This window comes from Erigeron canadensis, chromosome 7, assembly GCF_010389155.1.
Source record: "Erigeron canadensis isolate Cc75 chromosome 7, C_canadensis_v1, whole genome shotgun sequence".
In the NCBI taxonomy this organism is placed as follows: Eukaryota; Viridiplantae; Streptophyta; class Magnoliopsida; order Asterales; family Asteraceae; genus Erigeron; species Erigeron canadensis.
This window is the reverse complement of record NC_057767.1, coordinates 4951774-5022731: the sequence shown is the minus strand read 5'-3', so window position 1 is coordinate 5022731 and position 70958 is coordinate 4951774. Positions and strand designations below refer to the sequence as shown.

General features: G+C 34.2%; 10 protein-coding genes across 13 annotated transcripts; 5 read left to right on the top strand and 5 right to left on the bottom strand.

Annotated features, from left to right (window-relative positions):
* Positions 1-6927: 6927 nt before the first annotated feature.
* On the bottom strand, positions 6928-8525 carry LOC122608807 (3-beta-hydroxylase-like). Its single transcript, XM_043781889.1, has 2 exons — positions 7617-8525; positions 6928-7539 (listed from the first exon to the last, which is right to left on the bottom strand). Exons 1-2 carry the CDS (start codon positions 8523-8525, stop codon positions 6928-6930), a joined length of 1521 nt encoding a protein of 506 aa, XP_043637824.1.
* Positions 8526-10448: 1923 nt separating this feature from the next.
* Positions 10449-14231, bottom strand: LOC122608252 (DNA repair protein XRCC2 homolog). 3 transcript variants are annotated; one of them, XR_006325193.1, is made up of 3 exons: positions 14166-14231; positions 11165-12300; positions 10449-10771 (listed from the first exon to the last, which is right to left on the bottom strand). XR_006325193.1 is itself a non-coding variant. In XM_043781339.1 (2 exons), exon 2 carries the CDS (start codon positions 12259-12261, stop codon positions 11317-11319), a length of 945 nt encoding a protein of 314 aa, XP_043637274.1. In that variant the 5' UTR covers positions 12262-12300; positions 14166-14231; the 3' UTR covers positions 10806-11316. The 3 variants fall into 3 exon arrangements, 1 of the variants encoding a protein (XP_043637274.1); XR_006325192.1 differs by lacking the exon at positions 10449-10771 and adding an exon at positions 10804-11070; XM_043781339.1 differs by lacking the exon at positions 10449-10771 and having other exon boundaries at positions 10806-12300.
* A 9384-nt stretch (positions 14232-23615) lies between these two features.
* LOC122607903 (MLO-like protein 10) lies at positions 23616-28970 on the top strand. The gene is made up of 15 exons (XM_043780975.1): positions 23616-23872; positions 24108-24165; positions 24278-24483; positions 24558-24674; positions 24856-24916; positions 25182-25270; positions 25431-25505; positions 25591-25679; positions 25765-25814; positions 26379-26419; positions 26489-26662; positions 27239-27274; positions 27377-27444; positions 27530-27590; positions 28323-28970. The coding sequence occupies exons 1-15, from the start codon at positions 23738-23740 to the stop codon at positions 28752-28754; spliced, it is 1692 nt and encodes a 563-aa protein (XP_043636910.1). The 5' UTR covers positions 23616-23737; the 3' UTR covers positions 28755-28970.
* Positions 28971-29244: 274 nt separating this feature from the next.
* On the top strand, positions 29245-31031 carry LOC122607116 (cytochrome P450 736A117-like). The gene has a single exon (XM_043780032.1). The coding sequence runs from the start codon at positions 29407-29409 to the stop codon at positions 30904-30906; it is 1500 nt and encodes a 499-aa protein (XP_043635967.1). The 5' UTR covers positions 29245-29406; the 3' UTR covers positions 30907-31031.
* A 139-nt stretch (positions 31032-31170) lies between these two features.
* On the bottom strand, positions 31171-37011 carry LOC122608806 (heavy metal-associated isoprenylated plant protein 32-like). Its single transcript, XM_043781888.1, has 4 exons — positions 36838-37011; positions 35742-35939; positions 32633-32708; positions 31171-32546 (listed from the first exon to the last, which is right to left on the bottom strand). The coding sequence occupies exons 1-4, from the start codon at positions 37009-37011 to the stop codon at positions 31423-31425; spliced, it is 1572 nt and encodes a 523-aa protein (XP_043637823.1). The 3' UTR covers positions 31171-31422.
* A 12-nt stretch (positions 37012-37023) lies between these two features.
* LOC122608805 (heavy metal-associated isoprenylated plant protein 32-like) lies at positions 37024-40564 on the bottom strand. Its single transcript, XM_043781887.1, has 4 exons — positions 40535-40564; positions 38226-38301; positions 37478-38122; positions 37024-37436 (listed from the first exon to the last, which is right to left on the bottom strand). The coding sequence occupies exons 1-4, from the start codon at positions 40562-40564 to the stop codon at positions 37024-37026; spliced, it is 1164 nt and encodes a 387-aa protein (XP_043637822.1).
* A 288-nt stretch (positions 40565-40852) lies between these two features.
* LOC122607648 (rhodanese-like domain-containing protein 11, chloroplastic) lies at positions 40853-45854 on the bottom strand. Its single transcript, XM_043780665.1, has 10 exons — positions 45633-45854; positions 45429-45524; positions 44299-44406; positions 44027-44123; positions 43214-43253; positions 43057-43131; positions 42881-42968; positions 41782-41849; positions 41558-41630; positions 40853-41137 (listed from the first exon to the last, which is right to left on the bottom strand). The coding sequence occupies exons 1-10, from the start codon at positions 45789-45791 to the stop codon at positions 41054-41056; spliced, it is 888 nt and encodes a 295-aa protein (XP_043636600.1). The 5' UTR covers positions 45792-45854; the 3' UTR covers positions 40853-41053.
* A 336-nt stretch (positions 45855-46190) lies between these two features.
* LOC122606506 (E3 ubiquitin-protein ligase RGLG2-like) lies at positions 46191-53620 on the top strand. Of its 2 annotated transcripts, none has more exons than XM_043779366.1 (12): positions 46191-46294; positions 47708-47983; positions 48386-48470; positions 48565-48705; positions 48783-48896; positions 49698-49795; positions 49927-50006; positions 50404-50509; positions 51268-51395; positions 52175-52358; positions 52829-52885; positions 53281-53620. In XM_043779366.1, the coding sequence occupies exons 2-12, from the start codon at positions 47729-47731 to the stop codon at positions 53359-53361; spliced, it is 1329 nt and encodes a 442-aa protein (XP_043635301.1). In that variant the 5' UTR covers positions 46191-46294; positions 47708-47728; the 3' UTR covers positions 53362-53620. The 2 variants fall into 2 exon arrangements, with proteins under 2 accessions (XP_043635301.1, XP_043635302.1); XM_043779367.1 differs by lacking the exon at positions 46191-46294 and adding an exon at positions 46879-47134.
* A 27-nt stretch (positions 53621-53647) lies between these two features.
* Positions 53648-55291, top strand: LOC122606505 (aldehyde oxidase GLOX-like). Its single transcript, XM_043779365.1, has one exon. It carries the CDS (start codon positions 53648-53650, stop codon positions 55289-55291), a length of 1644 nt encoding a protein of 547 aa, XP_043635300.1.
* Positions 55292-58226: 2935 nt separating this feature from the next.
* LOC122606504 (leucine-rich repeat receptor-like serine/threonine/tyrosine-protein kinase SOBIR1) lies at positions 58227-60197 on the top strand. Its single transcript, XM_043779364.1, has one exon. It carries the CDS (start codon positions 58346-58348, stop codon positions 60155-60157), a length of 1812 nt encoding a protein of 603 aa, XP_043635299.1. The 5' UTR covers positions 58227-58345; the 3' UTR covers positions 60158-60197.
* Positions 60198-70958: the final 10761 nt, after the last annotated feature.

Below are 70958 nucleotides of genomic sequence, written 5' to 3'. Positions count from 1 at the left end.
GTCACTATCATTTTTATTTTTATTTTGCCATTAGAACAAAAGTGAGTAAACAAAGTAGTTTAAATGAAAAAAAAATTGGTTTCGCTAACAACTTGGTAAGTGAGAAGTAGAAACACTCCTTCCGTCTCACTAAATGTGTTCATTTTTTAATTTTCAAAGTCAGTTTTTTAACAACCTTGACCTTGAATATCTTTGTTTGTGTTATATAATACTTGATAAAAGTTATACCGATGTAAAGATATGTAAAACTAAATTAATTCATATAACTTTCATCAAGTATTATAAAACACAAACAAAGATATTGAAGGTCAAAGTTGTAAAAAATTGACTTTGAAAGTTTAAAAGTGGACACAATTGGTAGGACGAAGAGAGTATTTAGGAAGAAACGAAAACATTGAATTATTTGAATCCAACAAAAGAAAAAGGAAGTCTGGAGTTTGACCTTTGTTTCTTTATTGCATAACTCATGTATTTATAATTCTTATTAAATTTTATGCTTTAAAGCAGTAGCATCCAAGATACGAGTGTCCTGAATATTTGCTAGTGATATAAATCATCTACTTGAATCTATTGGAACATTTACTTTATGATATATATTATTCACCTAAATTTTTAGGGCTATATTTACTATATATAATTTATGAGAATCAACGAGAAATAATATATAAACGTGTAACGCACGGGACTAATCTAGGATATAACTAGATTTTAGACCCGTATTCAACACTGGACACGGGATTTACGATATTATTAATATTAAATCTTCATACATTTAAGTCATAAATTATAATTTTGTAGAAATGCAGTTTTAAGTGTTATATTTTGCAAGTTGTAGTACAATAATCATATGTTCGTCACTGTCATTATTAGCCTAGACATATTGATTGATATGTTTGCCATAGCCATTCCACAAGGCACATGTTATATATAATAATTTCTCTATTGTAGAATATTTTGAAACCATGTGTACTCATAATGTGATATTATTATGAAAAATATTTAAAAATTAAAATATAAACATACTTGTGATTTTGTACTTGACATTCAAGTATATGTATTTGATCATGATGCGGAATCATAACACGCATATGTTTATTTTCAATCACATGTCCTATAATAATTTGATAACAACTAGAATTGTTTTTATATTTTTTGATAACAATTAGGACTCTTGATTTGAGTGACAATTGTAATTTTAAACATTAATACGCAAAACTAATATATAAAAAAAAGAGAAAATTATGTACCTTCTTGATTGAGAGATAAAAATAAATCTTGAATGGAGTTCATATTGATTTGGATTTAGTATTTAAGTAACGCTCTGTTCTAAATGGTGTTTTGTTCTGTGATCGTCAAATGTTTTGTAATTTCTATTGTGTTTAAAATGATGATGTTATATATCTTCATCTGTTATTATGTTTGGCATATGTATCTAGAATTTGATTTATGTTTATATTAAATATTAAACTAAATATTAATATTTATAATTTATAAAAATCTAATCTAATATTTGTTAATTAGTCATTAGGTTTTGAAATAAATTTTTGTAGACAATATTTCATATATTGAACTTTTTTTAATTAATTAAATGATTACAATTAAAGAATTTTCTCAAGTTGATGGTTAAAAATATATATACATTAAGTATTCAAGGCTAAAAACTGTAAATTATCGATGGAAAACAAAAAAGTGTAAATTAATGAGATTTTTTCTACAAATTAATATATATATCAATATAATAATATATTTGGATAATGATTATCGGGATTTTTAATTTGTAGTTTATCTAAATGATGACATTATCAAAAGTCAATTTGATGAAATTGAGTGATGTGATTGTTTAATAAATCATTAGTTCAACTGTTTTATATTAAGATTAAGATTAAGATAAGGAGTTCTAGCATTGTTAGTTTAGCCACCAATCATGCATAATCACTTTTTTTAAACTTTATATAAAAAATTGAATGGATTACTATTGCACCTATATTAATATTTAATTAATAATAAAAAATTCCACAATGCCATCACAATTCGATAAAATCAATTTTATATAGTGACTTATTAAAAGGATTACTTTAAATAAATCTGAATAAATAAAAAGAAAGAATGATAATTCCAATTGTTTACTTTATTCGATTTATAAACATTAACTGTTTATACGATCATTAATTTTGGTAAAAACAATCGAAAGTGACTATTTACATTTAATCGATCGAGTATAATGTACGCTCACTAGTTAGAACTGATCCTTGATACTCAATTTTGTTGTTGTACCTGACATCATATTAGTTAGTAGTTTAAAAAAATCTTAAATAACCATTGGGGTTCCAATAAACCCATTGGTCAGAGAGTTTTTAATTTATGCTTTCTTTCTGATTGGTGAAGGTTTAAATCCTTTGAAAATGTAAATTCGGTAACTATTCCCACTAAGACGGTGAGATCAAACCCTTTAGGCCGGGTGTTAGCCGGTTGTCCTTTGTGCCTTTAGGAAAACGAGCCTATACTTAAATAACCTCATCTTAGCTATTATTGTTGGGTATGGTTATATTTACAATTATCTTAAATGTTTTGTTGAAAGTTTTACTATATGTGTGTCTTTTAAAGAAACTGAAGTAAACATATGTTAGGAGATGACCAAATTGTGATGGACATAATTGTTATTATTTTGAGTAACATAATTAGTTATTTATCACTGTCGTAGTTTTTGTTTTTTAAGGTTTCATAAAAGGAAGCCTTAAATTATTTAGGGGTTTGTTAAATACAGCCTTTAGGGTTGTGTTTAAGATGCATAAATTGTTTGTACATTTACCATAAAAATTAGAGGGCGAACTTTTAATATGGAAGATACAAGTTTTTTTAGCATTTTCTAATTATTTATCTATACTTCTTTATAATATAAACTAGGTATTCTATTTATTTTTGAAATCTCTTAATCTCTTATCTACTAAATTACTTTCATTAACTTTTTAAATCACATGAATTATTATAATCAATTATCTATCTTATTCGCCGCCGTTGCCACTACAAATCGCCACCGCCACTGCCCACATGTCGCCGCCTACACCGCCGCATTGCGCGGGTATTCGGCTAGTAGAATGAATTCAAACTTGGCATGTTGCTGACACTATAATTTCCAACTTGATGGGATTATTTTATTTACTCACAAGTTAAAAATTAAGTCAAGTTTTTTCTCTATCAAATTTCATAGCACGCCTTTAATCACTTGTATTGTTATTTTGACTGAAAAACTGGGCACAAACAAATTCACGCATATGGATTCGATTGTCTGATGCGCGGTCAAGTGGGGGTTGGTAACTTTCCCTTGCGGTGATTACTTTAATTTAAGGGAGGTGACCCATCCAATCGTATAAAACATTTAAGCGTTTAAGTAACTTTACATAATTACATCAATATTTTAAATACCCGTATTTTCATCATATTAATGTGGTACCCATTACCAATATTATTGGTATTATTAGACGGTATTACCGGTATGATTAATTTTAATTTTTTTTTATTATAAAGTTGCAACAAAATTTGTTATAAATTCAATAAAAAATGTCAAAATACAATTACAATCTATTAGGAAATAATATCAAATAAATATTTCATAACAACATATAGAAGCTCTAAAGTTTACAAACCGCAATAATCGAACCCTGACCATCGACATACATTTTAAAACTATAAAAAGAGATAGACTATTGGGCCAAATTTCATAGAATCATGGCTACTGGATCAGCCTATGTTCACCATAAGAAACGAATTGGGCTCATGCTTTGATAAGTTTGACAGCATCACAATACACAAATCCAGCTTAATATTTGTCTCTTTAGAGCGGTCACTATAAAGTGTCAAAGTGACACTTTGTGAGCAGAAAAGCACCCTATACATGTTTCTTTTTAAGGACGTTCGAATAAATCTATGTTCCCATGGATTTCATTAGAAACATAAGTCATAATTTAACTCCAAGTAAAAGAAAAACAAAATATTATTTAGTGACCAAAAGATTATTCTCCTTAACACCATAGAGTTTGTCACTAAGCTAGTTTAGTAATCAAAATTCAGATAATCACTATTTGTCACTATAAATTTGTTACTAGTTAAAGTATATGAGAGATATACGATAATACTTGCTGACCTGATAATGAGACAATAATAATCACTTAAATGTAGTTAAAAACGAATCAAATATGTTAGATATTTTTAAAAATTTATATGTAAAATGTTACAAAGTAAAAAGCCTAAATTTTAAATAACTAATTTAAGTATTGAATAATTGTATATAGCTATAAGCTATTTGATTTGATGCCATGGCCATTCAAGTGCATGAGTCTGGTATATGAATTAATCACAACTTTTCAATAAGGTTCAAAAAATCCTCACATCACCATCAACCGTTGAATGAAATAAAGTTGAAACTCAAAATAACGGTTATTATCGATATCGATTATGCTTTCATCTATATAAACTCCTTTTTCCTGTTTTAATTTAAAGTTTTCGGATTCAAAGTAGGATTACTTAAATGTTTTCCGATTCAAATTTTTATGGGTGTTTGATGGAGATCGAAATACATGATTAGGCATTTCAAGTTTCAACATTTGTGTGTTTAGCAGCACAAGTTGGAAGATAATTAATCAATTGCATTTTGTACAAGCAAATTACTTATGAGCATCTTTAATTAATTTCATCTAAAGATAAGTTCTGAATATATGAAAAATGACGACTTCTATTGATAGCTATTGGTAATTTTAATAATAGAATTTTGTGGTTGTAAACACCTTTTTTTGAGTTTTGATGACAAAATTAACATGTCCTAAAAGGCTAAAATTAAACTATTAGACAAGTCTTGTCTGTTACGATGTTTCTATTATTATTCTAAACTTCTGACTTCTCTTTTTCTTTGTCCATCTCAAAAAGACGAGTCTTTAATGTCAGATTAGAGTTTTTGTTAATCTTTTTCAAACTCTTCCCATAATCACCAAAAATTTTTTACTTAAAAAGTCTAAATTTAAAGGGATAAAAACATGGAAATGTACCCAACTATGACAAAAAGACTATGTAATGTACCCTACTACTCGACTTGTTATTCAGTGTAACCAACTACGTTTTTTGGGTTATTCAACGCACGCAACCTGCTACAATAGGTTTCCATCCGGTTATATGAATGTATCTGTATCTATGTTATCATCAACATTACTAAAATCGTCGGAAAAATTAAAATCGCGATAACTTTGTTGTTTCTTCGAATTAAAACTTGAAACTACCACCAATCGACTCAAAATTTGATCCCGCACAAACCCTGACCAAAGGTTTTCAAATCCAACACTCGCCGGAAAGATGCGGTTGGTGTCTTGCTTGCAGAGCTACTGTCAGTAGCAAAAGAGGGTGCTTGTTGACTGTAGTTGCAGCAAATGCCATTAAAGGTACTTCTAAGATAATTTCCTCGTTGAGCCAGTCAAAAAATGTGGAAGGCAGTCTTGTTTCTATAGCAACTTATCTCATGTACATGGAGGAGAGTTTGTATGGTTTAACAGTCAGGCCATTCCTAAATGCAAGATATAGAATTCAATGGCGTAAACAAGTGGAGGAAGCTACAACTTTGGGTTTAGAATTCAATGTTGAAGACTTTGAATCGATAATTGGTAACCTGTTTTTTAATATAAAATAAATAAAAACTGCAAGTGGTAACCTGCTACTTGGTGTGTATTCGGTTGCTTGCGTTGAGTAACCCAAAAACAGTAGTTGGCTACACTGAATAGCAAGTCGAGTAGTAGGGTATATTATATTGTTTTTTTGTCATAGTTGGATATATTTTCATGCTTTTATCCCAAATTTAAAACCTGATATAATGACATGATGGCATGGCACCAATGGTTGTCAAGTTGTCTCTATTGTTGTTGTGTTACAAACAAAAATACCCACCTTAATTAATTTTACCTATTTAATTAGCTTTATAATTTAATAATAAATTGGTTAGCTTAAATAATGTCACCTATTGTGTGTTACAAACAAGAATATATACCCACCTTAAATACCCTAGGACAAAAATAACGACCTTCAATATTTAATTAACTTTATACTATATTTAATGACAAATAGGACATCCTTTAAGGTCTCAAAGAGGCACATCGATGTACTTGGTGAATTGAAAATTATGACATATGAGAACTACATGAGTGTATCACGACAACAACATATCCAAATCATCCCATTATTATTTTGAACGTTAAAACAAAAAAAGGAATCCCTGTTTTTAATATTAGTAGTGCATACATTCTTTCTGCTTTTTTTGAACGGAGAAATTTTTTTTATATAAAATGCAAGAAATTGTAATGTGTAAAATCCCTATTTTCTAAGTTGCCCCATAAACGCAATTGTAAGAACGCAATAAAATATTAAAAAATATATATCTGAAGAAATGTTAGGATTTTTTTTTAATAGGTGCGAACTGAATATCATAATGTGATAATATATACACGATAATTAGTAGCAACTTGTTGGGGTTTTGCCAAAATTTCGTAATTACATTCGTTTCAAATTACTTGGGATCTACCAACCTCTCTGAAGATCGGAAATTAGAAAAAATAAAAAAATACATCAATAGTAAAAACAATACTCCCATTTCAAAGGAAAGGGCATTTTTTTAACATAAACCAGTTCTTTTGGAAGATGTAAACTCCAAGTTTTATTTCATATTTACTTATATATATCTTTTAAAAGATAATAATAGATAATATATGATTTCAAATAGTTGTAGACACATACAATACATGATAATAACCATAATACATGTAAACACAGTTCTCTTATTAGCACTAGCTATTGATCTTCCTGGTTTTTTTTTTTTTCATTGAACACAAAATATCGTTTTATTTTTGCTAGCTAGGAGTAATATTTAGCTTGAAACCTTAACGCAATAATCGATCAAACGTATGGAGCTGTTGCTACGACAAGTAAAGGCAATTTCTTATGAACAGTGATCCCAGTAGTCTCACTCATATCCAAATCCTCCCCTTTTTGGCCATCAGGCAACACGAAATCAAACTTGTGCACCAATTTAGCCAACGCAAGCTCATTAACGCTCATCGCAAACTGAATCCCAGGGCATTTCCTCCTGCCAGCACCAAATGGGGTCAACTCAAAATGAACCCCTTTATAATCAACACAACTGTTCAAAAACCTTTCGGGCTGGAACTCATCCGGGTTGACCCATATACACGGGTCTCTCCCAACAGCCCACGCGTTGATCAAGACTTGTGTCCCGGCTGCAATATCATAACCCATTACCTTAACATCTTGGGTCGATTCACGAGGGACAAGTAATGGTAGTGGTGTATGCATTCGGAACGTTTCCTTGACAACGGCCTTTAAATAGTGCATTTGTTCTAGGTCTTCATCAGTGATCCTCGGCTTTCCTTTGGCTACTTGGCGCACCTCGTTTTGTAGTCTTTTCAGTGTTTGTGGGTTACGTAGTAACTCACTGAGTTCCCACTCTAGCGTCGCGTAAGTTGAATCAGTTCCCCCAGTGAACACATCCTATATATACATAACATTCAATAATCAAACAAATACAAATATGACATTAGTTAATAAAAGTTTACCCAGTTTATTACCAAGATAAGAGCCTTAACAGTATCTCTGTCAAGAGCGAAATTAGCATCCTTTTCGTTCTGTATTTCAAGTAGAATGTCCACAAAATCTTTGTCTTCATCATTGTCGCTGCTAGACGTTTGTTTATTCTTGTCGACGTGCTCTTTAATCACGCCTTCAAGAAATGTATCAAATTCGGCAGCAATTTTCACTGCCCTAGCATCATATCCGTTTAAACGATCCACCCACGAGAGCCAGGGGATATAATCCCCAACACTAAAAACACCAAGCAACTCCACAAAGTGAGCAAATAGCTCTTTAAATTTCTTGTCTTCGTGTTTCCGGCCCAATGCAGCTCTACAAATGACACCATTTGTTAGTAAAATAATCAACTCACTTAAATTAATGACAGAAGAAGATGAGCGGCTGAGATTTTTGATCCTTTCGATAAGGAGATCTGTTTCTTCTTCTCTCATTCGACGAAAGGATTGAACTCTTTTTTGGCTTAGTAGTTGGAGGACAGCAATGCTTTTGATCTGTCTCCAATACTCTCCATAATCGGCAAATGCAATGTCCCTTGCATTATAAGATAGTATGCTTGGGACGCTTGATTTGGCGCGATTGGCAAATAATAAGTCATTGGTTTTCATGATTTCTCGAGATGCGTCAGCAGAAGAGACTACGACAACAGGCACACGGCCGAAATGAAGGAGCATGAGAGGGCCATGTTTCTTGGCTAAAGCTTGGAGAGAACGGTGTGGACTTGAGCCTAGTTGGTGCAAGTTTCCGATTATTGGAAGCTTTGTTGGAGAAGGTGGTAGGTTTTTTATGATTTTTGAAGGAAAGAAATACCATTTTGATAGGATGGCAATCACCAAAGTGAGTAAAGGAAGCAGAAGAGATGATAAGAGATCTTGAAAGATGAACAACATTGTTATTTGTTAGTTAGTTAACTTTGGATGGAGTTATGGATTAGAAGGTTGAAGCACAAGATGAATATATATAGCATCTCCAACAATAAGTCAACCTATTTTTTCTTCATGTCACATACCCTTTGCCATGAGCATCTCTTCACTACCCTTGACTATATATATCTATTTTTTTTTATTTTAGAATTAATTAAACACAATAATTAATTAAAAAAACATACATTTATAGAATAAATACATTGTAGAAATGAAATAAACATTACATTTACTAAAAATACATTACATTAGATAAACATATTATATTAATAACAAGAAAGAATTATTACACTATAAAAAAAAAAAAAAAATTCCCATTAACGTTAACTGTAGTTCAATTCGTTAGGTGGTTCCAAATCTGTTCGTTTAGAGTTTTTAGCATCGCGTAATTTCTAGTCCATAAATATTTGTATTTCAACCTGTTCATTCCACAAACATTGCAGGTGATTAGCATGGATCAGCCAATGAGCCAAATGCTAGAGAAGATCTTATGAAATAAAACTTGAGTTTACGTCTTCCAAAAGAACTGGTTTATGTTAAAAAAATGCCCTTTCCTTTGAAATGGGAGTATTATTTTTACTAGGGCTAAGTGCGTCGGAATTCAGTTAACTAATCCTGAAAAGTTATTGTGTGCACGAACTCTAAGTCGGCTTTATTGTATTCAGGAAACTTGTTCATGAGTCTCATAGTAAACAAAAGTTACCGGGTAAGAAGTTAGCCGGTCACTACTTTCACGTTGACCCGTTGACTGTTTACATTCCACAAACATTGCAGGTGATTAGCATGGTGATTAGCATGGATCAGCCAATGCCTATTGGATGCATATATATTTCCTTTTCCAAGTTATATACTTAATTAAGGGGGTATTTGGTTGAGTGGAATGAAAAGGGGAGAAAAGGAATGAAAATTCTTTTCTAGTTTGGTTGCACTAGAGAATGGAAAGGAAAAGAGGGAAGTGTGAATGGTTTTTTTTTTTTTTTATATATTTTTTTATGAAGTTTTTGTATTATTTATATATATTTCTTAAAGTATAAAACTATTAAGTTATGTATATTTTTTTGATTTTTTTTGATTAATTTTGTTTATTTTTTTTTATTTCTCTTATGTTCATTCTCTATAATTATTACCAAACAACTTAATATATTCTTTTTCCATATGCTCATTCTCTTTCTTATTATTTTCATTCTCTCCATTCGTTATTATTCTATCCTACCAAACACCTACTTATATATATGCTAAAAATATGAGTGACTATTCTTTCTATTTCTATATCTTTTAAGCATAAATGGTAAGTAAATCACTCGACATGCGAGGTCATACTAAACTTCGGATAACATACTTTAATCACTCGCCTCGACAAGATGTACTTTTAAAATTGAGTCAACGAGATTAAAAGTACTAATTAAGTAGTTTGTTTACCTAATATACGAGGTCGAATGATTAAACACGCGACCATTATTATACAATGAGAAATCATTAGGGGTTTCATATATTAAAATGTACAAATCACTATAAAGAAAAGACCCACGAATCTTGGTATTGGACTCTTGGTAATAAGTGTATTAGTGTAATGAACTGATGATCCAATACATACAAGGTTAGTAGGTTACAAACTTGCAACTTACAAGTTCAAATATTATCATAATACCTTTTAGAAAAATTATTAGAAAATAAAAAAATTTATAAATATTGTGAGAATTAAGTACGGTCATATTTTAGGGGGATCAAAATTTTCTTTTTTAATCATAACTTATAGTCATTTATTGAAAAATAATTCTAATATTTTCTATTATGGGTTTAATCATTAGATGACTATTTCTCATGTACATAGTTGTCCATTAAACTGGATTATTGATATGTATCAATCAACAATTGATAAACCATGTACAAAGTTAAAAAGTATATGGGTAATACATATCAATAATCTAGTTTAATAGGCAACCATGTACATGAAAGAAAGTACATTGATCATCCGGTGATTAAACCTTCTACTATTGAAGAGTTGCAAGAATTTTCCATCTACATCTAGGCTTGGACGTGGATCTGGATTCAAGTCCTAGACGCACATCTAGTGATACAGATACAACTTTTGCATCATTTAGATGGTTCCGATTCTGAATGTGTTGTGGATATGAAGCATCTACCTTTTAGGTTACAGGAGATAAGTCGAACTTACTCTTTCACACACATGTAAGAAGTCTGGCACTCTGGTACTGAAAGCAAATTTATGCAGTCAGGTAACAAAAAACAGAATGCAAACTCAAAAAAGTAAGGGCATAAAGTGAATAACAACCATCAGTTGCTTTAAAACTTAAACTGCTCAAATTGCCTCAAAATCTAAAACCAACGTTGAAATATTCAAAGGTATTGCAAGAGCCCAAAGCAGTTCCAAAAGGCTATGCATTTGTTAAATTTGATATCAGCAGTCAAATCATGTGTCTACAACTCTACGTGACATTTTCTGGTTCACATGGTGACAAAAATCTATAACTATACCGCGTGCATATGTTTCCTGCAATTTGCCACTATGTTATGTTATGTGCTAATTTGAACCTTCTATTCCAGTATGTATGTTTCGATATATACAAACATATATGGAAGATTACCATAGTGTCCTGATGATTCTGCAACTGAAGATATATCAATCCCGACTTTGGTGAAGCAGAATCGGCCATGTGATGAAATTTACATTACTTTTCATGTTTGATCGAGCACAAAGAATGCATCCAAAAACCAAAATCATGAAACTGCATAGTGTTTAGTTTACTAATCCTCGCATCAAAGTGGTAATTCCATTGTCATCAACAACAAACTGATCTGTGAGCTTTAGAGCTGGCAACAACCACTCTGCCAAATATGAATCCCGATCATTAAGCTTTCTTTTGTCGTCGGCAGCTCTAACAAGAATCCTGTGAGTAACAAAAGACTGCCAGATTGATGGCATATACTCACGATATAAAGGGATTGAAACCCGGCTAGAATATGAGCTTTTGACTTGACTTGTAACTGTTTTTGTAGCTACAACAAGCAGGGGATGTAGCATCAAAAGTTTCTTTATCTCTTGAACAACGGCTTCAGTAACACTTTGAAGACAGATATTTTTCCTACTGGTGTTCCCTTGAGGGAGAGATGAGAAGACACGATCAATCCAATAAAATGCGCCTATGTTGTCAATCATAAGAACACGAACACCACTGGCACTACCATCCATGCTTCTATCTTTCTCGAGTTTGTAATGCAATACCTTTAAACAAGCAAGAAACTCAAAGCTATCATAGCAACGTGTGTAAGAAAACCTTTTCATGCACTCTGTAAATAAGTTCAATTCCTCAATTTCGTATTCACCATCCTTCTGATTATTTGTAACTTTATGCAATCTAATGGCTTTCGTTATCTGTAGTTTCAGAGACTGCGAAAGGCGAAAGATGTCAAGTCGACAATCTAAGTCCAAGAACAACACAGAAAGTCCCATGCCTCCATATTCCACTCCATTTCGGTTCTTGGGTAGAATACAAGTAACAGCCATTTGCAGCAAGATCTCGCTTTTGGCAGAAGGAGATGGCCCTAAAATCTCAACGATGTTATTGACACCAAGAGGTACCCTATTAAGGGGGGAAGGCAACATCAGCAATGGTCGATCTTTAAGAGCCCTGCCCAGCATTTCTTTTGCGCTCTCATCTCCACTTATCCATCCTTTAGCCATATTTACAGTGACCGGGTCAAACTAAGGGACAGATTAACCCTGACAATAAAATAAGTAATACAGTTACTAATGAATCACCACACTTTCACCATCAGCATATATCTATCATTTTCCAACAAAAAGATAATACTACGACCATTAAAGTGAACATTTTGGAAGAAAGAATGTAACACTGTCACGAATATATAAAAATGTCACGATATATTTTAGTTTGTCCAATAAACTGATTACAAATGAACCACTTGTCCACTTAAGTGATCAAATCTATATCTTCTAATAAAAGCTTCTAGTTTTTTGAGGCGGGCAGTCTTCTGTACTTTATATCTGGTAGTTAACATAAGAATCAACCATTTCTCGAAAGTGAGCAATCTTAATGGTAAAAAAACTGAAACAACCAATCTCTTAAATTGAAATCTTTAAATAGCTTTAAACTGTTTTCTGATTTTTCATTCATAAATTTTTCAGCAAGTCTCGGATCATGCATATTGACGTTCAAGATATATGACTATTGTCATCAAGTTGCTTTCATATCACACTCCGCAGCAATATATCAGTCAAGTTTACATTCTATAAACTGGGTCAACTATCTACTGCATAAACACCTATGTACCAAACTAATAATCAGTTCAGGTCGAAAATTGATCCAATCACTTGACAAAAAAATCACACTTTACAAAAAAAAAATCCCATATTCTCACCAGTTAAACAACAAGAATCATAAATCAATTTCAAACTTGAGATAAATCGCTTTCAAAATTTTGTATACCGAGATCTGATAGTCTGATACAATAATAAAACTAAACTTCAAATCAATATTTACATATCCTAAACTACAGTTCAGCTTCTAAGTCTTAAAGGCAATTTAAAGTTTGTATTTAGTTAACCTTAAGGTTCGATATATGCAAGAAAGGCGGTAAATGTATAATCTGATTTGCGGCTTCAGCTAGGTTTAAGAGAGACCTATAAGTTCTTGGCTTAAGTCCAAAATGCGATAAGTATGCAACATGCTTTTAACCTTCGGAAAGCTACTAAAAACTCCAAAAAAAAAACAAGGTTGGATAAGTGGTTAACACCCTTGCCTCTAAAGACAGTCAGAGGTCAAGGGTTCTATCCTCATGCCTTGCAAGGCTGGAGATCCTTTTCTATCTTAGATAGAACCTAGAAGCAGTCTCTCTACACCGTCGTGGTATGGGTAATGCACCGTCGTGATAAGGGTAATGATGCAGTTTCACACGCAATCAAATGGCTCAAGAACATTAGATGATCAAATAACTGAAAACCATCATGGTTTCTTGACAAAAGTCAATTTTCTTATAAACTCAAATAATCAACTGAATTTTACAATAACCAGAATCCCTATTTATACTAATCTTAAATCCATTAAACTAGTTAACAAATCAATTAGTAATTATCCTAATAATTAAAAAGATAACTTATAAAAATAAGAGATTATTTATTTAAATAGAAGATACTGCGGGTTGGGTCGGGTCACGGGTCCCTGCATCAAGTAAGCTGTACCCTCCCCAATACACCGTCGAGGTATTGAGACCTAAAACCCGTAAAAGACGGCATTGGGTGCTTACTTACTTACTCACTTACTACAAAGGGAAAATAGTTACAAAATTACAAATTTCAGTTTCCAAAAAAATTAGTTAATGGATGCAGCCCTAATATGTAATATCTAATTGAAGGTTCAAACCCAGGTCTCTTTATAGAATTAAAATTCTTAGCACCTTTTTTTTTTTTAGTTTTCCTCATAATCATTCCTGAAAAAAGTGTCACATTTCAATAACATGTCTAAAATTACATAGTCAAATATATACTTTACAAACCCTGTACTTATAAATTGTACAAAAAAGAATAAAATAAAGAATATATAAAAGGGAAGAAAGAAATGAACGAACCTGTTGCAGAAATTACTGTTTGATTAGTGATTCCTATTTGGTTTTCATTTTTATGCAACACGGTCAATAAACTTTTTTTAACCCAATTTCTTTCTGGAACCCTAATTAAATTTGCAGGAAAATTTGAAAAAAAGAAAATGGGCCGTGTCTAGGAAATGTACTTTTTTCTTTTTTGAACGTCGTGTTAGTGGATAATAATAGGCCCATGCCCCATAGTCCATTATGGGACCAACTTCTATTTTAAATCCTTTAGAAATTAAGTATGGTTAATAGCCCAATCCTTTAGAAAATAATTACGTATATACCATTTAAATTTTAAAAAATTACCTTGTACCAAAATTGGAGTGGGGGCAGCTAACCCCGCTGCCCCCATTGTAGATCCGTCCTTGCAAATGAGGGCTTTGATTTGGAGAAATCTAAGTTCAAGTCTTAGAGTGGAAGATTTTTTGTTAATATGTCGTTGTGCCTTTAGGCGGACTACTAGAGGATTTTTCTCCTACTATGTATTGAATGAACTGATCTTTAGCATGGAACCGGTTAAGACAACATGATCTACACTCTCCATTATGATATTCGGTTGACACTAAAAAAAACACTAAGTGATCTATAAATCGTATTAATATTCCTTTCTTTTTTATTATATACATTTTCACCATGATTATTTCTTTTCATTTACAAGAGATGAAATATATATCACTTCCTATGCTCGTTCCAGATATCATATGAATGTATGATCGATATTCCAAAAAGGAACTTCAATACTGACCAATTAATGTTTGGGCTATTGGGATGGACCCAAAACAATGGGATGAACCTGAAAAGTTTCGGCCTGAGAGGTTTTTGGGTTCAAGTATTGATTTCAAGAAGCGTGGAACTGGGGGAATGATTTTGGGTTGATACCCTTTGAAGTTTTTAAGAGTGTCGGGAGTCGTGGCAAGCAATTGTAATAAATGAGTTTCAGGTTACAAGTACTATATATATATGCAATACGATTTACCTTTTGCATCACATAACAATATTAGGTATGCACTTACTGCAAAGTTGTCTTAAGATTAGCTAAAGGTGGCAAACTGGGATGGTTTGGTAACGAGTCAAAACATGGTATTTCTTTAGTACGCAACATGGGTCAACGTGGTCTTGATTAGAAGCAAATATCATTTAGTTCTTGCTTACATTCAAGAATAATAATTGTTTGTTAAGTATAAGTGAATATAAAGTTGGTCTGGCACATAAGTTTTATTTGTGTAACCCTTTACATATTAATTTTTTTTTTATATTTCTTGTTTAATGAATAAATTGTTGGGCCCTCCTAAATTCTGTGATTTAAAAATTAATATGTAAGTGTTTCACATCTATGCTTAAGTACCTAACATGGGTACAGCTATATAGGGGCGGGGAGGGGCGCCCGACCCCCCGAATTTTTTTTTGCAATGTAGGGAGTATATTGTTTTCGTGTAAAAAAATTTTGATATACTTGGTTGCAACCCCCATTTTAAAAAAAAAATAGTGTTAGGGAAAAAAAAATTTAGATCCCGACCTTCACTAAAAATTTTCAAGATTCGCTACTGGTACCTAACAAACTTATATAACCATCATCAAACTATAATACGAGTAATAATTAATGTAACTTTTATAATAAAGTTATATAAGATATAGAGGTTTTCACATTATCTGCATACATTGTGAACAACTTTCGACGTGATCGGCTAGTTGTAGTGCAGTTGTAAAATTGTAACACCCCAAAGATTTTAAAGGTAAAAGAAATTAACCCCTTTTTATAGTTTTGACATTAAAGTAATTTCCTAGTATTTTATTTTTGAATATGGGGTTAATTTAGTTGGAACTTTAGCGGATAGCGGGGAAATTACCCTCAAAATTTGGAATGGGTCGTGGCATTTTCTGGATGTGCTAGACATCCCTTTTGTTGTTAGAATCCTCCTTCCACTCACTCTTTTCCATTCTCTTCTATTTTCTTCATGCAAGACTAATCTTGTTTCTTCAAAAATCAAAGTAATCCTCTTTAATTCAAGAATAGAAATCACAATAACAATCATCACCAACTTTAGTCTTCATTCAAGAATTTAAAAGATAGGCTTTGGTGATTTTGGTGGAGGTGGCTGAAAATTGGGAAGAAAAAAAAAAAGGAAGGATTAGTGAATTTAAAATCTCAAGTAATTCCATTGTGAGGTAATGAATTTCCCCAATCTAGCTTTGTCAATTTTCTTGAAAATTACGGTTCATGAGTGAACCAATTTGGGGGTTTTACTAGAAAAATGATTTATGGTTAATTTTTCCCTAATTCCTTAGTTAACTAGTTGTCATTGAGTTATATGATATGTTTGATTATGAAAATAATGAGTGCATGTGATAAATTTGAGTTCTTGAGAAAAGATGAGTTTTGACTAGTTATGGAATTGTTGATGAAAATGGTAGATTGAGCTACCTAGTGTGTTTGTTAAAGAAAATGAAACTCAATGACAAATGGGTTGGGTTTTGGGTCTAGGAAGGCTAGTGATTGAGTATGACTAGGTTGAGCTAGTCATAGTTGTGAATGTAAGCTTATACATTTTTTTACGATATGATCATAGGTTGAAGATTGCTTGTGCTTGTTCATTTAGCGTTATTATCTTTGTTGCGGAGGAGGTGAGTATTCTTGCATACCTTTATGTATACGTTGGGCCAATTACCATGAGATGTGAATGTTCCAAGCATGGTAATTGGTTCGGCGTTAAGCCCATGTGGGGCATTGGTTATGAGGTCTAAGAACCTCCGGGGCCTAAGAATCCCAATAGCTGATGTGATATGAGGCCTAAGAACCTCCGGGGCCTAAGAATCCCGATAAATATGATTTGTTATGATTGTTTAGCTTATATGGATCCATATATGTATTATTTGTGTGCAAGGTGAATATGTAAATGTGACATGACGATGTCATAGGTTACATATGAAAATCCTTGTACTATGCCCTCCTTCGTATTCGTAAATGTATGCAAGTATATTCACTAAGCCTTTGCTTATATTTTAGATGTTTACCCTCTATATAGGTAGTTCCGGAGGAAGGAACTAGTGAGTGTTGTTTGAAGATAGTTGATTTAGAGTTTGAAGCGATTTTTGGACGTCTTGAAGGTAATTAGGTCATTCCCGGGCGAATGACGATCTTTTGGTATATAAGCTTAGTTGTCCCTCATTTCTTGGCTCATGGTACATTTTAGTTTGGGGTCATGCTTTTAGGTAAATTTCTGTAAATGTTCCAGTTGTAAAGTTTTTGGATAGTTGTGAATTCATAATTTCGGTCAAAAAGGTGTCAAAGTGGGTAATCGACCCGTTTGATGGAAATCTTGATTTGTGTACTCGTTGATGTTGTAAATGTGTTTGAAACGTGTCTTTATAGTTGTTGGAATATTTGAAATTTAGTTTGTGGAAGTTGGGCAAATGAATATTATAGTTTGGAGTCGTTTTGTATGTCAAATGGCTGGTTTTTGCATCAGGTGCAGGTCAGAGATTTCCCACTGAGTCGCAGTGGGAGGTTTTTCACTTGCCGACCAGAGATTTCCCACTGAGTCGCAGTGGGAGGTGTCCTAACCCCACTGAGTCGCAGTGGGAGGTTTTTCACTTGCCGACCAGAGATTTCCCACTGAGTCGCAGTGGGAGGTGTCCTAACCCCACTGAGTCGCAGTGGGGGTAAAAACAAAAAAAAAAAAAAAAAAAAAAAAAAAAAAAAAAAAATCTTGTATTTTCGGTTTATCGAGTCGGGTTCTTTCAAAAATGGTTAGTAAAGATTGGTTTAAGGTCATAGAGGTATTTGTTGTGCAGGCAAAACTATAATGGATTGAGGAATGTAATCTATACATGCTGGAGTCCAAGTAGCTATGGCTATATATATGACGTAATGTAACACCCATTCTTTAAAAATACGGTTTTTTAAAAACTTTCGTCTAACGGCGTTAAAAGAAAGCGGAAGTAAACTTTAAAAGTCCAAACCAACAAAATCTGTTTGGTTTATTCATTAAATAGTGTTACTAGCCATATCATCAAAATAAGTTCAAAAGGAAACCCATCGGTTGCCCAACATTAAACAACCGACCACATTATCAATACAAGTTATTATTATCTAAACATAAAGTAAATGTCTAAAGCGAGCGGCCACTATGGGTAAACTATAGCCAGCTTCAAGATCATCTACTCATGCCTCACATCTTCCCACATCAACCTGCTCACTAATGTTGGACCTGAGAGCACAACATATTTTAAAAGAGCAAGTGTTAGCTAACGAATTAGCTAAGTAAGATCATACAAAGTTTATAGTACATTTGTCCATTTAAACATTATAGAAAAGTCATATTAAGTCGTTAAGGCACATATCTTCAAACATATCATCTCACTTATATATCATAGCATCAACATCTTTCATATTAGGATGGGTCATCCTAAATGTGCCTAGTCATCTTTGCATCTCACATATAACATCTGAACATCTTTGTAGTGGTGACATAAGTCACACTTCACATATACATATACATCTTTTTATGTGTAACATAAGTCACATCCGACTAGATGGATAAACCTTACGGCTGTCCATCAATGTCGTTAAGGAATGACAAGCTAATCCAGAAGTAATCCGTATGTACATGACAAGTGTGGCGGGTCAGACCTCCCGTATTACTCTTCACATCTTTGACCATGTTGCAAGGAGCCACCCAAGCAACCACATCTACGCACCCGCTAGGCAATGGCAATTACGGGTTAAGCTTAACACTTTCATCTAAAATTACGAGCTCGATTTCACATCTCATATAGTTTAGGTGTCCACATTACCTAAACATCATCACATAATCATCTTTTACGTTTGGGCCCTTAAACGTGCACGTGTCATGGCAACTTAATAAGTCTAGTGAACTAGATGAACAAGCCATGTAGTCATGCACATTATACATATCATCAACATATAACACATTTCAATTCATCTCAAGACATTACATAGCATATCATTACATCGCATAGCATATCATTACATCGCATACATTGTTACATCCCGTACATCATCATATATCATTGCATATCGTATATCATTACGACATTTCATATCATTTATCATCTTAGATCGTACATCATTTCATATCATCTATCATATCATATCATATATCGTTGCAAAACATCTATTATCTCATATCATATATCATTTCATATAGTATCATCTATTAAGCATACATAGCATCTCATATCAGTACATATCATTCGGGTAGCATTTCAGACTTCAATATGCATCTACATAGCCCATATCACCTCCCATATAATCCCGAATACCCATAAGCAAACAAGATACCATTTGGGGAAGTTATTAGATGAAAACTATGTTTTTGTTGAACCCTCGGTGTGTCAAAGTAGTGTATCTTACCTTGGTACAACTTAATAATGAGTTACGTATGTCTTACAGTGCTTGCTAAGTATCCCAGACAACCTATTATACATTAAACATAAAACGAAGCGAAAATGGTGAAGAGCAGTTAGTAGGGCGCACTAACAATTGAGTGGGGCGCACTGAACATTTTTTGACCTAAAACTGACCCTCAGTGGGTCGCACCACATTCCAGTAGGCCTCACTGGCTTCAGATTTTCCAAAAACGGGATTTTCGTGTTTCTTTCGTTTCGAACCCATCTCAAAACTTCACGACCTGAAACTTTCCAGATTACTTCAAGGCATCTTTTAAGACTTAATTAACACCATGAATCCATCAATTGATCCTTGGATTACTTACATACATTAGCCACTCAATTAATCGGGAAAGACTCGAAATTGATAATCGAATTGCAACTAAAGCATACCCAACCCTTAAAACAGAGATGGGTGGACAAAATCTATCAAAGACCATTACCCGATGACCTTAGAATGAGGAATTACCTGTAGGGATGATTGAGGGATCGAAAACTAGAAGAAATCACCACTGGATCGTCTCAAAATCGCAAGAATTGAGAGAATGGTGCTTAGGGTATTGAGAGGGAGTTCTTTGAGTGTGTAATCTGATCATGGGAGGATTATAGGTCACGTATATGACCTATATCTGCTGTACCATCTTTCAAATTAGGCCCCTCAACTTTACATCTTCACATCTATGGCTTAAACGGCTTAACGGGTATACTTACCGACACATTTAACACATCTTAATCATCTTTGACATCTTAAACATATTAACTTATACATCATTAAGGCTTTAAAGTCTTCCACATATAGTACATTAATCACATATAAGCATTAAATTTCCTAAAGACTTAACGGGCACGTTGTGTTGATTTAACGCCTTAAGTCAACCATTAATTAAAAAGTTCGGAATGTTACACGTAATATGCAGATTGGAGAAGTTGGCATAAATGGTGACTGGTCATGTTTTTTTTTATATTCTAAATTAACAATTCCTATATTTAGAAAGAATGTGTTGTATCGCATGTATTTTGTTTTTATTAGAGATTTGATACTATAATGTAAGATAGATACAGTTACTTTAGGCTATAGCATTTGTCAATCAGTTAATGATGGGTATGTCAATCATGGATGAGAGCTCAATGTAGTTTGTATACTACTATACTGTCGGTTCAACTAATAAAATAAATTTATAATATACAAAAAAATTAGAGAAGGTAACCAAGGGTCAAGGTAATTAGTTTCCATTCGTTGTTAAAGCGACTTGTGAGTAACTTTATTAGGTCACTCCTTATACATAGTACTTCTTCCCCATTTCTTACCTACTTTTTTCACTATTCATCAGTTTTCCTTCTCTTAGAACACCTCAAAAACACCACCCTCCTTATACTATCATCCACTTGTTCCCCACTTCTTACACTATTCATACATTATTTTATTATATCATTTTTATTTTCACAAAATAAAAAAAAACACATTTTATTATAATTAAAACACAATTTATTATTAAAAAAAAAACACAAATAAAATAATAAAATGTAAAACACAAAAAAATTTATGAAGTTTAATTAACCTCAAGGGCTAAAGTAAAAAGTTTACAAAACTTATACAATAAATCATAAAATTGATAATACTTCAGGGGCTAAATTTAAAATATATATCATCCCCACAACCTCACCTACCAAACACACCATCATCTTCAACAATTAAAAAACATGCAAATTTGAGTGAGAAACAAAAAACTAATAAAAACATATATATGTAATTTTAGCTTTTCTTTATAAATATAACCCACCTACAGATCCAATCGGCTAAATATTTAAAGATTACTACAAATTTAGTTTTTTTTTTAGTTTAGAAACGGAAACAACGCAAGCAGGCCCCACTTTTATACCATTGACGTGCGTCTGAAAAGGGAAGAAACCGCTTGGACGCCAACGAAAACGAGCCTGTGCTTATGGGGTCTTCTTTAGGTTGGGCGTCGGACGCCAACCAATGTCCGTATATGGACCGGCCTTAAAATAACAGCTAATATGTGATCTTCCATAAATTCAGAGTTGATATGAATAAGCCATCACTCCTCTTATGGTAGTGTTTAACCAAAGCACAACCAACCCTCTCAATATTTGCTTTAAACATATTGTTTGTTATATATATATATATATCTTATCTTATGAGATGAGATTAGATAACGGAGCTAAGAATTCTTATACGACGGGACAATTTTAAAAATTGTTTGTCATATTTAGAAAAGTCGTATCTAAGAATTTAAAAAAAATGGACCTTAGCTTGAAAATAAAAAATGAACCCTCAAATAAATTTATTCCTCACACCGGGTGTAACACTAATATTTAAAAATACCAGTTTTTTTTTTAATAAATAAAGACCACACGTGTCAGATAAAATATCTTTTCTAACATGACTATTATGATTATCATTATTAGTTGTTTATGATAAATATATATATAATAATTTGAAAGAAAATATTTTTTCATAAATAGCTACACTATTAATATATTACACATTTACATACTCAAATATAAAACTTTTTTTTAAACCTTTCTTCATTCTTTCTAATAAATTTCAAAATAACTCAAGTTTTTTATTCTCCCAATGAAAAGATCTATCTCAAAATTAATGTTTTAGTAATCAATGACTTTCAAAGAATAAGCTTATGACAACGAAGGTAACATTTATATTTATTTTCTACTTATTTTTTATTACTTTTAAAAAATAATTACAAATATACTATTTAAATTGTGAAAAATTACATTGTACTAAAATTGGAATGGGGGCAGGTGACCCCACTGCCCCATGTTGCCTCCGTCCTTGGTTTTAAGCAAAGTGCAACAAAATAGGGGTGATGATCGGTTTGGTTTGTTCGTTTTTGATAAATAGCAACTTAATTTATAACCTAAACCGATTCGAATTATTTGGGTTTTGGTTACATGAGTTCGGGTTGTCTGGGTTGAATTTGGGTGATCCAAATAAAATGTGATGTTGGGTTTGAAACACATTATAATTTCAATTTAGCAATGGGTTACCTTGGTTGGATTTGGGTCGTTAATCATACAATATTATAATTTCAATATCTAAAACATAGAAATGATAGCTTGTATAATTGTAGATCACCGAATTGCTTATATTTAAAGGTGTTTCATCAATTTTGATTATCCTGTTCTTGATTTAATGGATTAATGCATGGTTTTGGTTTTTTTACATCGAAGAAAAATTATAGATAACATGAATAAGCTACAAACTATTTAAAATAATTTAAAATATTTTATTAACTAAGTAGACTATATAATATATATATATATATATTCTATTAATACAAAGTATTTTGTTAAGAAAAATAATAAATTATCCTAAAAATTAGTCTAAAAATCCCTTAAAACTATAAGAGGGTGACATGTGGTATCTACTAATTCTCTTTTCTAATATTTCCCTTTAATTTTTTTACATGTCATCATCTCATGATTAGGAGGATTTTTAGGCTATGTAATTAGGAGGATTAATCATTCCCCTTTTGTTGATTGAGCAATTTGACAAACACTGGAAAGAATAGGATTTCAAGCAACATGGTTGAATAAGTGGTAAATATCTTAGCTTTTAGAGACAATCTCTATAATAAATAAAAGACAATTGTCTTTTAAAAGTATTTATTTTAATTTATAAAGTTCGTGTTATTCAATTCACTATCTCCATATCGATTTATAATATATTAATAACAAAAACTACAGACATATTTTTTCGTTTTATAATTTAAATTAAAATACCCGAGTTCGCTAGTCATGATAAAAAGAAAAAAAAAAAAGAAAAAGAAACAGTCTCTTGTCTACCTACATTTCTTTCTTTTTTTAGTGGAAAGGGTAGGATTTCTGCCGCTTTTTTTTAACAAACACTGTGTCTGATTTCTGACCTGACCAGATTAGAGTCAACTAAAAACTTTTTAATAACAAGAAATGCTCAATTATTAGTCAAACCAAACCAAGAATTTTATTAATGTATATATTAAAAGCATATCATCCATACTCTTCTTTCCTCTTCTTTTACTTATATAAAAACATTATAATATATATATATATATACTTTAAGAAAAAAGTACTGGAATTAATCAAGAAGTTTGAGGTTGAGGTTGAGGTTGAGGTGAGGAATGGCAGGTGGGGGCTCTACAAGTGAGGGTACAAGGGAACTTGATCAAACACCAACATGGGCTGTTGCTGGTATTTGTGCTGTCATCATTATCATCTCCATAGCTTTAGAAAAAATCCTTCATAAACTTGGAAAGGTTGGTATTATGCATATCTATCTATCTATCTATATATAATATATATATATATATATCATCCAAATCTCCTTTTGCTTCCACAATATGTTTTGTTTTTTGTTTTGTTTTTGTAGTGGACATAAACATGAATGTCTTTCTTTCTTTGTTAGTGTTAGTGTTAGTTTTAGACTTTTAGTGATTGGTTGCTTCACCCCCAAAAATAGGATTTTTGACTTTTATTTATTTGATGTATCAGTTTTTCACAGACAAGCACAAGAGGGCATTATTTGAAGCTTTAGAAAAAGTCAAAGCTGGTACTGACTTTAATCGGCAAATTTAGGCTCAGCGACATTCCTATTATTCTTTTCTGTTTTTTTTTTTTTTTTTTTTTTTTTTTTTAACTCCATATGGAATTTTAATGTGTAGAGTTGATGGTTCTGGGATTTATCTCACTAATATTGACTTTTAGTCAATACTACATAGCAAAAATATGCATACCCATTAGTGTTGCTGATACCATGTTGCCATGTGCCAAGAGACAAAATCATGACAAGAAAGAAGAACGTCGGTTGCTTCTATGGTACGACGAACGTAGATCTTTAGCCGGTAAATCTGAATCTAGCTGCAGCAAGGTATTTTTTGTTAATGATAATGGAAATGGAAATTCTAAACAATATCTTGAATGCTTTTATTGACATTTTGATAGGGGAAAGTACCGATGATAACGGTTGATGGGTTGCATCAATTGCACATACTCATATTCTTTCTTGCCGTTTTACACGTTATGTACAGTGCTGCTACTATGGCTCTTGGGAGATTAAAAGTAAGCTGCTTTTACTAGTAATATGACCTGTTTTAGTATATATATATATATATATATGCTACCATTGGGAATTCAAACAGGATTAGTTGTGTAATGAGTTAGTTTGAAAAGAAAGCGACAGACTTTGTGAAATGTTGAAACTGGATAGATGACACTCTGTTGCTGCGACTTTATATCTCAGACCCGTGGCTGGAAGCGTTGGGAAGAGGAGACGTCAACCCATGACTATGAATTCTCCAATGGTATATTGCTTATGGTAACTTCATAATTACAATATTAATCTAAGAATTATACACAATTTAGAATGAATCTTCTAGACAGAAATTGAGTCTTTTCCAAAGAATGCTACTTCTTTTGCCATGTTTGTCAAGGAATCAAAATGTAGAATGTGCTAAAATATTGGAATTCTGTAAGAGGAAAAATTCCCAATTCCTTAAACATTTGAAAAATCTTAGATTTGGGGGTCAGTAATGTAATTCACGTGTTCATTCATGATGGTAAATACAGATCCTTCACGATTCAGGCTTACCCATGAGACGTCTTTTGTGAGAGCACACACCAGCTTTTGGACTCGAATCCCATTCTTCTTTTACATTGTAAGTTCTAAAGGAGAAGTTATTGCATGTTCATATATATTAAGAAACTAGATAGATATACATATCAGAAACTATTAGAATTCTAAATCGTATCTAATCGAATTTTCTACATGATAGTTTTATGCTATTTGTTTCATTTATGCAAGCTTCTTTCATGTAGGGATGCTTCTTCCGTCAGTTCTTCAGGTCTGTTAGTAAGTCTGATTACATGACCTTGCGGAACGGATTCATTAACGTGAGCCTTTATTTCTTCTCTATTTCCAATATTATATCTGTGTATTATTAGTTGCTCTAATTCAGTAATTATTTGATCCTCTCAGCTTCATTTGTCTCCAGGAAGTAAATTCAACTTCCAAAAGTACATCAAAAGGTCATTAGAGGACGATTTTCAAGTTGTTGTGGGAGTTAGGTAAAAATACGTTTGCTAGTAACATTTTCTTCAAGCTATTCTGACGATCTTCACATTAACGTTTCAAGTTTTGGAATTTTTTCAGCCCTGTACTGTGGACATCGTTTGTGATCTTTCTGCTTCTAAACGTTAATGGTATGTCATTAGTGGTTTCCATCTCTAACCCGTTACTTTTTCAGCACAAACTGATATGGTTTTTGTTGTCACATATTAGATAACCTTTTTTGTAATTTGTATTATTTGTTTGCTCGTGTAATGGTATTACCTAAACGTTTCACATGATGTTTACTACTCTTTTCACTACCATGCAATGTAAACATTTCATTCAAAATGCCAACGCTGGCATTTTCTTTCATGTGTCTTGCTTCAAATTCTGCTAATTCGGTGCCTTCACAACTTCTCAAGCTTACCAAATACTATATTATCTAGAGTTGGAAGTAGTCAGATAGGTTGACTAACTTGCTGATTGGGTCGAAACAGGTCTTGTCAGGTCGGAGTGATCGTCAAACACTATTCCTGTTTTAAGTTCAGTCTTTATTTTAAAATACTTCACCCGGTTAGTTATTACAAGCCTGACTGAGGAGACTGTATGCATTTAGATTTTGAGTTATTTGTTGGACAACTTTCAACATGTTCAACCCATTTGACCCGTTGATAAGTGATTGGAAGGAATTTTAGTCCCCTTGTATTTTGTTGCAGGATGGCATGCAATGCTTTGGGCATCCATAATTCCATTAGTTGTAAGTGTTTTTGGGTTTTGAAAATATATGATTACAAAGAATAGATTGGTGATCAGTTTTGTTTTGTAGATTATCCTAGCTGTTGGAACACATCTTCAAGCCATTTTGACAAAAATGGCTCTTGAAATCACAGAAAGACATGCAGTTGTCCAAGGGATCCCTCTCGTGCAGGCATCTGATAAATTTTTTTGGTTCTCAAAACCGCGCCTAATGCTTCATCTTATACATTTCGTACTTTTTCAGGTACTTGATGGAATCCAGTAGAGCGCAAAATGGGTGGGTTGGGTAAGAAGTAAAAAATGGGTAATTTTTCAGTTGGGTTAGAGTTACCCGAACCACTAAATCTCCATCAATTTTTAAAAAAATATATCACCTTAATTTAAATGATAAACATATTCCACATAAACAACCCAATAAACTAGAACACACATGCACCTGATGGTCCAGATATGAGTAAGACTTAATTGACCATGATTCACTATCCTTTCCACTTATAGTTTTAAGCTACAACTTTTGCTTTGATTTCTATGCTCTTTTGAGACTCTTTCTCTCTCCATCCCCCTCCCTCCCTCTCTCACTCTCACTCTCCATCTCCTTCATTCTTTATATTAGCATGTTAAATAGCTTAATACACCTCGTTGGTAATTAAACTTACATTTTTTGACCATTATGCATGCATATTTTTCTTTTACACTCTACCCCGTTCCGATAAAACATAACTCAAATGGAACCATATATATGTAAAATTTAGGGGAATTGACAAATTTGTTCTTTTCGATGTCACTAACTGCTGTTGTACTGGTTCTTATGTGCTCACAGAATGCTTTCCAGATAACTTACTTCTTGTGGATTTGGGTAAATAAACTGTTTTTAATATTGATTTCTTATTCAGTGTTCTTGGTTTCTATATGTTTTGAAACATTGTTAACATGAGACTGGTTTCTTGTGTTTTCACAGTATGAATATAAGATAAATTCTTGCTTCCATGATGATATGAAAACTGTGATCCTAAAACTTGTAATCGGGTGAGTCTTAATTAATTTGCCACATTATTGAGCATGGAGTTCGACTATTTTCCGATGGAATGATTTCTGCTTGTGTTTCATGTAGAGTTGGAGTTTTAATCTTATGCAGCTATATAACACTTCCGCTATATGCGCTTCTATCCCAGGTTTGACATCTATTTCATGATTTTTCTTTGTCCATATTGGCTTTAGACTAATAAGTTGAGCTTGTTTTAGTGTAATTTTAGACTAGTATTCTCTACTTTGAATAAGTTCTATTTAAGACTTGAAGCATCTGCCATAATTATATTGTAGTTTGTAGATCAGCTTATGTGAATCTGGGAAATAAAAAAAATATATACCGAGTATATGACAAAAAAAAAGGGTCAGATATGTGAATCTGGCGACTATATAGACATTGTACTCTTTTTAGTACATATTTTGTTAACTTAGAAAAGATATGCACAAAATGTTTTGTTAATGGGTCAACCCAACCCAATCCAACCCTGCTGATCTTCACATGTCAGAAAATTTACGCCTTTGGACCTGCTAGCAAACCTTACACAACCCACACATTATCTAACTATGATAGCAACTTCACTTGGGATAGATAATGGTGATTTGGTATCTTTTACACAAGAAAAAAAGGAAATGAAATTTGGGTATTTACAGAGTTCTGTAATAAAAAGCAAACCAGACTTTTATGGCGCTATGATGCAAGTTTATTTTCTTTTCATAGTGAAGATAATACAAATGCACATGTAGACATATATAATCTACTGTATCTTTATCTCTCGCGTCACTTTTGGATCATTAGGTTATTAGTTAAATTTAATGTCTGGAATTATACATAACACAATCATTCTAGAATCATAATTGACATTATGGTATATGTATAGATGGGATCAAACTTGAAAAAATCCATCTTTGATGAACAAACTGCCAAAGCACTCAAGCAATGGCGGATGGCCGTAAAGAAAAAACACGGAGGCAAGGGTGGCAAGTCCCCAGCTCGATCATATGCTAGCAGTCTTACTGCTAGCCCTGTTCATTCAATGGCATCCACCATAAATCCAGCAGCTGGAGGAGTTGCGCTTCACAGATTCAAGACAACAGGCCACTCCACACGGTCTGCTTACCATGATGACACTGATGCGTCAGATCTTGAAGCCGAACCACTCTCTCCCGAGTCATCTACTAGACACTTGATCGACGTGAGAGATGGTTATCACACTGATAATGAAATCGAGTTGGATCACACGACGCAAGAAACTGAAACAAGAAATGAAGATGAATTTTCATTTGCTAAGCCTGCACCACCATTGCAGTAAGAGCAATAACAAGATCTATTTCGTTTAGAACTTTAAATCCCGAAAACTACCTGGTTGAGCGATGTCTTATATGTAGTCACAATTGTCAGAGATATGGTTATGGTAACTTTGTTTGGTAGATACGGTTATCATTATTTCTTGTACATGTATTTAAATATTGTATACTTTTATTTTGGTGACTTATGAAATCCCCTTGACATTGTTTGCTCATATAAACTTTGAAAGCCCCACTCTGCCAAATTATCCTTACACTTCAAATAATCAATAGTCAATCAAAAGTATATAATATGTAAACAATTTATCTTTTTAAAGCCAAGTTTAAGAGCCACATATTTCAAACTGATATTATCTTTACACCTCAAATAGTCAACATTCAGTACCTATAGAGAAGAAACAATCGTGACAATATAGACAAAGTCTGATATTTTGACTTAATATAACAACCATAAAAAGATTGAGGTGATCCCCTCTGATTAATTTTCTAGCATTTTGGCTTTGTTCTACTTCTTCATTCTTCTAGTGTTTGAGTATATAGTTCTATCATTACAATTAGAAAAAAGAAAAATTAAGCATCATATGCGTTAGCTTCTAACCAGTAGACTACATAGATAGCAACACAAGTAGTAGTTGTATTTGCCACAAAATCCCTACCATGCTAAGCTATGTGTGGAGTCCGTTTGTTTGGACTTTGTTCATACTTGTTTTATTTATCCAATGGAAGTTCTATCCTTTAAAAAAGTCGAAAAACCCACCACCATCGCCACCTCGGCTACCGGTCATCGGGAACCTCCACCAACTCGGCACCCTCCCTCACCAATTCTTCCGCTCGTTAGCCACACGTTATGGCCCGCTCATGCTCATCCACTTAGGCAGTGTCCCGACAGTGATTGCCTCATCTTCTGAAGCGGCCCGTGAGATTCTGAAAACTCATGACATCATATTTGCATGCCGGCCCGAAATCAAATTATGTAAGAAACTTCTATACGATTGTAAAACTGTCTCCGCATCCCCTTATGGGGACCATTGGAGACAGCTGAAAAGCATCATGGTGCTCCAACTTCTAAGCACCAAAATGGTGCGGATTTTTCACTCAATTCGAGAAGAAGAAACAACAATTTTGTTGAAAACTATTATTGATTCAAAAGGCAAAGTGTTAAACCTTAGTGATTTGTTTGTGACATACACCAATAATGTGACATGTCGGGTCGTGTTAGGGAGGAAATACGGTGAAGGGCCAAATGGAAAGAAGTTCAAGCAACTTCTGAAGGATTTTCTCGTGGTTTTGGGGTCCATGACGATAGGCAACTTCATACCATGGCTTGCATGGGTGGATCGTGTTAATGGGTTCGATTCTAAAGTGGAAAGAATAGTTAGAGATATTAACGAATTTGTAGAGGGAGTAATCGAAGAGCATATGAAGAAACGGCAAGTTAGATCACCAAATGATGTTAACCATGACAATTTTGTTGATATCGTGCTCGAGATACAAAAAGATGATGCGTATGGTATTTTACGGGACACGACTAATATCAAAGCTCTCCTTTTGGATGCGTATACTGCTGGGACCGACACTACTGCAACTGTACTAGAATGGGTGATGGCGGAGCTCCTTAGAAACCCAAGTATCATGAAGGAAACTCAGAATGATGTGAGAGCTGTTTTACAAGATAGAACCATCCTGACTGAAGATGATCTACAAAAGATGACATATCTAAAAGCCGTGATTAAAGAGACTCTTCGACTCCATCCTCCGCTTCCTATGCTAGTTCCAAATATGGCATCCAAAGATGTTAAAGTTATGGGGTATGATATTGCAAAGGGAACAACAATCATGACCAATGTTTGGGCTATTGGAAGGGACCCAAAACTGTGGGATGAACCTGAAGAGTTTCGGCCTGAGAGGTTTTTGGGCTCGAGTATTGACTTCAAGGGGCATGATTTTGAGTTGATACCCTTTGGAGCTGGGAGGCGGATTTGCCCAGGGATTGCATTTGCAATGGCTACAAATGAGAATTTGATAGCAAATCTATTATGCAAGTTCGACTGGGCATTGGCTAATGGAGAGAAAGCAGAGGATTTGGATATGTCTGAATGCCCAGGGGTTGCGGTTTGCAAGAGCGTTCCTCTTCTCGCTGTTGCAACTCCAATCTAACGCCCTGGTTTGTTCCCTCATACTGTGATGCTAATGATGTTCCTCCCTTTTAGTTGATCCTAAAATAATAATAATAATGTAAAAAATGTTGATAAATAATATTCATTCTACATAGTCTTGCTTCATTCTATTACACAATTAAATCATATCAACCCAAATCAAGCAGACTGTTCAAAGTTGCCCCACATGAGTTTCTACATAATGTTGCAATCTACATAAAACAGATGACACGTATAACTTTTGAGGTTAAACCTTTTACTTGAATTTCAAATTTGCCAAACTCAATATTGTACAATCACTTGTTCCAAAAAAAAAAAAAGGAAAATGATTAATCGTCCTAAATAGTTCGCCTAAAAATCATCCTAATTATAATATGATGACAATTAGTAAAATCGAGGGATAGAATTAAAAGGGATAACAAGTTTGTTTACACAAATGGCCTTGTTTTCTTTTGTATACTGTATATTGGTTGGGTATGAGAACGCTAATAGAACCACTGTGGGCAACCACTTATCCTCACATAATATTGCAGCTTGATGATGTGTTTTCATCACTAAAATAGTTAGTAAGTGGGTCATTATGTGGTGGTTGAGGATAAGGGTAAGACGGATACGATGGCTGGATTGGCTGCGGCATATAATTGACTTCGGGTGGTTGTCTAGCATACATCATGGGCTGAAACCGTTGGTTGCCGTTTGCTGTTTGTTGCTGGTTCATCATTGCAGCCACTGATTGCTGCTGGTAGTACGGATTTCCTGCCATAGTACCATGGAAATAAACATTATTGCCGCCCATTGGTCCACGAGTCGGAAGTCCTTCAACCGAACCCATATGACCCATCGACCCCATACCACCTCCACCACCACCACCACGCATACTCATCATGTTTTGCATCCCATGTACACCACCACTCATGATACCGCGTCCACCACCACAGTTATTATGACTCTGACAACCACCACCACCACAATGATTTTGATTACCTCCATTCATATAACCGCGTCCACCACTTTGCTGCTGGTAGTACGGATTTCCTGTCATAGCTTCAGGTCCAACAGCATGGAAATAACCATTATTGCCGCCCATTGGTCCACGGGCCGGAAGTTCTTCAACCGCACCCATATGACCCATCGGCCCCATACCATGTCCACCACCACCACACATACTCATCATGTTTTGCATCCCTTGTACACCACCATTTATGTCACCGCTCCCACCACCGCAGCTATTATGACTCTGACAACCACCACCACCATGATTTGGATGACCTCCATTCATGTTACCGCGTCCACCACCTCCTTTCATAAACTGCGGATTTCTCATCATATTACCCACCTGCGGACCACCACCACCAGGCTTCTTAAACGAATCATCCTCCTCATCATCATCACTCGCAGAGGCATCAAACTTCACCGACTTCTTCCCATCTTTCTCTCCCCCATCACCTCCACCACCAGATTTACCGCCATCAATCTGCATATTCTTCGATAAATCCTTCATTTGTACTTGTTTTTGAGAAACCCCCCAAATCTCTGCGTGTTTCCCACTTTTTGATAGTTTCTTTAATAATATTTGTTTATCAACATTCCCAGACACCAACACTTTCCCTTGTTCTGATTCTATTTTCACACCATGCACACCTATATATATTTGTTTATGTAAAGATAAATTTAATCAACTACAAATAACAAAAAACTATATATATAAATAAACACAGGCACAATACCTTTAATATTTGTAAGGACTTTTCTCACTTTTTGTTTACAACCATCACAATGAATGTTTACTTTCAAGACACAAGTCTGCAGTCACCCAACAAAATAACAAATACATGATGTAATAAATTAGGGCTAATCATTTTTAAAGGTATCATACTGGTCCATTTTCACTTTCTTAAGTATAAACCTTATACTCCTCTTATCCTAGATTAAGGGTGGGTAAAATCGGTCTAATATGGTACTAAAACAACTATCCGGTATTAGATATCGTACGTGGTGATGGTTTTGTGTGTGTTTTAACCATGTCGGCTTCCAAGTGGACTCCAAGTCATGTCTTTGACTTTTCGTGTGTATCAAAATACTAGATTATTCATAACTGTTCATCTCTGTATCAAAATACTCCACAATATAACCAAGGAAGAAAATAAATCTCATTATTTCTCTTCTCTTTCATCTAAGTGAAATATATCTCTTATCCTCTTTCAGCTTTTATTCATGTATAACCCTTAGACCATTCATTTACATGTCACATCAAGTGACCCACTTTTTTCACATACCTCTTAAAGCCTTAAAGGTGGTCTTATACTCTTATATATAAGACCATTGGTAACAGTATGTGAACACAAAAGGTGAAAAGTCGATGAACTGTTACGGGCATGGAGGTGATAGGTCGGTGATGTGTCCATCGGTTAAACTGATAACCGATTGCTTTTTATTCCATTTGTTTTGTTTCTAGCGAAGATAACATATATGTGGGGACCAAATAATGTTACTTTGTTTTGTTTCCAATGAAGATACACATATAGTTAGTTTAGTTTCTGTGTTGTTGATTAAATAATAGTGGGGACCAAATGATAGGTGAATGGTTAAGAGAAAAAGTAGAAGATGAAAAAAATAAGAACGTAAGCAGGAAAAGGTATATCACCATCCCATCATGTACAGCTAAAACTATCAATTATAAAAAACTATATATTACACGAATGGAAATGGTATTGAAATCACATGAATGTAAACCCAGGTATTCATCATGTGTATATATTCAATTTAATTAATGGAGCAGTAAGACATCAAATAACTCAATTATAAATTAGTTACAAACATTTTTTTGCTAACTAATTTTACAAACTTATGTGAACTAGTTGACCAATAACAAAAAAAAGAAGAGAAGAAGGTAAAAAAAACAAATAATTTTATTAGTGTTTAGTTTTTAGCTCATGTGTTTGTTTAATATAACATTAGGGTGGAACTTAATAGAGACCAATGGGGTTTTAACCCTTCCAAAATTTGTCTTATATTGTCTAAATTTATACAATAATTTACAAACTATACTATTTATACTCCTTATTAAAAATTATCCACCTCCCTTAAAATAAAAAGGGTTACAAGAAAGTTACATGCGAAGTTATTAAACTGCTTTAATAAACACCCTATTATGGAAGAGTTTTTATAAATTACCAAATTTACTCTTAATAAATTAATTTATATCCTAAATCTTTATCTTGCTAATTTACATTTTAAGTCCTTATCTTATAAAATATTTCTATTATCTTAACATCAACTTACACCACTCGACGCCAATTGTCGATGTCATCACCACGCGTCACCAATACCACTATACCGTTGTCGCCGTTACCGCCGCTGCATTGCGCGGGTACCATGCTCGTAAAATATAATAAAAACATAGCTTTAACCTTCTAAATAATAATCTTTCATATTTTAGCTCCTCTAATACAACAGTTAAAGTTCCGTCATTGTGTAGCATTGCTGTTATTCATAAGCCCATGTGGCATCCAACTAGGGCGATATTTTTAAGCACTAGGTTACTGTACTAGTTACTTCAATTATACATTGTCGGATACTACGATAGGGAGTTTTTTTGGTTTATACAGACATAGAAAGGTAAGAACGGACCAGCATGATACCTTTAAAAATGATTAACCCAATTAATTACATTATTTATTAGGAACAGAACCACTTTAATTTATGTTTAATGCTAAGAAAAAAAAAAGAGATAAGAACGTACCTGAATCTTCAGTAAGTCTTCTTCACTCATGATTTTTATTAGTATTTGTTAAATAAAAAAACCCAGAAATTGGATGATTTTGGTTTTTATATAATTGGATGATATGATGATGATGATTAACTTCAAATAAGGCTTCGGTATGTAGGTATTCCAACTTCTTATATGATTTTACTTGAAGTAAATATATGCGTATGTATACTTCAAACATGGAAAAGTAATTTTATTTAGGGAAAAGATATATTACATAATCTTTTCCTTAACAGTTTTCGTATTATGAAGATATAATAATAATACGTCCATATATCTTGATTCGTTTAGACATGTCCCTAACGATCTACTGACTTCAGCCCATTAGGCCCTTTTTATCTCTTTTTTCTTCTTCCCAACATTAGGCTATCTCTAATTATGGATAATCATCTTAGTATGCATATTGGTGCTTTCAGTAGGTCTCCATCATTCAAGCATCAATATGCTCTCTAATTTGTTGCTTCAGTTTGCATACCAAGAGCTGAAGAGCATATTTCTTTTTGTGGACCCAAAATTCCATTTCACTTATTCAATTGCTTTTTGATGTGTATAATATTATGTGTTTTAGTTTAATATGAATGATAATGTGACATGGACAAATTGAATTTCAGTGTGTTGGATTATTTAGTATGCTAGAACAGTTTGCTGACGTGTTGAGCCGATATGTTTGGGCAAACTGTATTTACCATTGAAGATGGCCTAATTAGGTCGGGATACAACATCAGACAAACCTTGCCATATAATGGTGAAGGCTTTCACGTACAATGGAGAGAAAGTAGAGATGTGAGACTTGTTTCATTTTAGCTAATATTACACCACAATATTACCGTAGAAGATAACAAAATGACCCATATCAACCCAAATTAGGTAGACTAGTCAAAGTTGCCGTACATAAGGAGCTGCCAAAAAATTTCATGCGTTGTGGCTATAAATTAAGGTCTAACACTTGATTCATGTTATACATAAATACCAAAAAGATAAATGAGAAACAGTTAGAATCAACACATCTCATGCTAGATTATACTCATATCGTGGCAAAATTTATGAGGCGATTGTCGTATAATCACCTCATGAAAATCATCCACAAACAAAGAAGTAGCAGAATGGTAAAAGAAGCCCATGACGTCCATAATCTCCAGGAGTCCAAGGAACTCTTCAAGCAAAAACGGATCTCTAATTACCCCAATACCCCTTATATCCTGAAGGTAACGAGCAACTTGTTGAACCCCAATGAACAGTGCATCGGCAGCAAGAACGACCCCCAGCTAGTAATTAAAATTGTTTAAATCGTCAATGTCAGCATCGATCCTTTTTATCAACTAGTCAGTTTCTGGTAGAAGTTTATCTCTAGCACTCCTACCAATCGAAAATGTGCAATAAACTTTGAGTAAACGAAAACAGGTTAAATGGGTCGAAAGTCATTGGAAGAATTTTGATTTTTTTTTAATGCATAAAACCTCCTAAATTATATAATAAAAAAAGTCTAATTATATCTTTTTAAAAAACGAAACATCTTCAGTGTTATTATGCACTAGTTACTCACAAACTTGGACAAAAGGTTTTTTGGTTCAACCCCAACCTCCCTTTGCAGCTTGAGCTCTTTGCTTGTTGTCCTCTTACGCAATTGTGAAAGTTATATTATATGCATATAAATTAAATTAAAAAACACATCGTTTGGTGACTTTAAATCGTTTGATCCCATGTTTTCCAAACAAATAATTGTATTTTTACGAGTTTGGTTCATTAAATATTACAGATAAGGCGACCCGGCCTGTTCATTAGAAAAAGGTTCACAACGGTTTAATGTTCTAATACAAAACTTCTACATAATATTGCAATCTAACATAAAACCGATAGATGACATATCCTAAAAATCCTCCTGATCATAGGATGATGACGGCTAGTAAAATCAAGGGATAAGATTGAGAAAGGAAACGATTTTGCTTACACAAATGGCCTTGTTTTTTTGTGTACTGTGTATTGGTTTGGTATACACTAACAGAACCACTGTGGGCAATTAACCATGTATCCTCACATAATATTGCAACTTGTTGATGTGTTTTCATCACTAAAATAGTGCGTGAGTGAGTCACCATATGGTGGTTGAGGATAAGGGTAAGTTGGCGGATACGATGGCTGGATTGGCTGCTGCATATAATTGACCTCTGGTGGTTGTCTAGCATACATCATGGGCCGAAACCGTTCGTTGCCATTTGCTGCTCGTTGCTGGCTCATCATTGCCGGCGCTGATTGTTGCTGATGGTATGGATATCCTGCCATATCTTCGGGTCTAGCACCATGGAAATAACCATTATTGCCACCGCCACCACCACCCATTGGTCCACCGGCCTAAAGTCCTTCAACGGCACCCATATGACCCATCGGCCCCATACCACCTCCACCACCATGCATACTCATCATGTTTTGCATCTCATGTACACCACCATTCATGTTACCGCGTCCACCACCGCACTTATTATGATTTTGACCACTAGGAGCACCAGGGAAATAACCATTATTGCCGTCACAACCACCGCCCATTGTTCTACCGGCCGAAAGTCCTTCAACGGCACCCATATGACCCATCCGCCCCATACCACCTCCACCACCACGCATCATGTTTTGCATCCCATATACACCACCATTCATGTTATCGCGTACACCTCCACACTTATTATGATTTTGACCACTAGGAGCACCATGGAAATAACCATTATTGTCGTCACCACCACCAGCACCCATTGGTCCACCGGTCGGAAGTCCTTCAACCGTAGGCCCATACCACCTCCACCACCACGCATACCCATCATGTTTTGCATCCCATGTACACCAGCATTCATGTTACCGCCTCCACCACCGCACTTATTATGACTCTGACCACCACGATTACCTCCATTCATGTTACCGCGTTCACCACCTCCTTTCATAACCTGCGAATTTATCATATTACCCATCGACGAACCTCCACCACCACCCGGCTTCTTAATCAGAATATCATCATCATCAAACTCATCATCCTCCTCCTCATCAAACTCATTATCATCACTCTCAGATACATCAAACTTCACCGACTTCTGCCCGTCCTTCCCACCCCCACCACCTCCACCACCAAAATTCGGTAACTTCAACTGATCAGGAGGCAACTTCTTAGCTTTAAACCCTTTCAACCGCTGAAGTTGTTGAAGGTGTTTCAGCCCAGCTCCACCGGCATCACCCTTTTGCTGTTGCACTTGTTTCCGGTTATTTCCACCTCCTTTCCGGGGAGATTTACCGCCATTAATCTGCATATTCTTTATTAAATCATTCATCTGTAGTTGTTTTTGAGAAACCCCCGAAATCTCTGCATGTTTCCTACTTTTTGATAGTTTCTTTATTAATGTTTGTTTATCAACATTCCCAGACACCATCTCTTTGCCTTGTTCTGGTTCTATTTTCACATCATTCACACCTATATATGTTTATATATATATGTGTAAACTTAATCAACTACAAATTACAAAAAACTATATATAAATGAAAAACTGAAGTTAAAATAAACACACGCACAATACCTACAATATTTGTAAGGACTTCTCTCACTTTTTGTTTACAACCATCACAATGAATGTTCACTTTCAAGACACAACTCTGCAGTCACCGAACAATATAACAAGATTATTTCAAGATAAATTAAGAAACAAAATATATAAATATATAATAACAACAAATCTAGCCATCTAGGAAAGAAATAATCTTTTTCAGACGGGACTATTTTCAACCTATTTGGTGTAACTAGGAATTTCACTCCAATTATTTCTAAAAGTAGGAAGTTCGGTGTCTTAAACACCGAACTTTACCACGTACGTTGAAGTCCGGTGTTGTAGACACCAAACTTGGTCTAGATGGCACTCAGAAAGCTTGTGCGGTCATGGAGTAACCGGACTACTCTACAATTTTTGAAGTTCGTTCATGTATACAGCTTTGTATATATAAATAAAAAGGGCATGCATATAGCAATACAAATATCCAATCACAAGCTGCCATGTAGACGAGCTATGTCAGAAGTGCGGCTTCTTCACTACCGGACTTCATTGATTTGATGTGAGGCTGGAAAATAACTATTGAATACTGTTTGGGAATCTGCAGCTTTTATTACATAAGTCCGGTTTCTACAATACCGGACCTATTGTACTTTTGGCAGTAGTCCGGTTACTCCATGACCGCACATGCTTTCTGAGTGCCACCCAGACCAAGTTCGGTGTCTACAACACCGGATTTCAATGTACGTGGCAAAGTTCGGTGTTTAAGACACCGGACTTCCTACTTTTACAAATATTTGGAGTGGAATTCCTAGTTATACCAAATAGGTTGAAAATAGTCCCATCCGTACAAAAAATTCAAAAAAAAGTCTAAAATATAAGAAAATAAAAAAGGCCAGCTAGCTAGAATTTTTTTTGTCAGTATAAGATTACTCGTATAATTCTTTGAGTTCGTTACAGACATGGCATTTGAAAACAACAATAAGTTGTGCCTAATGTCGTCTTTGACAATATCAGAGATATAAATTGCATTACCCAAATCCAAAGGTAGAAAATTGCTCTAAATAAAAACCTAAAAAGTTTTCCAAACCACATGTCATTTTTTTTATTTGAAAACATACTATCCAACTCCTGTTCATAATTACACAAATCTTTAAAATGAAACTCAAAACTCTCGAAAACCTGCTATTAATTCATTCCCTCAAATGTTGAAGACAAGCAACGCATGTAGATAAACATGAAGTGAACTTACCCGTCTTTTCTTTTTATTTAATTGAACAATATAAAACTTCAGCTTCTTCTTCTTCTTTTGTTTTTCCTGAATTTTTGTTTAGCTTATTCAATTAAGTTTTTTTAGTGGGTTATGGTCTAGTATTAAGGGGTATTTATCCTAGCTTTTTTGTCATGATCGACTTTTAGCTTATTTGGCTTATATTAGACAATATAAGCTCACTTAATTAGTGTTTGGTTAAACTTTTGGGATTATGGCTTTTTGGCTTTTATATGCCATTTTATAGAAGCCACTTGATCAGTAATGGATTTATGATAGAAGCTATCAACTCTTTTCGACAAGGATATACTAAAGACTCATATGCCCCTCTTTTACTCACAAATCTTCTCCACCGATCTACCATCTTCTGTGTTTTTTACACTATCATCTCCATGACTGGCCCAACTTTTTTGATGGCTTTAAACGAGATCAATTTTGAATGTTTTTCTTTAAAGTAAATAACATAAACCTTTCTACCTTATTTGACAAAAATAAAATAAAAAACTTATAATTGAAAAAGTTAAATTATTATAATATTATCTTTTAGTCTACTTTTTGTACGTGTAAATCAAGAACGTATCATCATGTTTTAAGACTTTTTCAATATTATTACAACACACTTTTGATTATCATCAAAAGATTTTAACTTTTTAGCAGTAAATATAAAACCAAACATATTTGCATACAGAAGGGAATAGATGTTTTTTTAGGTGCATTAGTAGTTTTAATTGTTATTATTTTAGGTCCAGATACTAAGCAACAAAAAAAAACCTAAAAATATTCTCAACCCAATAATACTAAAATATGGGGCAGCGTTATTTGGACCTAGCCAATATAACTACACTATCAATATCATCAAAACCATTTTTCTACACCATTAAATCATAAATCACAAGTTTTTCTTTTTAAAAACATTGATGATATCATTCTTCGTCTCCACCGATTAATCACGTAATCGTAAAAGATTGAACCAAATAAATGATGTAATAAATTACATTATTTATTATAAACAGAACCATTATTAAACTTAAATTTATGTTTAATGCTAAGAAAGAAAAAGATAAGAATGTACCTGAATATTCAATGATTCTTCTTCACTCATTAAAGTTATTATTTTATTATTATTATTTGTTAAAAAAAACCCAGAAATTGGATTTTTAATTATTTATTTAGTGGCTAATACTGATAAAGAAGAAGAGAAAGAGAGAATTTGAGTGAGTGAGGTGGGGTAATGATTTTGGTTTTAATATAATTGGTAATTGGATGATGAGCTTATATTGTCTAACAGAAAAGATATATTACAAAATCTTTTTTTTTTTTTAACAGTTTTGGTATAGGCCCATTCAGCCCTTGATTCTTGATTCGTACAGAGAATTTGATAACAAAAAGCTAAGTGAAAAAACAGTTAATACCAAGACATCTGTTATGCTAGATTATACATTTATACACATATATTTGTGGCAAAATTTATGAGGCAATAACAGCATAATCACCTCATGAAAATCATGCACAAACAGAGAAGCAGCAGAATGGTGAAAGAAGCCTGTGACATCTATAATCTCTAGGGAACTCTTCAAGCAAAACTAGATCTCTAATTACCCCTTATATCCTGAAGATACCGAGCAACTTGCTGAATCCCAATAAACAGTGCATCGGCAGCAAGAACGACCCCCAACTAGTAATCAGAATTGGTTAAATTGTCAATGTCAGCATCGGTCCTTTTTACCAATTAGTCAATTTCTGGTAGAAGTTATATCTCTACCAATCGAAAATGTGCAATAAACTTTGAGTAAAAGAAAACAGGTCAATTGGAGATTTGGATCCAAAGTCTTCGGAAGAGTTTTTTTAAACATAAAACCTCCTAAATCATTTTATACAAATATTCTAATTATCTTTAAAAAAAACGAAACATCTTGAGTGTTTTTACGCACTAGTTAAACACAAACTTGGACAAAAGGTTTTTTGGGTCAACACAGCCAGACCTACATAGAAGTTTACCCATATTGACCTGTGATCCAACCTGCCTATCCAGTTCATTTTGCCACCTCTGGACTATATACAAGTACAGTTGATGTAAAAGCTTCAGAACTCTTACCAATCGAGCAGAAAAAACTAGTCGGTAACCCCAACCCTCCTTTGCAGCTTGAGCTCTTTGCTGGTCAGTCCAACTGCAAAATCAGAAAATAGAGAAAGTAAGCAGTCAATTAAAAGGTCTAATATGCGATCAAAATTTTCATTTTGTAATATATTTTCTAGCAAGGAAAGAAAAATATGTACTCAAAAATTATTTGGAAAGACGAAAGGGTATTTGATACTTACCCCAGGAACTCAGAAAGCCCACCAATTCCAGCAAACTTAAAGGGCTGAGGACCTTCTCTTTCGAGATCCTGCACCAAACAAGATTTGATTACTCTTGTCAGTTCATGTTCTCCTCTTCAGAGCATAGACTACAAGTTAGAGGTGGCAAGATGTACTGTTGGTTCATGAGTCAAGACATGTATTTTGATACCGATTAGACTGAGCCAAAAACACATTTTATTGAAACATTAATTTAAAGTTTTAAACAGTTATTGTGTCTTATACGACTACCGAATTCTATTGTGTCTTATACGACTACCGAATTCTATTATTTTCATTAATTTATAAGCATAACTCATTGTGTGTTGTCCTCTTACTTACTCTATTGTGAAAGTTATATAATTGCATTAAACTAAATTAAAAAACACATCATTTTGGGACTTTAAAAATGTTGACCCAATTGATCCCATTTTACAAGCATATAATTTTATTATTACAAGTTTGGTTTGTTCAACTTTATAAATAAGGGACTCGACTCGTTCATTAGCAAAAGGTTCACAAAGTTTCACTTTTCATAAAGGGCCTATAAAGCTTCTACGTAATGTTGCAATATACAGAAAACGGATGATACATTTGACTTTTGAGGTCAAACCTTTTACTCGAATTACTACTCCCTAGTTAAAAAAACACAAATATTACAACTCCTAAAACCAAGACTTGTATCAAGTGGTTAACACCCTTACCTCTGGAGACAGAGGTCATGGGTTCTATCCTCATCCCTTGCAAGGCTGGAGGTCCTTTTCTATCTTTAGATAGAACCTGGAAGCAGCCTCTCTACATAGTCGTGGTAGGGGTAAGGCTGTCTACATCTTAACCTCCCCCATACACCGTCGAGGTATTGGGACCCAAAACCCGTGGAAGACAGCATTGGGCGTAACTTACTTACTTACTTACTAAAACCAAGACTTGTATAGCTGATAGTTGTTAGGAACACTAATATTGCTTATCTATATAAATCAATAATGGGAACTCATAATGAATTTAATTATGATTCTGAAACTTTTTACTTTTGAGTTTTGACCGTTAAGGTCAAAGAATTATTATTCAAAGAAGTGTGTACCTCTTCTTCCGCAGCCTCTAGACCGCCTTGAACCCAAAAAAGGTTTCTATAACCAGCATTATATAGCTGTTCACAGGCAGCTAACGATCTGAATAAACAATATTGTTTGTTAAAAGTACATTGCAAAAAGCCAAAAGAAAAAAGAAAGCCCCATTAAGTTTTTTATAAACATTTACCTCAATCCCTTTTGGCATGCAACAATAAGGTCTGTATCTTTCGGAAATTTCTCTGTGACTTTAGCTACGAATTGGCTATTAAAAAGCATAACTGTAAGTGAAGAATCATATTTCTCACATCAACTAAATTCATGGTTGGGAATGATTCTTGACATACTTATCATAAGATAACGTAGGCACACCACTCCACCAACCTCCTGCAATCATACATGATATTTAGATAATAGACATCTCAAAAACTAACTGAACTTTCTTCACTAGAGCTCCTACCTTTTGTGGTATACTCAAAACATAAATGATGCAACATCCTGACCCTAAAAGGCTAAAAGCAACTTCAATAGCCTCCAAGATTAACTAAAAACCATGGTGCCAGTTATTAGTAGCTAACAACTTAAGACTTATAAGATGGTCAAACTTCTTACGCCTCCATTTGTATGTGATGGGTTGTTACAAATGGTAAAAGGCCCATTTTGGAAAGTTTTCATGGAAATGCTACAGTTCATATTTGCTCACATATTGGTACTATGCATTTGGTTCTACAAGATTACATTGTTTGCTCAGAATAGAAGATTGCTTTAGATAATCTAAAAAGGACAAAAAGTCGTTAAATCTCTTTGGAAGAGGGTTTGTAGTAGAGCTAAGAGGGTGTGTTATAGAGTTCATGATTCCTAAGACATGGCTGTTATCATAATACTATTCGGCTTTTTATTATGTAATAAACAATTAGTTGCAGACCTGTCGGGTAAAGTCTAATATGAAAAGTTAGATATATATCAGTAGTGTGGCCTCTTGACTATATATTTTGTTTGCATACAAATCTATAAATGGGATGGTAATATTTATTTTCACTATGTAATTTTTTGCTGAATTTACATTTTCTCAAAAGTAAGTTATATTGCAATATTCTAATAATATGATTATGTTAATCATTTATTTCAAATATCAAAAGGCATAAGGAACAGTATGATACCCATCATGTAACTTGTGACCTTCCTTGAAAGACTTCCAGCATCAAGTTGAGAATCAACATCAAAGATTGGGATCCAAGTTGATCCTTTAACCCATGCCTTCAAAAGAAAAGCCAGCAACTTGTCAAGAACATTTTAACCCGTGCGAGGTTTCAAGAAATAATAACTTAGATATACTTGTTGCGTATGCATTTACTCGTGAAACAATAATGTTGTTCTGGGAATATTTTCCCCTACCTATCATAATACGTCTCGAAGTACATATACTAATCACCTTTTCATGCTCTGTAGATGGACGAACATCAAGTAAGGTTTTGCCAGAAAGTTGAATTGCATATCCAGCTTCCTTTGGGGTAAGAAGTTTCACTTTCTCCTCCCTCACCTACAATAAACAAGTTGAAAACTTTATCATGATATTTACACATGTTTTTAAAAATTGTAAAACTGATAACGACATTTAATAGAAACATACTTTTACAAGTGTATTGATATATGCAACATATTTTTTTACACACCCGTAACTCCGTAAGTCATAGTATTATCACAAACATATATAGTTTAACCCAATTTACTTGTAAAAGTGTTCTCCTTTGATAATTGAACTTGTAAACCATAAGTGCACCAAAATGTATTATGCTAGTTATGTTTTAAAATTTTGTGTACCAATCTTTCAAACCGGAAATATATCAAATTTCCAAGTTTTACTATCGTATGTATTCGGCCTCTTGTAACTTGTAACATGTAAACTGCTCAAGTGCCAGCGGTTTTGATAATGTGGCAACTGAAAATCTGAAATGGTTGCCATATTAGCAAAAATATGTGTTGCCTAATGAAAGAGGTAACAGGGATACAACAATAGCAATGATCAGTTTGATACAAACTATGGACAGGTTACTAATTGGATACACACAACTGCAAACCATGACAAACTGTATACATTTTGGTGCACTTACTTAACCCAACCTGTAGAATGTGTTCCACTCTACCAAATTTTCAAAATGTTGAATACATTATACAAATACTATAAATCTCTACATTCGTGAATATTTGTTTGTCATTATCTCTTTTTAAATGTTGATAATCGCCTTTTTAACTTCTATACATAATACATATACATACATTTTCGATTTAGAACAAACTATATATTCATCAAACAAGTTTCAAAATCCGGTCAAGACGATCATAGCCTAGTGGTAGGGGACATACAACATAAAATCTTAGTTCAAATTCCACCCCATGTCCCTTGAACCATAGTAATATGTGATTTACCTTCTCTTATGTTGTTCGCAGAATAGGTAAGGCGGGCGACTACTAATGGGTGGGTTATCCATTTTACAACTTTCTAAATTTGGAAATTAAAAATATAAAAAGATTAATTTCAAGTAACACAAAAAGTAGATATACCAAGGCTTCCCATCTCTTCCTAGCAGCAGCCATATCTTTAACTTGCTTCAACTCATAATCTTCATCAACTGCTTGTGCTCTCACACTCCATTTACACTAAAAAACAACAAAAACATAATTCAAGATAAATACCCATTTCATACAAAATGCTAATAATAACTTTTATAAAAAAAATGATAAAAATTGGATTACTATTACACATACATTGGATTTGGACTGAAACTGATTAAGTGGTTCACATGGAAAAGATAAAGTTTTTAAGATATGGGTTTTGGCTAATAAGTTGTTAGTGTAATAGGGTTTGGTTTTTGGATTCTTTGGAGTTGAGATTAAAGGTGAAAATGAAAGACCAAGAACTTCCATTGTTGTTGCTGTTTGAAAGTAGATAGCAAATTATGTCACAGAAAAGGATATGATGTTTTTCTGTATTTTCTTCTATTTTTTTAAAGTTAAGGGGAAAACTTATTTTTAAGAAATGGTTATAATATTTTCCCTTACCCTACCTACACATTAATGAAATTATAATATCAACTTTTTCTTTTTTATTAACTTTTACATCAATTAATTTTACATTCATTATTTACATCACTCGATGTTTCATGATTTTACATTCATTATTTACATTACTCGATGTTTCATCTACCACCAACACAACACACCGTTGTCGTTTCTGCATTGCGCGGATAACGTGGTATTCTTTCCAAAATATAAAAGCCACGTGTATGTATGTATAACTTACTTTTCCCGTGAAGCGCCACTTTAATAGCATAAAACTAGTAACGTAATTCCCTTTTATACTTTCTTCCTTTTCACCGATTCCATCTCCAACAAAAAAAAAAAAAGAATCATTACACATTTCTCATTTGGTATTACTCATTGCTTACATTATTTCTTTATTGATGTTTGTAATACTTAATCTTATTATTATAATAATATTATCAACACATAATTATTAGACCTTGCCTTTTAAGTTGACTTTTTTATTTTATTTTATTTTGTGTGTTATTATTATGCAATCATAAATCTCCATTTTATGTGTTTGATTCTGTGTATATATATACATGTATATGTATGTGTGTGTAATTTTGTAATTAGTGATATTTTTTTGATAGTGAAAAGGTTGACTTTTGAAAATGACTTTTAGAAAGTCAAGTTGATTGTTGCAATGGATTATAAGTCAAATTAGATACTGTTCTTGTACTCTTTTTTGTAGTTGTCCAGTTTAATGGGTTTAGTGTGAATAGAATTTTGGTTTCATTGTGATATTGTATGTATCAGCTATATATATATATATATATATATATATTTAGGCTGGGTTGATGTAGGCATGATTGTTTTATAGAAAAGATTCTAATATATACTTTAAATTTGATATTGGAATTCTGTCAGTTCAAAAAAAATAAAAAAATAAAATTGGAAACTTACAAGTTTAAGCATGTAGTGTAGCTGGTTCTGGAGATGAGGGCATTAGGAAAGTATGCAATGTTCAAACTCCACCGGAGTGGGTCCGGTTGGGGTTGCTTGAAAAAATCTACCTTTTAGGATAGTTTGATGTAGTGATGAGAGTTTTATCGAAAAAATCTGAATATTTAGTTAAGTTTTGAAATTGGAGATTTACCAGGTTTATCATGTAGCTTGGTTGGTTCAAACAATCAAAGCCTACCAGAGTAATGGTAGATTAGTTGGTTGGGCTACTATTTGAAAGGGTCAGATTCATTATTCTTAAATTATCCGTTTTGTTATTTGGATTCTGAATGTTTTGAATTTACCTCAGACTGTTACTTGCATAGTCATGATTTCTTTTTCGTATATTTTACCAAGTTTGTTGTAATGTGATGGTCGTAAACGTGTATTTTTATATAATACTAGGAGATGTAGCCAATTATGTTAAATTTTGTTTATGGCCAATCAAATTTATGAATTAACTAATCGTTGGATAAAAAAGGCAGAGTAAGTTAATTCTGGAAAATAGTCCTTCATTTACCTGATAAAGCAGAAACTTTATTGGCTAGGTGGGCTATAGACCTTTCCTAGTTAGGTGAACAAATTGCTTTGTAAGCAGAAATTATTATCTATTTTTTTTACCTGGATATGCACCTACTTGTAATAATGCTAATATCTAGCTGGTTAGTGAAAAATAGGCAGTCTATGGATATTTGTTTTTCCTTTCAAATTTAAAGCATAAGTTGATACTAGTATATACCTTGTTTATGCGGATCGTCTTACCTTTTGTTTGGAAGTTTACTTTGACTAAGTGTGAATTTTTGTATACACTGCAGAGACTGTGAGGACTAGAGTTCATGGGAGCCAAAAGTTCAAAGAGGTCGGTTTCTGGTAGGTATGCATCATATGGATCGACTGCAAATTCGTGGGCTTCTCCACATTCGCCATATCCACAATCATCATACCCACAATCGCCATATCCTCAAGCACCAGTGAGCCAACCATATGCTTCGCCTTCTATCCAAGGCTATTCTGATCGACCTCCTGCAGTTAAGCGGAAGCTTGAGAGGAAATACTCACGAATAGATGATGATTATGTTAACTTAGAACAGGTAACATCATTCTCTATATATATGAACACTATTGTAACTTTACTGTTATATATAGTAGAAGGGTAATCTCGACATATGTAATTTTCGGATTTGTCAATTGTCTATTATCTAGTTCCAACCTTCTCTCATTATGAAGGATGAAATATTTAAGCTTTCGTTAATATATTAGTCAAATGAGTTAGTTCACCTCAAACTATGAAGAACTTGAACAGTAGCAATATGAATATAGTATGAATATAGTTTCTCTGTGCCTAATGATTTTGGGTTATGCGCTTTATCTCATTTTGCATCTGCCGTATATATATCTTTGATCCTTCACCCTTCTTACAGTAATATTTATTATTAATGTTTATCTATCTTGTTTATAATCAATTTTGTTTGTTAAATTCTTACTTTTTTCAGGTTACTGATGCTCTTGCACGTGCTGGTTTGGAGTCTTCAAATTTGATTGTTGGTGTTGATTTTACGAAGAGCAATGAGTGGACCGGTTGAATTTGCTCTTTGGACGTTTTTATATATCTATATATATGTATATACTGGCAACCCTTTTGGAATGATTTTATTGAATTTGTTGATGTTAGGTGCAAGGTCATTTCAAAGACGATGCTTGCATCACATTGGAAATGACATGAACCCCTACGAAGAAGCAATATCCATCATCGGAAGAACACTAGCATCCTTTGATGAGGATAACTTGATTCCTTGTTATGGATTTGGAGATGGTATGAAATCAGAAGTTACAGTTGACCTTTCATGAGTTATTTATCACTGCAACTTATGTTATTATGTAATGCTACAGCTTCTACTCATGATCAAGAAGTCTTCAGCTTTTACCCAGATGACAAATTTTGCGATGGATTTGAGGATGTATTGAGACGATACAAAGAATTAGTACCTCAATTGCGTCTTGCAGGTTGGAATTGTCATTCTTTCTTTAAGTTTTGTTGGTAAAATTTGGATTTTTTGATGGATAAAACCATAAGACTTCAGTCAATTATTTCATGTATTTTTCTGTTTTTGTATTTACCTTTCCACACTTTCTGCATTCACTTATTCTTTAAGTGTATTCTAGAAGCATATTTTCTACCTGGTTACTTATAAAGGGTAATTAATGTTTTTTTATTTCTACTCTAAGGTGTTGAAAGTGTAGAGATTAGCATAATAGGGAATGCTCAAATGGATGGGTAGAAAGTTGTTGAAAGTGTTCTTTATATGCTTAGACCTCTTAAACATTACTGATTTTTATTAGCATAATACTAATAACGTTGGTTTTGTAGTTATATTTGCACATGATTTCTACTGAGTTCAAAAATTTTGAAAAGAGTGTTGTGGGTCAACCTGACCAATTGCGACCCAAAAATTACCCCGGGTGACCTGCTACCCGACCAGCCCACTTTTTACCTGCAGTGTATATTGTCATACCTCCAAGGATGCTAACCACCTCTAAGGTGGCCTAGCAGTTAACATCCCAAGGTCATTACACGAGGTCGCAGGTTCTGCTAGGTACAAGCTTGGGGGTGACCAAGGGATACCTCGGTGAGGCCACTGACCATGTACACGAGTCAAAAAGACTCGCCCACCAATGCTAACCTGAATTGGGAAAACCTCATCCATTTACCCGTTTCCAGGAAGGATGTTAGTTTACGAAAAAAGTTATATTAAAAAGGTATAATTCTTAAACTTATGTCTCTTTTCTTGTTTGTACCCAAAACAGGTCCGACGTCGTTTGCCCCTATTATTGAAATGGCCATTACCATTGTTGAACAAAGTGGTGGCCAGTATCATGTCTTGTTGATCATTGCCGATGGGCAGGTAATATGTTAAAAGAAAGATGTTTGATTTTTAACTTCCAGCTATCATGAGTCAAGAACATACATTGACTCTCTGGCTTACCGTTTGGCCTTTATACCTGCCCATATGCTAAAAGTCATCTTTGCACACAGGTTACAAGAAGTGTTGATACTGACCGTGGCCAGCTAAGTCAACAGGAAAGGAAAACAGTCGAGGCGATTGTGAAAGCCAGGTAAATCCTATAGTCTAAACTTTCTGTTACTTGCGTCTTTTACTACAGGTGGTATTACTTATGAATGAGTTGGTTCAAATTATGTTCTTTCTCTTATGGGTTAAATAGTAATGGTAGCTTAAATGGAAACAGGTCGAACCGTCAAATGTCTAACAATGTTAAAATTTCAGCATAAACCTTCTGAATATTCTTTAAGAAAATGTTTTTTTCCGAATTAATATTGCTTTTGTAATCTATTTGACCCACTAATTACTTTTAATATATTTATTGTTTCGTGTTAACCTGACACGTTTACCTTTAAAAAATTAACTTTCTGATGCAAAGCCCTCTTGACCATCCATTCTGCCACCTCTAATTTAAACTCATTGAAGATTTTTAACCATTTTCTATTTTATAGTGAATATCCATTGTCAATAGTATTAGTTGGGGTTGGAGATGGACCATGGGACATGATGAAGGAATTTGACGACAATATCCCTGCTCGAGCTTTTGACAATTTCCAGGCAAGTTTTACACATTATATGGTCCTAAGTCCTAACAATCTTTTTGAGAAGTTCGAAATGGCATGTAACTGAAATGTGGTATGATTGATGCATGCTGCAGTGACCTGTAAATGATGATATTTCACATAGTAACATGATTTGTATTCGTTATTTGAAGCTTGTGGGGTTTGTTAATTAAGAACTCATTAGACAGTAGTATTTAACATAACTTCACCTGGGCCAAAATGGCCACTATGTACATAACTTTGCTTGAAAACAGTAAAGATTGCCTTCAAAGGCCCCTCTCCAAAATCTTGTGAAGTTTGTAGACCCATCTCTTGTGCATTGAATTTGGGGACCATATTTATCATTTTGACTAATTTGTAGGCCCGTATATCGACACCATCAATTAGAGGTAACATTATGATCAAGTTGGAACTTGGAACTGGTCAAATTGGACGTTGTTTTGGCTTGACCCCAAAAGTTTCATTGTCCAAAATTTTATTATTTTCTTATAAACAGTTAGCATGTCAAATATTATTACATAAATTCTATTAGTTCAATTAACCTAATTTATACAGTAAAACGAGTTTAATTATTCGCTTGTTGATTTTCCAATCCCTTGACCTATTTATGTTTTAGCTACTTTTATTTTACCTGTTTGACCCGTTAAACCACATTATCCACATCGTGTCATTCATAAAAGGGTCAAAGTGCAACCTGTCATTTCATGTTTTTGATAAAATCAATCTCTGAATAGCTTGTTTTGTTTGTTCTAGTTTGTAAACTTCACAGAAATTATGTCCAAGAACATGAATTTATCTAGGAAGGAAGCAGAGTTTGCTCTTTCGGCCTTGATGGAGATACCTTCGCAATATAAGGCAACACTAGAGCTCAACATATTAGGGTGAGTTCTCACTTTCTTAATGCATCTATGTTTAGGGTTACAACTTATTTTATGCCAGAATTAACACACAAAGTTTCAAGAAAGTTTACGTAAGCTAAACACCTGATTGGTTTTTTTGCTGCATGTCAATACCACATCAGCGCCACATCAAAATAGTCAAAAACTCAAATAGTCGATGGTCAATAGGTAGCAAACCGGCAGCTCACACTTCATTTGACCCATTTCCACATCAGATTACAATAAGCCACGTCTTTAATTACCTTGGATTATAATCTTTAAATCTGTGACGGTTTTTTTGGACATAAAAGATGTTGGTTATCTAAAACGGGATTTGGACAAACGTTGGTTACCTCGGTATGCAATTAGGCTTTTTTTCCCTACAAGCTAGAGGGTCTGTTCTTTTTCTTTCATTTTTTGTTTGGGCAAATATCATGTTTGCAAAGAAAGAACTTAGTACTTGTTTGCTTATCCACTTGGTTAACAAAGAATTAACCTTTTTCTTCTCATAATTTTCGAGTTATAACCATCTTATACTATTGTGCATGACGCTTTTTTTCCTAAAAAGTTTTAACATGTGTATATGCAAAAGAATGAGAAATACAATCTACTTATCGGAAGATTTTAACACACCCCTCCACCTATAAGTATAGTATTGTTTAATGTTTGCAATATTTTGTGGACCCATATGTAAAAAATTTTCAAATGTTATTCACTCATGGAACTTATATATAAGGTAGATTTTTATTGTTGTATTTATATGTTTATCAATTATATTTCAGTGCTCGGCGAGGAAATGCTATAGATAGGGTTTCTCTTCCACCACCATGTTATGGTTCAGCATCTTTAGGTGGACCAAAACAACCTTCACGATCAACTAATTTCCAACCAATTGCACCTACTTTTGAGAAAAGAAAAATATCGGCTAACACAAGTTATCAAGGGACATCTACCTCCGATAGCAATGTCAGTGTCAGAATCTATCATATTTTTCATGTTTAAATGTTGAACTTGCTAATTCATCACCTATTTCCTGAAGGGTTTATACTTTATACATTAAACAACTAGTTAGTTAAACTATTTTTCTTTCTATGAACCCCCTAAGTGACATCTAACTGGCACTAGTATTGGATTTTACATATAATTTGAATTCTGAAGTTATTATCAAATGAATACAGAAAGAATTACAAATTTGTCCGATTGTTATAATTTTTTCACAAGGTATTAATGACCAAATGAAAGATAGTGTAATCTTTCTTGTTCAATAAAAATGGATATCAAATATCCCTGTTTTTTTTGCCAAAAAATCTATACATTCAATATAAGTGGAGGTTACAAGATTAGCAATGATTTGAAATCATCATATCATAGAAGTTTATATTTTATGTGTGCTACAACTTTAAGATAACTTTTTTTTATATATATGATCTCTGCAGCTTTGTCCCATCTGCATAACTGACAAAAAGGATATGGCCTTTGGCTGTGGGCATCAGGTACATTATCGGCATATACCTTAAATAGAGGTGGCAACTTCATCCACCTTAACTATTAATGGCTGATGTGGCCTTGTTGTATATCAAATGGGTCAAAATAAAAGCTAAAAGAGGGGAATGGGTCAAGCGGGTTGAAATTTGCCCAAAGTCTAATGTTAATGCATACAATTTTAGATGTAATGATTATGTTTGTAATATGGGTGTTTTTGTAATCATAACCAACAGAGTAATCATTTATTAACTAATTATTGGAAAAGGGTGCTATCCAGGGCCATTTTAATCGAAACCTATCACCAAACCCCCCTGAGCCTCAGCATGCCACCTCCAGCCTTACCTTAGCTGAAATACACGTTCAATTAAGCTAACTTATTTCATGATTCATTCTGTTTCTTCAGACATGTTGTGGATGCGGCACAGATCTTCAACTGTGCCCCATTTGCCGGAGTCACATAGAGACCAGGATCAAGCTTTATTAAACGCGATAGGTGTATAGGCGCAACATGTATATATGTTTGGCTTCATTTTGTCTAACGATACTTTATTGTTCATTGACCGAATATTTAGCAATCGGTTCACCTAGGTATCTTTTGTAGTCCAAAAGATTTGCATAATCCTAGGGGTAAACTTTTTTTGTGATCTTGTAAAGTAGTTGTACATAGATTTAGGATGGACCAATTGCATGAAATTTCATAATTTTCCCCAGCTACAAATACCAAACGCACTCATGTTTCTAAATAATCGATTTTTGTATCTTATTCTCCCATGGATGGTACACGAGCCATGTATCGATCACTTGAGTGCTTCATACTTGTTCTTTTACTATTCAATCGAGTAATATGTACAATGTCTGTAAGTAGTCACTGGAATTGGAAACTTCTTTTGAACAATACGGGCGTTGTTGCTATGCACATGGCAGTGACTCACCACAACAACGTTGTCATCTTCGACCAGACCGGGGCGGGCCCATCACATTACAGGCTCCACAGGTGTAAGACTCGTGGTTCAGGCTCGTCATGCTATGCTCACTCAGTAGAGTATGATGTATTGAAGAATAAAGTTCGGGCTCTGCATCTTCCATCTGACACTTGGTGTTCATCGGGATCATTTTTAAGCAACGGAAGCCTACTTCAAACAGGTGGTAATGGGTCGGGTGCAAGAAGAATTAGATATTACAGGCCGTGTACTAATAGCCGATGCGATTGGATGGAACTAAAGAAGCAGTTGTCCATCAGACGCTGGTATGCATCCAGTTTATATCTCCCACAGGAAAATGGTGTTATAGTTGTTGGTGGGCAACAAGCTTTTAGTTATGAGTTTGTGCCGAACTTGGGCTCAAGTGAACAGTATAATCTTCCGTTTTTGCGCCATACATACGAGAAGAAGTCAAAAGGGAACAATTTATACCCCTTCTTACACTTATTAACTGATGGACATCTGTTCATATTTGCCAACCGGGATTCGATTCTGCTAGATTATAACAGATCGAAAGTTGTAAAAAAGTTCCCAAGGATGCCAGGAAACGGGGGCCGTAGCTATCCAAGCACCGGTTCTTCGGTAATTCTTCCATTAGACTATAACGACAACTTCACTAAAGTTGAAGTCATGGTTTGTGGTGGTGCGGCTCACGGAGCCTATGGTGCAGCACGACGGGGTAAATACTTGCGTGCTTTAAGATCATGTGGGAGAATGGTCATAACCGGAGAGCACCATAGGTGGCATATGGAGAACATGCCTGGACCACGGCTCATGGGTGATATGCTGATACTACCAACAGGAAACATCTTAATCATCAATGGTGCAAAACGGGGTTGTGCCGGATGGAATAGTGCATCATATCCTGCTCTTGAACCTTACCTTTACCGACCTGAACACCCATCAGGTCGGCGCTTCCAGGTTTTGAGGGCAACAAAAATAGCCCGTTTGTACCATTCATCCGCCATCTTATTACCTGATGGTAGGATCTTGGTAGCTGGCGGGAACCCGAATAACAGGTATATTTCACATGGGGTGGCTCACCCAACCGAGCTTAGGCTCCAAGCTCTTGTCCCGGATTACATGAGCAACCGGCTTGACCATCTACGACCAGAAAACGTGTCTGTTACCTACCCACAACGTATAGATGGTGTAGCGCTTGGGGATACTTTCAGTGTTAGTTTTTGGCTAGGGGCTGAGTTGGGAAATTTAACTGTAGTGGTCTATGCACCACCGTTTACAACACACTCGTTATCAATGAACCAAAGAATGGTGAGACTCGAGTGTTTGAGTTCAGTGATGGGCGGTCCGGGTCTAGTTGCGGCAACAGTGGTGGCTCCTCCTTCGATTTATGTTACACCACCGGGGTATTATATGTTAACAGTGCTTAATGATGGGATTCCAAGTCGATCTTCTTGGATTAGGATCATGTAGATTGTAGGTCAAGTGTTGCAATTGTTTCAGGAAAACACAAAGTGTGCACCCTTGTTAATTTTTCAACATGTTTTGCCCCCTAGTAAATACAACCAAAATGAATGAGTTTATCCGATCATGTACCTTTTTAGTTGCTAGCTTTGATAGAACTCATTAGTCATCTAACTTGACATTGATATAAATTTTGTTATACTATTTGATGGGACCTAAAATGCGAACCATATCCAATGGAAAGATATATGAGCTAGGATAACAAAAATTTAGTCACTTTCTGGAAACAACTCGGGTTCAATAAAATTAAATTAAATCGGTTAAATTACATTAACACTATCTTTACTAGGGATTATGTAAGTACCAATTCGGTACATAGGATTAAGGATGAGCTTTATACCCAGAAATCCGTGACCCGTCTTTGACCCGCTCGTAACCGACCCGAACCGACCCGACCGGAGACCAAAAGGGCCGGTTCACGGGTTAACATTTCAATGAATTCCCGGGTACGGTCCGGGCCGGGTCAAAACCCGTGATTTGCCGGTTTGACCCGTGAAATCCGAAAGTTGAAAAAAAAAGGTATGGAATTTACAATATATGATGTAAAAGGTGTATATTGAAGCAGGAACAAGAGGATGAGTAGAAAAATATATTAATATATATACAAATATGATATATATGTCCGTATATATACATGTAACATATATAAAATATGTATATATATATATATCTCATACTAACAAGAACAAGCCGATGAGAGCGGATGAGCAGAAGATTTAGAAATTTAGAATAATGATGATGAGATTTTATGAGCAGGATATATGTATTGCTATATGTGTGTACCCAAATAAGAAAAGATCTTGAAAATCTTGGTCAATGAAATGGTCCTATTTTCTATAAAGTCTTAACATAAATAAAATTAAATGTGTGTTGGAGAAGTAGACACGTTTGAGTTTTTGTATTAGATATAATTTTTATAATTTAATATTACTATACCTTTTGAGTTCCCAATATTAATTAGTTTATTATATTTTTGTTTTCTTTATATAAAAGAAAATAAGAAAAACCAGAGAGTAGAGGTGGAGACACACATTAAAGTGTTCACACTTCACATCACATATATATATATGTAGTCTGAGACAAAAACACTTCACCCACAAAAAGAAGAAAAAGGACGAGATGCACAACAGGGGCAATCGACGGGACCACCACTTTATAATCGACAACAGTTCAACACCGTCGTTTGACATGACAAATTATTCTAATTTATCATTAATAGGTATTCTTTTACTTTAAGATCATCATCGCCATCAACTCACTGCATCAGCCAACCCTATTTTTAGTAGCAGCCCAACAAATTTTCGGGTCAACCCTTAAAACCCGAGCCCGACCCGGTAAAACCCGGGCCCGAACCGACCCGCCTGGGAGGTTTACGGGCCAGGTCACGGTTCCAATTTACATGCAATCACGGGTCACGGGTCATGCCGGTTCGGTCCGGGTCGAGCCGGGTTTTGACCCGTGCACATCCCTACATAGGATCAAGGGATTCCCGTCAATCTAATTTTTTTTTTAAATATGACATAGTACATACATACATGAGCTATATATAACAGATCGAAATAATGCACTACACATAACGTAGAAGTATATTAAACAAAAGATGATATCTACACCAAAAGTTTTATCATACACAAACATTGTTAGCATTGTTGCCGTTGCTTGCAGCTTTGCATACAACTCCCATTTAAAATGGGAACCCATACATCTATCATATTTTCTGGTTAATCAGGTTGTACAATTTTTCTAGCAAATAGTGCAAATATAAATACACAATAATACTAGAAAATTTAAGGGAATGATTAATTCTCCTAATTTATAAGCTTAAAAATCATCCTAATTTATCTGGTGACATGTGAAAATCTTAAAAATAAGATTTGGTAAGAGCTTAAATGAAATCCACTAGTTACATTTATATATTTTAAAAGATTAATTATTTTTCATGAATTTATTAAAAGTTAGTAATACATTTATCAAATCCGGTATCAAATACAAATGCCTCTCAAACAACGTAGATATCATAATCGTCCAGAGTGCAACTCGCAAGCAATAATAAATAATCGACGTTGACTTTGGATCATCATGCTAAATGGCTAAAGCAGCCATGTATTATTTTTCAAAGTTTGATGGAAGAAATTCTAATTATTGTGAATTTCATTCAAACACTTCAAAGTCAAAGTAAACCTTTCATTTAATATTCTGCTCAGATACAAGCATGTAGCAGCATCAGTTATCGATGTGTTAAAATACTTTTAAGTGTTTTTATACCAAGAATTTGTTTCATTTATATTATTTTCAGTGATTGATTATAATTAAATATCATTGCCTTCATCCCTTAGATCACTATACCATAAAAATTGTTTCATAATTATCTTTAAATTGTTTCATATATAGCTAATTAAGTAATTATCTTAAATATTTTTAATAAACAATATGCCAAGTCTAACATCCCTTTTTAGTTTTTTTTTAAACAAGATTGATGTAACTCTTTTACTAATAGGGGTTTGTTAAATACAGCCTTTTAGGGCTGTATTTAAGGTGCATAAATTATTTGTACATTTAGCATGAAAATCAGAGGGTGGACTTTTAATATGGAAAATACAAGTGTTTTTATGCACGTTAAATACAAACATTTCTCTTACTAATATGTATGTTAGTATTAACTTAACTTAAGTCACTTTGACAGTTTGACAAACTCGAACTTCAACATTTTGAACACAATCAATATTTCAATAATACATTTGTTTATAATGCCCATTGAAAGTCCTTTCAAACCAACATGTTTGACTAATTTTATTTTCCACGCGTCATCTTTTAAATATTATTATTATATTATTATTATTATCACATTTTCCACCTATATACAAGCAAAACAAAAGAACATGTTTTCCTATATACTCCGTATATACTCAAAATCAAAAATACTCCGTGTAAACGTATCGTGAGTCATTAAATGGTTTTATAGAACTTTTATACTCCGGCGATTATCTCCGCCCTGAACCACCAATGGCCACCGTAATCCATCTGCCACTACTCATTTTTCTCACATTAAATCTCTTAATTAATGCCAAGCTAAACCTCGACCCCAACGACCACAACGCTCTTTCCGCAGTTTTCGTGAACTTGGGTGTCTCCGGCAAGCTCCAGCCACCGACAAATTTTTGCACCGCAGCCGGAATTTTTTGTGAAAGGAGAACTTCAAATAATTCTTACACCTTTAAAGTCACTGGAATGGTGTTGAAAAGTCAACGCCGGAAAGGGTCTCTGTCGCCGGAGATTGGGAAGTTGTTGGAACTTAATGTTATTGATTTAAGTAACAATGAATTTTCCGGCGAAGTCCCGACGGAATTATGTTATCTTTTCCGGCTAAGGATACTTGATCTTTCTAATAATAGATTTTCCGGCGAGTTGGGTTTTTTAAAATATTTTCCAAACCTTGAAAAACTATCACTTGAGAATAATATGTTCACCGGAAAAGTACCCATTTCGTTACGTTCGTTTCGGAATCTTCGGTTTTTTAATGTCTCCGGGAATAGTTTATTGGATGGTCCATTGCCGGAATTACGACGACTAGAATATGTGGCGCCGGAGGTGAAAAAGTATAGCTATGGACGATATAAATTTATTGAATCGACGAATTCAACGAATTCAAAAAATGGGAATTCTCAATTCCCGGCGACATCACCGGCGCCGGCACCGGCTGAGGGACGGAGTGTTAAACATAAAAAGAGTAATAAAAAGAAAATATTGGGGTGGGTTCTTGGGTTTTTGGGTGGGTCATTTGGTGGGATTTTATCTGCACTCATATTTTCGGTTTTGTTTAAAATGTGTTTGATTATGATCAAAGGGAGTGGAGATCCATCTGGACCATCGATTTTCAGTCAATCGATAACTGCGGAGGAGCTCGCGTTTTTGGAGGACGACGAGGCGATTAGGGCATTACAAGTGATAGGAAGAGGTGGTTGTGGAGAAGTATACAAAACCGACTTGCCTGAAGGAAAGATTAAGACTATTGCGATTAAACAAGTCATACAACCATCAAAAGACGCGGCCGAGCTCACATTAGAGGACACGAAAACGCTCAACAAAAAAATGCGTCAAATTCGGTCAGAAATCCAAACGGTTGGTCAGATTCGCCATAGGAATCTCCTATCATTACTTGCTCATGTGTCGCGGCCGACTTGTCATTACCTTGTATATGAGTATATGAAAAACGGTAGCTTGCAAGACATTTTGCAACAAGTACAAGATGGTAGACGAGAACTAGATTGGCTTGCGAGATACAAGATTGCAATTGGGGTTGCAACCGGGCTTGAGTATCTCCACATGAATCACACGCCCCGTATAGTCCACCGAGACTTAAAGCCTGCAAATGTACTCCTTGATGATGACATGGAGGCCCGAATTGCTGATTTTGGGCTGGCAAAATCAATCCCAGACGCTGAAACACATATGACAAGTTCCAATGTTGCAGGTACATTAGGATACATTGCGCCCGAGTATCATCAAACCATGAAATTTACGGACAAATGTGACATCTATAGTTTTGGCGTGGTACTCGGCGTGTTGGTTGTGGGAAGACTTCCTTCTGACGACTTCTTTCAACACACTTCAGAAGTAAGTCTCGTTAAATGGATGAGAAAGGTTATGACATCTGATGACCCGAAAGAAGCAATTGACCCGAGCCTTTTAGGAAATGGGTATCAAGAACAGATGCTTCTTGTTCTTAAGATTGCTTGTTTTTGTACGCTTGATAATCCAAAAGAGAGGCCAAATAGTAAGGATTGTAGGATCATGTTGGCTCAAATCGAGCACTGAATATACTCATAATAAGAATGCAAGTTTGTGATTTCATTTATATAATTGTGTATTATGTTGATGTTTGAAATATATATATATAAAAGGGTTGGGTATTGTAAAACAAGTATTAAAGTAAAACAAATAAAACAAGATCTTGACCATTAGATCATGGTTAGATTGATGCACGAAGATTCACGAAGCAATTGATGCATAATGAAATCCGTGATGCACGGTGATCTTCAGTAAAGAAAAACCTATTGTTTTATTTGTTTTACTTTAATAGTTGTTTTATTTTACCTAAAACCTATATATGAAATATACAATGGCTTCAACTTTCAACCAGTAACACTAATAAAGTTCGATGATGCCTAGTAAACCAAGTGCAAAGGGGAGCGGGCTGGTTCGAAACTTGTTCTTGGGATGCTCGATGTGGGTGGTAGTCCACGGTTCCACGGCCGAGTGAGCCTGAGGGGCTGGTTATGAATCTGGTCTAGCGATGTACATGGTGATGGGCTCACAGGAAAGAGAGCATATGGCTAACTAGGTGGAGGTGGGGGATGTGCTACTATACCCCGTATTGTGGGAGATGAGTCTAGCCGTATTGTGGTTGTGAGATAGAGTTTGAGGGGCAGCCGTGCATATTACGACAATACAAAGATGTATGAATATGGTTTATACAACTGCAATGGGTAAACTTAAAAGAAAAAAAAAATACACCACCAAGGGTAAACTGTTCGATAATAGTTACTCATATTAAACAATCAAATGGTTATAGGTTTTCTTTGCTTTTTGTATGATCACAACAAATGAAAACAATATGAGATTGCTAATTTTTGAATGTAGTAGTCAAATAAAAGGTTAATTAAAAGAGGATATAATATCTGCTGAAACAAACAGGCAATTATCTACTTTTCTAACAAGATTTTTTACCTTTTTACTATAATTTTTTGGTTATTGAATTACATGGGAAATATTATTAATTGATTGTGAGGGAAAAACAAGGGGCTGCCTGTTTGGTGAAGCACACATCATTTTCCCTAACATGAATGATGGGGTGGTTACTTACTTAGGCATGTGTTTATAGGTAACATTTTCTTGGAGCTTCTTCTCCTTGCCACATCAGCATCACATTATTTAGGACTCCCTTCCGGATACTCACTGTCTATAAGGACAACTTCTTAATCACATCATCAATTAATTATAATTTATCTCACACACACAAATACACCTATATATAAATCCACACATATATAAAACAAACAAAAAAAGATTAAAGTTGTTGCCTGGACCCACAACCTTGCGTTCTCCATCTTCTCCCCCAAAAATCTTGATGAGGATGCAGCAACAAAGAAGACTGATGCCAATAGTTTTCGAGTGTCTTCAAGCATTGGGACGCAAGGAAGGACTCCCTATAAGCACCGGCCTTATGTAAGCTGTAATGAATAAGGAAAATTGCACAATGGGGATGCTGATGATTAAAAACAGAGCCATTGTAAAAATCTATGATATTATGATTACCATCTATTCAAATGGAATTACTTACTATATTCTTTTTTATTTTCATTTTTTAACTGTGAATTTGATGAGTCAAAATTTTAAAATTGTTATATAACTAGTTTTTAACCACCGTGCGTTGCTGTGGTAACGGTAACAACTATTTTTAAAACTCTCGTAATCACATAGTATACAAACAAAAAAAGAAAAAAAAATATTTTTGTACATGTTTAATATGAGAAGCTACGTGTGGTTAATATACAAAAATATGCAATGTAAAACTAACAATACATTTCACTGTCTATGTAAATGTTAAGTTTTTAATTAATATTTAAAACTATCTTATGTATACTAATAACAGTTAAGAATACCTAATAGATTAGATAAAAGTATTTTTGTAAATCTAAATAGTAAATATAAAGTATATCTATACTCTTTTATAATAATTATTATCCTCTTATTTTTAGAAAGTGTTATAAAATGATTAGATGCAAAAGTATTAAATTACCCTTAATATATACCATTTATGGAAAAAGTTATTAGAAATTAACAAATTTACACTTATTAAATTAATTTACATTTTAGAACCTTATTTTTTAAATTTACATCCTAAGTTCTTATCTTTTAAAATATTTTCACTATCACCATTACATCAACTTACACGGTTACACTACTCGACACCAATTGTAGATGTCATCACCACCCGTCTTGACAACACTAAACCGTCGTCACCGTCATCGCCGTTGCATTGCGCAACTAGTAGTAAAAATATTAATAAGCTAGATTATATATAAAAAATAATATAGGGTAATGTAGTACTTCAAGTTTACTTCCATGTATTTCTTTTGCCAACAAAGCGTCAGTGCATGTGTAAATTTTAAAAAATAAATTATGTAAAACCATATGCTGAACGGTGGGTTACACTTTCTTTGGAAAAGAAACAAATGTCATTCTCTGTATTTCAACTCACTTTCCGCTTCATGTTAGCTACATTCACCTTTAAGGCTTTAACATATTTTTCGCCGTATCTCACTCTTAACCACCACAAACACCCACCTCGCCCACTATTGATTTTGATTCTGCTTATTCCGTTAATATCAAACTCCGCGGTTTATCATGATGGTGGTGGTGCATCACTGCTGGTAGGTGGACACGGAAACTGTTGACGGTGACGGCAGAAAACAACGTTATTCGTCCGACAATGGTTTTGACGGCAACAATGACCGGCGGTGGTATAGATCGGCTGCATACTACTCTTTATTTGTATTCTTAGATCTGTGTATAAATGCGGTTTAAAAGTTTGGCGGCGGTGGTGTTTGGTCGGAGGTGTTATACATCCAGATGATGTGGTTCTCGGTGGTGTTATAGATCCAGATGAGGTGGTGACCGACGGTGGTGTTTAGTTTGTAACCGGCGTCTAAAGGTTGTTGGCGGTGGTATTTGCTCGCCGGTGTAATAAATCCGGATGAGATGGTGACCGACATACCTGTTATGCTCCTGATTGTGTATTGATTTACTTCTATTGGTTAAGTATGAAGATTTGTTACATGAATTGAATTTAGATATCTTCTTGTATTTGGGAAGAATGGGTTTTGATGAAACAATTTAGATATGTTCTTGTAGTAGAAGTGAAACTAGAAAGTCTAATGCATAAGAAAGTTGTATCATGTGCATTATAGTTAGTAAAGATAACGTTTAACTTAATGCATAAATGGTTGTAGGTAATATGTGAGTTGTATTCTATCTTTTATAAAACTGTACAATTATATTCATAGAAGAGATGTTCTATACATGCAATAAGAACTTGTAAAAGTATATAGGTTTTTAGTATATATATATATATATAAGAATTAAATTATAAAGACTTAAAAAGCTTTAAAGCATAAAGAAATACAGAATGGGCCATGGTCTATGGGCCATATGTTACAAGTTATTAACAGTTCTAATTATAAGTAATTATAAATCTTTTTCTCATTGCCATGTTCAAGATACTATATTCCGATTTTTTTTTCCAAACTAGAAATTTTCCTTAGTCATCAGTAGTTAGTATTCGAGACACTATAGGAACATTCAATTGAGCATATATGGAGCTCGAATTACGCATGCCTGAGATGAAACCCAAAACTTATAAAAAAAACCCCAATAATCCGCTCTTACAAATAGAAAGTAGCATTCGAATTTTGGTGAAGTTCCTCAAGATCTAAACCTTACTAATGAGTCACTAACCCATTGACATGAGAAAACTTATTTACCAAATTGATATAATTTTATATTAGAGATAAATGCAAGAATGGTCCATGTGGTTTGTCAGTTTTTGCAAAAGCAGTCCATCTCTTGAATATTTAGCAATGATGGTCCCTGAAGATATGTTTCAGTCACAACGGCAGTCCCTCCCTAATGGAACCGTTAAATAATGTCGTTAACTTTTCCATGTGAGTAACACGTGAGGGGTGTTAATGTCTTTCCACCTACACAAACCCATGGATGTTCAGAACTATCCATGCATATCCGAACCTGTTATTCGAAAATCTGATCTTGTTTTCTTCTAAAAGTCGGAAACCCTTTATTCGAGACTTAAATTGAGATTGTGACTTTTGAAGAAGGTTTAAGAATTTTAATATCTTTTTTTCTTAAATCCGAAAATATCCGAAAATGCTAAAAAATATCAAAAAAGATTATTTTCAATATTAGAAAATATTCTAAACTTTACGAAAATATCTGAAACTTAGTCTCAATACAAAAATATCTAGGATATTTATTTAATTTCCAAAATTTGGATAGTTTGGATATCCAAAAACTTCGAATATCCAAAATTTTGAATATGTTCGGATATTGAAATCCTTTATCCGAAATTTTGGGGGATATCCAAGTTTCAGCTATCCGATTTTTAATTATTCGAACTTTCGCATAGTGAATTTCAATATCCAAATTTTTCGAATATTCTTGGATATTTTCGAATACCCGAGATTCTCAAAAATCATTATCCGGATCCGAAGTTCGAATATCCGACTTTCTAAATAAAATCAGATCGGATTTTTAAATTACAGGGTCGGATACGGATACTTTTGAACATCAGTATTTGTGTAGGTAAAAGGACATTGATACCCTCACGTGCTACTCACATGAAAAACTTAACGGCACTAACTAATGGATTCGTTAAAGAGGGACTGCTGTTGCAACTAATACATGTCTTCAAGGACCACTGTTGCTAAAAATTCAGTAGGGACTGTCGTTGCAAAAAGCAACAAACCACGGTGACCGTTCTTGCATTTAACTCCTTATATCATTTAGCAAATTAGTATAAGTCAATGTCTTTATCTAGGGAAAAATTTCATATTTGTCACTATTAACCTTCTAAATATCACAGTTACCCAATTAACTTTTAAAATATCAAAACTACCATTATCAACATTTAAAAATATCATAATTACCCAAATATCTAAGTTTAATCAGTATAAAACATATAAATCCTTTAAATAATTAAATAACATTTGTAAAGTACAACCCTTATTACACCATCCAAGGTAGTTTACCAATAAAGATTAGCCGTTAAAAGAATGCAATAAAGCAACAAAACTTGAACCTAGAACCACTCCTTTTTTTTTCCGAATCAAATAAGGTGCTAAAAGAGTAAGAGGTGAGTTGTTCATTTTAAAATAAGTTTTGTTTCTTTTTTTTGCTTATAAGAAGTTCACAAAACTAAAGGGAAAAAATGTTTTTCTTTTTATTACTTTATTTTTTGTCATATATTTTGTTCTAACGGCTAGAATCCAAAATAATTTATCGGTACATACTTATAATAATTGGAATTTAGATCTTCTAAAGTTAAAGTTAACTTTACTAATAAGGTTGTAGATTCTAGTTTTTGAATTAAAATCAAGTATCAAGATTCAAAAGTGTTTTTTACTTCTTAACCTTTGGTTTTAATACAATGGTCAAAATGTCACAAACTTTACTAGTAAAATTATAAATAAATGTAAAAAAATTCCTAATCCTAATAATTGATTGAAACAAATGTGAACTTGAATTAAAAGTAAGTAGGATATACTAAAAAAATTGAACGCGAACAATCTTGGTTAGAAAGTATTGGGTTTTGCCAATGACAATTGTTTTATAGACACATGTCATATTCATAAGGTCACAGGCGTGTTCGTTTTTTTTTTTTTTAAAGGAAAAAGATATATTGATATATTAATAAAAGACTACAAGCAAGTTGTTTTATAGTCTCAAAGGTTCATATATACATACACGGGTGATAAAAATACATACAGATCAAAAAAACAAAATATTAGTCACCATTGATCTACAAATAAACCCCATTTTGCCCGGAACTTAACTGCAAGGGAACTAAAAAGGATGAAAAAAACCTAGTGGCTTAGGAAAAAATCTCCGATACTAGCGGTCGCGCCATTGGTTTTCACCCTAACTCGTTTTTGATAAGTCCTCATAGTGATTCGGACCAGCATGATGCCCCAAGTCAAGATAAGAAAACCCCATAACAAGATACGGATTTTAATAAACACTCCCCATCTTCGCTCAAAATTGCTACTATTATGTATCAGCTCATTGGAATTCACCATGATTATAGCTTGAATTGAAACCATCTTTCCCATGTTAAATCTTGAATTTTTGCTTTAGTTTTAACCCAGTGAAAACTTAGACTTTGTACTTCCTCTTTTAGTCGCTGCCATGAGAGGGTAACGTCATTAAAACAGGATTCGCTTCTCGCTTTCCATAAACACCAACAAGCCGTGAGGATTATTGCATGAATGACTTGGTTTTTCCCACTCTTTTCCTGCTCAAAAAGGCAAAGAAGATCTCGAATAGAGAAAGCATAAATGGGTGTTATTTTGCACCAAATACTAATAAAACACCATATCATATTAGCAAATTCACAAGAAATTAAGAGGTGTTCGTTTTGGCTTCCGAGCAAAAATGAGAAATAGGCAATGCACCATTCTTGCTGCTACTCGTACGTTGACCTCGACAAATAATTCATATACAAAAAAGTTGTATTTTTTATTATAAAATCTAAGCGCTGAGTATTTTTTTTGATATTTATAATGTATCACTTTATTGCACGTGATAGAGAATTATTGGCAAAATCCAAAACTTATATATCAAAAATGAAAGTAGGGTATGGAGGAGGTAAGATGTAGACAACCTTATCTCTACTTAAAGTAAAGAGACTACTTTCATAAGATCTCCGTGCTAGGTTCTTACCATTAAGTAAAAGTTCTCAACAGTAAAACAAAGTCAAAACTTTAGAGATGATGTATCTCAAATGAGAATTGATATTCGTACCATAAAAGTTGACGCATTTACCACACAAGATAATTATTAAAGCTTAATGTATAAGTCATCGAAACATGTCTGTGCAGATTAATCAATAATTGTGGTACGAATATCACCCTATCTCAAATCTTCAAAGACTCTAGAGAGAGAGTCACACAAATGGTGGTTTTAAGTTTTAACACAAGAAAGTATCTTAGGATCAATCAAAATATTTTGGATATATTTGATATGGATTTTAGAATTAAGCAACAATAAATATGATTAAAAAAAAAAGCTCTTGTTTAGAAGCCGGTAGACAATTGTCATGAAAACATAGAAGACAAAAACTTATTATTATTATTATTGAACAGCACAAAAACTTATTATTAACTCTCGCCTTTCTCTTCCTTTACCTTATTTTTCCTTCCTTGAGCCCTTCTCTTCCTTTCCCTTTCCCTCGAGCCCTTCTCACCTTTTTGACTGTTTGATCCGGGTTAGGAACGGCCCGGTCCGACCCGGTTCGCCCTTCCATTTCAGCTCAAATGATGCTTACAAGAGCCATCCCGTAAGCATGTTTTAATTTGAAGATTGAATATATAGTAAGTTTGGGTAATATTACTAATTGATATAATAAAAATCGGTTTTATCATATTGATATTTGTAGTTTTTGTATTGATGATCGAAAGTTGTGTGAAAAGTCTATTTTTGCAATTTTTTAATATTTGTTTGAATTTTTTAAACCCCTTATGAATTGTTTGATAACCATAATATGAGCTTAAAGAAAACCTGTCACAAGACCCCTTTACTATTTTCATCATATATTTCCTAAGGGCCTAACCGTAGGCTAGCTTAGTCGAACTGCAAGAAACCAACTACCCTTTAATTTGTATGCTAATGGAACTCCACCTTCAATTCTTATCCCTCGCTTGAGTCAAGCCTGGTTAGGCTTGAATGCATGCATAACCATAATTACTTTGTTCGGCCGTCCTTCTAGCATACCAAAGTGAGACCCTTTTCGGTTATGAAGAAGAAAACAAGAAAAGAATTGGAGATAGAAGAGAGAGAGTGATGCCTTTGTTTTTGTTATCAAGCTTTAAGCGTTTGTTTAATGGTATGATGGGATGCCTAAACCGGTCCTCACCCCCCATCTGTCACACCCCGACTAAGGCGGAAAACTCGGGATGCAACGCATAGTACACGCGTCATGGATATTACATAGGAAGACCAAATGAATCCACAATTATAGATAGTCTTATCATAGATTATCACAAACATTTAACATAAATCTAAACACAAATAAAACATAATCCAACTCCCATGCAGGGGATCAATAATAGGCATAATGCCATACTAATACAAGGAGAACATAAGATGACATAGCAGCAACAAGGAATCCTAGAGTCCAAAGTCTGCTATAAAGGCTCCATGCTACTCTCCTCAGCCACCTCTAACCTGTGCACCTGAAAGGATACTTAAAAACGTCAACACAATGGTTGGTGAGTTCGTAGAGTTGTAGTCTATGTTGTCAGGTTAACGTGATGCATTTCATGTATAGTCAAAGAGGCCACGTCACAATGTTTCCATAATCACAAGGTTGCCAATGTCTCAAGGTCGTCATAACCACAAGGTTGCCATGGACTTATCAAGTTTAGTCAGGACTTACGGTTCAACAACCAGCCGATGCAGTTGGTTTAGTCAGAACTTACGGTTCAACAACCAGCCGATGCATCTAGTTTAGTCAAATGTCATGCCTTATAGTTCAACAACCAGCCGTGCTCAAGAACATATATCCAATGCATCCAAATGTATCCATAATGTGAATCAACAAGTATCCATGTCATGAAATCATATACGTATCCAAATCACGTTACCAAAATGTATCCGCAACATGTTATCAAAATGTATCTAAAATATGTTAACAATCGTGTAGTCAAACTAGGTTATCAATCGTGCAGTCAAAATATGTTGTCACAATATCATATCAAATAAATACAGTTTTACCAGAAAACATTTTGTATCCTTTCAGCCCCGAGAAAACACATAAAAAGGGGACTACGAAGCTCACCTAAAAGCTAGCAACAAGACTAAGCTACGCAAGATATTAGGAAGCAAGTAACCGGCACGCAACAATCTGTTTCAAGTTATCACAATTAAGTATGTGTTCATTAGGTAAACGTGCTCATAACGTGCCGCTAAGCGTTGACTATGTTGTCCAAAAGCTTACTAGTTAGTCTTTGACCAAATTTTATAAGTTTGACCAATGTTAACTAAATTACGAGTTTGACTAAGTTGACCAAAGTTGACTAAACCGACCAAAGTTGACCAAGGTTGACAAAAGTTGACTAAACCGACCAAAATGGACCAAGGTTGACCAAATCGAGGTATTAATCGAAGTCCAAGGTCTCAATTGAATGTTAAGGTCTTAAATTAAATTTGGGGTCTTATTTCACTAAAAGACAAAACTGATTTTAAGAGGCTGGATTTAAGAGGCTAAATTTGAGAGACTAGTAAATCTAGGGTAGTATTTCCAAATACGAGGTCACATTTGAAATACGAGGTCACAAACTGAAATACGAGGTCACATTTAAATTACGAGGTCACATTTGAATTACGAGGTCACATTTGAAATACGAGGTCGTAATTGGAAATACGAGGTCACATTTGAAATACGAGGTCGTAATTGGAAATATGAGGTCACATTTGAAATACGAGGTCGTAATTGGAAATACGAGGTCACATTTGAAATACGAGGTCACAAACTGACGGGTCGCAAACTGGGTTGTTCTTCCCCAAAATTCATTCTAGAAAACCCTAATCGTTCCTTTCGATCTGGAAGGTGTTTTTAACATCAGATTGTACTTTTAGACTCCCTAATATGATGGGAAAACAATCCTAAAGTCGGAAACTCGAAAAACGGACTTAAACCCGAAAACCCATTTGAACAAAGTTTATAAAAAGTGTACAAAAATCCTTATATCTCAAGATTTTGTTAACGAAATCACACGAAACTTTGACAAAAGTTGTAGTATATGATTCTAAATGTTTTGGACGTAAAAAGTTTGATACTTGGCGGGTGTAGTGTGTGTATTAAAAGAAAAACCGAAAAATACAAAAAGAAGAGCATAAAAAGGGTTTTGATTCTTACATCAAATCTGCCCAAAATAGATGTTTGTGATGATGCTTAGAAGGTAGAAAAACAGTTTTTGACACTAAATCTAAAAAAAGTAAGGTTGATTTCATTAAAGTTTGTTGTTTATGGGGTAGTAATGATGAGGTAGTAAAGATGGGGTAGTAAAGAAATATGGGGTAGCAAATGTGTGTGTGTGTTTTTGTTAGGAGGCTAAGGTGGTGGAAAGCGAGAATGTGTGGAGAATGAGAGTATTTATAGGTAGGGTTAAAGAGAAGGTTTTCATACAAAGCCATGTTACTCGGCCGAAACAAATACGAGGCAGACACGGGAAATACGAGGCTAACTCTAAATTACGAGGTCGACACAAATACGATGTCAAATTTAAATTACGATGCCGACTTAAAATACGAGGTTGAGTCCAAAATTACGATGTCGTATTTACTGAAAGATTTATTTTGACTTGAAATCTTAAATGGTCAACTCACGGGTGTTACACCATCCTAGCTAGCCTAATATTTGTGATACGAACCCATATTTAAGTGTGCACTTGAAGACCAATTCTCATATCAATGTTCACGCATGATGTCCTTAGTCTTTTAGTTACTTTAAGTATAGGCAATGTGTACCACGTAATCCATGTTTCTTTAACTTCCTTGGTAGTTTTCTTTTTATTTCCTTTACCGAATGTAATGTTGCACTAGTTATAAAGTAGAAGAAAATATTGGCAGTAAAGTTTCTCTCGTTCTCTTTATATTTCTTTGGGAGTTTTGTAGGTTTTTCTCCGTAAAACCTATCAATTTGTCTAATAACAACTAGGAATGAGAATATAACCTGACTAAGACTTGGTTTAGGCTCGCCTTGTGGCTCAAGTTATGGTTATTTAAGTAAAGGCCTCTTTATTTTCCTATCTAGTCTCTCCAT

Bases quoted from the DNA above. Each gene is read 5' to 3' on its own strand.
- LOC122608806 (XM_043781888.1), bottom strand. From the start codon at position 37,011: ATGGGTGGTGGTGGCGGTGGCAATAATGGTTATTTCCATGGTGCTAGA. The intron at 35,940-36,837 runs GTCAATTATATG...TTTAATTACTAG, and splicing joins ATGCTAGACAACCACCAGAG to CTGGGGGTCGTTCTTGCTGC. The intron at 32,547-32,632 runs GTATTGTGCCTG...AAATATATATAG, and splicing joins AGTCCTTACAAATATTAAAG to GTGTGCATGGTGTGAAAATA.
- LOC122608807 (XM_043781889.1), bottom strand. From the start codon at position 8,525: ATGTTGTTCATCTTTCAAGATCTCTTATCATCTCTTCTGCTTCCTTTA. The intron at 7,540-7,616 runs GTAATAAACTGG...ATGTATATATAG, and splicing joins CTGTTAAGGCTCTTATCTTG to GATGTGTTCACTGGGGGAAC.
- LOC122607116 (XM_043780032.1), top strand. From the start codon at position 29,407: ATGCTAAGCTATGTGTGGAGTCCGTTTGTTTGGACTTTGTTCATACTT.
- LOC122606504 (XM_043779364.1), top strand. From the start codon at position 58,346: ATGGCCACCGTAATCCATCTGCCACTACTCATTTTTCTCACATTAAAT.
- LOC122607903 (XM_043780975.1), top strand. From the start codon at position 23,738: ATGGCAGGTGGGGGCTCTACAAGTGAGGGTACAAGGGAACTTGATCAA. The intron at 23,873-24,107 runs GTTGGTATTATG...TTGATGTATCAG, and splicing joins TCCTTCATAAACTTGGAAAG to TTTTTCACAGACAAGCACAA. The intron at 24,166-24,277 runs GTACTGACTTTA...TTTAATGTGTAG, and splicing joins TTTAGAAAAAGTCAAAGCTG to AGTTGATGGTTCTGGGATTT.
- LOC122607648 (XM_043780665.1), bottom strand. From the start codon at position 45,791: ATGGAAGTTCTTGGTCTTTCATTTTCACCTTTAATCTCAACTCCAAAG. The intron at 43,254-44,026 runs GTATCATACTGT...GTATGATTGCAG, and splicing joins GGTCACAAGTTACATGATGG to GAGGTTGGTGGAGTGGTGTG. The intron at 41,850-42,880 runs GTACACACTTCT...TGTTTGGTGCAG, and splicing joins TAGAGGCTGCGGAAGAAGAG to GATCTCGAAAGAGAAGGTCC.
- LOC122608252 (XM_043781339.1), bottom strand. From the start codon at position 12,261: ATGGCTAAAGGATGGATAAGTGGAGATGAGAGCGCAAAAGAAATGCTG.
- LOC122606506 (XM_043779366.1), top strand. From the start codon at position 47,729: ATGGGAGCCAAAAGTTCAAAGAGGTCGGTTTCTGGTAGGTATGCATCA. The intron at 48,706-48,782 runs GTATGAAATCAG...GTAATGCTACAG, and splicing joins TTGTTATGGATTTGGAGATG to CTTCTACTCATGATCAAGAA. The intron at 50,510-51,267 runs GCAAGTTTTACA...TGTTTGTTCTAG, and splicing joins GAGCTTTTGACAATTTCCAG to TTTGTAAACTTCACAGAAAT.
- LOC122608805 (XM_043781887.1), bottom strand. From the start codon at position 40,564: ATGAGTGAAGAAGAATCATTGAATATTCAG. The intron at 38,123-38,225 runs GTATTGTGCGTG...AAACATATATAG, and splicing joins AGTCCTTACAAATATTGTAG to GTGTGAATGATGTGAAAATA. The intron at 37,437-37,477 runs GTATGCGTGGTG...CTACGGTTGAAG, and splicing joins TGGGATGCAAAACATGATGG to GACTTCCGACCGGTGGACCA.
- LOC122606505 (XM_043779365.1), top strand. From the start codon at position 53,648: ATGGATGGTACACGAGCCATGTATCGATCACTTGAGTGCTTCATACTT.